The 62,500-nt window shown below is 37.7% G+C and overlaps 6 protein-coding genes, 1 long non-coding RNA gene and 1 pseudogene across 12 annotated transcripts; 5 read left to right on the forward strand and 3 right to left on the reverse strand.

The window, feature by feature from the left end:
• Positions 1-4,194: 4,194 nt before the first annotated feature.
• Positions 4,195-7,063, forward strand: LOC105967338 (uncharacterized; the record flags this gene model as incomplete). Its single annotated transcript, XM_088826710.1, has 5 exons — positions 4,195-4,307; positions 5,297-5,382; positions 6,237-6,323; positions 6,458-6,592; positions 6,761-7,063. Coding segments are annotated over 4 exons (397 nt in total), but the record flags the coding sequence as incomplete, so codon positions are not given.
• A 5,625-nt stretch (positions 7,064-12,688) lies between these two features.
• On the forward strand, positions 12,689-14,426 carry LOC148766132 (uncharacterized). 2 transcript variants are annotated; one of them, XR_016034786.1, is made up of 4 exons: positions 12,689-12,842; positions 13,458-13,541; positions 13,755-13,832; positions 13,961-14,426. It is a non-coding gene; the product is annotated as an uncharacterized LOC148766132 (long non-coding RNA). The 2 variants fall into 2 exon arrangements; XR_016034787.1 differs by having other exon boundaries at positions 13,786-13,832.
• A 9,247-nt stretch (positions 14,427-23,673) lies between these two features.
• On the forward strand, positions 23,674-25,542 carry PCAP1 (plasma-membrane associated cation-binding protein 1). The gene is made up of 5 exons (XM_088827037.1): positions 23,674-24,104; positions 24,242-24,351; positions 24,475-24,564; positions 24,638-24,722; positions 24,857-25,542. The coding sequence occupies exons 2-5, from the start codon at positions 24,244-24,246 to the stop codon at positions 25,222-25,224; spliced, it is 651 nt and encodes a 216-aa protein (XP_088683163.1). The 5' UTR covers positions 23,674-24,104; positions 24,242-24,243; the 3' UTR covers positions 25,225-25,542.
• Positions 25,543-26,668: 1,126 nt separating this feature from the next.
• LOC105967336 (Peroxidase superfamily protein) lies at positions 26,669-28,079 on the reverse strand. Its single transcript, XM_012991935.2, has 2 exons — positions 27,767-28,079; positions 26,669-27,633 (listed from the first exon to the last, which is right to left on the reverse strand). Exons 1-2 carry the CDS (start codon positions 28,007-28,009, stop codon positions 26,887-26,889), a joined length of 990 nt encoding a protein of 329 aa, XP_012847389.1. The 5' UTR covers positions 28,010-28,079; the 3' UTR covers positions 26,669-26,886.
• Positions 28,080-29,809: 1,730 nt separating this feature from the next.
• LOC105967337 (small ribosomal subunit protein eS28x) lies at positions 29,810-30,861 on the forward strand. 2 transcript variants are annotated; one of them, XM_012991937.2, is made up of 2 exons: positions 29,810-29,942; positions 30,315-30,861. In XM_012991937.2, the coding sequence occupies exon 2, from the start codon at positions 30,318-30,320 to the stop codon at positions 30,513-30,515; it is 198 nt and encodes a 65-aa protein (XP_012847391.1). In that variant the 5' UTR covers positions 29,810-29,942; positions 30,315-30,317; the 3' UTR covers positions 30,516-30,861. The 2 variants fall into 2 exon arrangements, with proteins under 2 accessions (XP_012847391.1, XP_012847390.1); XM_012991936.2 differs by having other exon boundaries at positions 29,892-30,033.
• Positions 30,862-37,497: 6,636 nt separating this feature from the next.
• Positions 37,498-48,579, reverse strand: LOC105967328 (kinesin-like protein KIN-7C; annotated as a pseudogene). Its single transcript, XR_016034847.1, has 15 exons — positions 48,459-48,579; positions 47,056-47,139; positions 46,862-46,962; positions 46,666-46,779; positions 46,488-46,565; positions 46,190-46,257; positions 46,048-46,113; positions 45,841-45,965; positions 45,097-45,372; positions 39,261-39,477; positions 39,101-39,167; positions 38,918-38,992; positions 38,486-38,729; positions 38,224-38,294; positions 37,498-38,011 (listed from the first exon to the last, which is right to left on the reverse strand). The product of XR_016034847.1 is annotated as a kinesin-like protein KIN-7C (transcript).
• A 1,850-nt stretch (positions 48,580-50,429) lies between these two features.
• LOC105967335 (putative arabinosyltransferase ARAD1) lies at positions 50,430-52,570 on the forward strand. 3 transcript variants are annotated; one of them, XM_088826319.1, is made up of 5 exons: positions 50,469-51,125; positions 51,389-51,627; positions 51,658-51,676; positions 51,817-52,182; positions 52,274-52,570. In XM_088826319.1, exons 2-5 carry the CDS (start codon positions 51,398-51,400, stop codon positions 52,460-52,462), a joined length of 804 nt encoding a protein of 267 aa, XP_088682445.1. In that variant the 5' UTR covers positions 50,469-51,125; positions 51,389-51,397; the 3' UTR covers positions 52,463-52,570. The 3 variants fall into 3 exon arrangements, with proteins under 3 accessions (XP_012847387.2, XP_088682445.1, XP_088682444.1); XM_012991933.2 differs by having other exon boundaries at positions 50,430-51,125; positions 51,389-51,676; XM_088826318.1 differs by lacking the exon at positions 50,469-51,125 and having other exon boundaries at positions 51,310-51,676.
• A 319-nt stretch (positions 52,571-52,889) lies between these two features.
• Positions 52,890-54,713, reverse strand: LOC105967334 (14 kDa zinc-binding protein). The gene is made up of 6 exons (XM_012991932.2): positions 54,569-54,713; positions 54,363-54,464; positions 53,838-53,924; positions 53,514-53,661; positions 53,256-53,373; positions 52,890-53,150 (listed from the first exon to the last, which is right to left on the reverse strand). Exons 1-6 carry the CDS (start codon positions 54,589-54,591, stop codon positions 53,083-53,085), a joined length of 546 nt encoding a protein of 181 aa, XP_012847386.1. The 5' UTR covers positions 54,592-54,713; the 3' UTR covers positions 52,890-53,082.
• Between the last annotated feature and the right edge of the window lie 7,787 nt (positions 54,714-62,500).

Consider the following 62,500-nt stretch of genomic DNA (forward strand, 5'->3'; position numbering starts at 1 on the left):
AACCCGAAACCCGAAACCCGAAACCCGAAACCCGAAACCCGAAACCCGAAACCCGAAACCCGAAACCCGAAACCCGAAACCCGAAACCCGAAACCCGAAAACCCGAAAACCCGAAACCCGAAACCCGAAACCCGAAACCCGAAACCCGAAACCCGAAACCCGAAACCCGAAACCCGAAACCCGAAACCCGAAACCCGAAACCCGAAACCCGAAACCCGAAACCCGAAACCCGAAACCCGAAACCCGAAACCCGAAACCCGAAACCCGAAACCCGAAACCCGAAACCCGAAACCCGAAACCCGAAACCCGAAACCCGAAACCCGAAAACCCGAAACCCGAAACCCGAAACCCGAAACCCGAAACCCGAAACCCGAAACCCGAAACCCGAAACCCGAAACCCGAAACCCGAAACCCGAAACCCGAAACCCGAAACCCGAAACCCGAAACCCGAAACCCGAAACCCGAAACCCGAAACCCGAAACCCGAAACCCGAAACCCGAAACCCGAAACCCGAAACCCGAAACCCGAAACCCGAAACCCGAAACCCGAAACCCGAAACCCGAAACCCGAAACCCGAAACCCGAAACCCGAAACCCGAAACCCGAAACCCGAAACCCGAAACCCGAAACCCGAAACCCGAAACCCGAAACCCGAAACCCGAAACCCGAAACCCGAAACCCGAAACCCGAAACCCGAAACCCGAAACCCGAAACCCGAAACCCGAAACCCGAAACCCGAAACCCGAAACCCGAAACCCGAAACCCGAAACCCGAAACCCGAAACCCGAAACCCGAAACCCGAAACCCGAAACCCGAAACCCGAAACCCGAAACCCGAAACCCGAAACCCGAAACCCGAAACCCGAAACCCGAAACCCGAAACCCGAAACCCGAAACCCGAAACCCGAAACCCGAAACCCGAAACCCGAAACCCGAAACCCGAAACCCGAAACCCGAAACCCGAAACCCGAAACCCGAAACCCGAAACCCGAAACCCGAAACCCGAAACCCGAAACCCGAAACCCGAAACCCGAAACCCGAAACCCGAAACCCGAAACCCGAAACCCGAAACCCGAAACCCGAAACCCGAAACCCGAAACCCGAAACCCGAAACCCGAAACCCGAAACCCGAAACCCGAAACCCGAAACCCGAAACCCGAAACCCGAAACCCGAAACCCGAAACCCGAAACCCGAAACCCGAAACCCGAAACCCGAAACCCGAAACCCGAAACCCGAAACCCGAAACCCGAAACCCGAAACCCGAAACCCGAAACCCGAAACCCGAAACCCGAAACCCGAAACCCGAAACCCGAAACCCGAAACCCGAAACCCGAAACCCGAAACCCGAAACCCGAAACCCGAAACCCGAAACCCGAAACCCGAAACCCGAAACCCGAAACCCGAAACCCGAAACCCGAAACCCGAAACCCGAAACCCGAAACCCGAAACCCGAAACCCGAAACCCGAAACCCGAAACCCGAAACCCGAAACCCGAAACCCGAAACCCGAAACCCGAAACCCGAAACCCGAAACCCGAAACCCGAAACCCGAAACCCGAAACCCGAAACCCGAAACCCGAAACCCGAAACCCGAAACCCGAAACCCGAAACCCGAAACCCGAAACCCGAAACCCGAAACCCGAAACCCGAAACCCGAAACCCGAAACCCGAAACCCGAAACCCGAAACCCGAAACCCGAAACCCGAAACCCGAAACCCGAAAACCCGAAACCCGAAACCCGAAACCCGAAACCCGAAACCCGAAACCCGAAACCCGAAACCCGAAAACCCGAAACCCGAAACCCGAAACCCGAAAACCCGAAACCCGAAACCCGAAACCCGAAACCCGAAACCCGAAACCCGAAACCCGAAACCCGAAACCCGAAACCCGAAACCCGAAACCCGAAACCCGAAACCCGAAACCCGAAACCCGAAACCCGAAACCCCGAAACCCGAAACCCGAAACCCGAAAACCCGAAACCCGAAACCCGAAACCCGAAACCCGAAACCCGAAACCCAAACCCGAAAACCCGAAAACCCGAAACCCGAAACCCGAAACCCGAAACCCGAAACCCGAAACCCGAAAACCCGAAACCCGAAACCCGAAACCCGACAACCCGAAACCCGAAACCCGAAACCCGAAACCCGAAACCCGAAACCCGAAACCCGAAACCCGAAACCCGAAACCCGAAACCCGAAACCCGAAAACCCGAAACCCGAAACCCGAAACCCGAAACCCGAAACCCGAAACCCGAAACCCGAAACCCGAAACCCGAAACCCGAAACCCGAAACCCGAAAACCCGAAACCCGAAACCCGAAAACCCGAAACCCGAAACCCGAAACCCGAAACCCGAAAACCCGAAACCCGAAACCCGAAACCCGAAACCCGAAACCCGAAACCCGAAACCCGAAAACCCGAAAACCCGAAACCCGAAACCCGAAACCCGAAACCCGAAACCCGAAAACCCGAAACCCGAAACCCGAAACCCGAAACCCGAAACCCGAAACCCGAAACCCGAAACCCGAAACCCGAAACCCGAAACCCGAAACCCGAAACCCGAAACCCGAAACCCGAAAACCCGAAAACCCGAAACCCGAAACCCGAAACCCGAAACCCGAAACCCGAAACCCGAAACCCGAAACCCGAAAACCCGAAACCCGAAACCCAAACCCGAAAACCCGAAACCCGAAACCCGAAAACCCGAAACCCGAAACCCGAAACCCGAAAACCCGAAAACCCGAAACCCGAAACCCGAACCCGAAACCCGAAACCCGAAAACCCGAAACCCGAAACCCGAAACCCGAAAACCCGAAAACCCAAACCCGAAACCCGAAAACCCGAAAACCCGAAACCCGAAACCCGAAACCCGAAAACCCGAAAACCCGAAACCCGAAAACCCGAAAACCCGAAACCCGAAAACCCGAAACCCGAAACCCCCCCCGAAACCCGAAACCCGAAACCCGAAACCCGAAACCCGAAACCCGAAACCCGAAACCCGAAACCCGAAACCCGAAACCCGAAACCCGAAACCCGAAACCCGAAACCCGAAACCCGAAAACCCGAAAACCCGAAACCCGAAACCCGAAAACCCGAAACCCGAAACCCGAAACCCGAAAACCCGAAACCCGAAACCCGAAACCCGAAACCCGAAACCCGAAACCCGAAAACCCGACAACCCGAAAACCCGAAACCCGAAACCCGAAAACCCGAAAACCCGAAAACCCGAAAACCCGAAACCCGAAAACCCGAAAACCCGAAACCCGAAAACCCGAAAACCCGAAACCCGAAAACCCGAAAACCCGAAACCCGAAAACCCGAAAACCCGAAACCCGAAAACCCGAAACCCGAAAACCCGAAACCCGAAACCCGAAACCCGAAAACCCGAAACCCGAAAACCCGAAACCCGAAACCCGAAAACCCGAAACCCGAAAACCCGAAAACCCGAAAACCCGAAAACCCGAAACCCGAAAACCCGAAACCCGAAACCCGAAACCCCAAACCCGAAAACCCGAAAACCCGAAACCCGAAACCCGAAACCCGAAAACCCGAAAACCCGAAACCCGAAACCCGAAACCCGAAAACCCAACCCGAAAACCCGAAACCCGAAAACCCGAAAACCCGAAACCCGAAACCCGAAAACCCGAAACCCGAAACCCGAAAACCCGAAACCCGAAACCCGAAACCCGAAACCCGAAAACCCGAAAACCCGAAAACCCGAAAACCCGAAACCCGAAACCCGAAAACCCGAAACCCGAAAACCCGAAACCCGAAACCCGAAACCCGAAACCCGAAACCCGAAACCCGAAACCCGAAAACCCGAAACCCGAAACCCGAAAACCCGAAACCCGAAACCCGAAACCCGAACATCTAGCTAAAACTGCGTAGTAAAATCTGTAAATAAAAATTTAGTGAAAGTAATGCCACGTGTATCTTTATTTAATATAAAATATGTTGGATAATGCATGACAGGGCACTTTAACACCTCGAAACTGAAGATGTAAATTCGTCACATATATAATTGAAATTGAAAATCATAAAGAAGTATGTTATTGTGCTGATTATGCGACTTAGTGTGTCAAAATGCTCCATCAAGTGATTGGGTGATTTTAGAATACGTTGCTGTAATGGGCTTTGGATCTATTATTTTGACGTCCATCATATTCTGTATCATACTCCATTAGTTAAGTTGATGAAGCCATTTGAAATTGGGTTTGCAGTTGGTTCTGTTAAATGTGTCAAACAACAAAATAAAGTCTCTTCCAGAGTCAATCGGTAGTTGCTTCTCTTTGGAGGAAATTCAAGCTAATGGTACGTACGTTCAGATCTTTTCTTTGTCTCAGTTATCACTTTATTTTTTGCAAATTCTTCCTTTTTGGGAATAGTAGTTTCACCATTTATTTTGCGTCTAAATTTAGGTGGGTTAGTAGATTCTTCCTTTGGTTTTTGAAGTTTAGTTGGCCGGTTATTTCGCACTGCAAGTGTATGATTGTCCAGTGATACATCTTTTTTTTCCACCGCTTGTGTTTGTATATTTATATATAGTTTGGTATTATCAAGTTTACTGAAGAAACCTAAGAACCGTAAGAATGCAATTGTTATCTGTCTTAATTCTGATTAACAACATAGTAGATTATAAAGTCATGTGACCTGAATGAAGAGGACGTTTTCATCTGACTGTCCTATGACCTGCTCTTTCAGATTCATAACTTTTTGAAGCAGGATGTAATGTCCTATGATTGGGTTTTGTACTTGTACAATCCTTGTATTGTGTAATATTTGTTAGCATTGTGTGTAATCATAGGGTTGCATTTGAGCTAAACATCTTTCATATGCTTGATTAAAATCCGGGCCTATTTTTAATCCTAATTTGATTACATTGTCTATCTCATGTCTAATACTAATTCCAAAACAAGGACTATGTGGATTGTTTTTTTTAAACAGTTCCATTACCTCATAATCTTCAATAGTAGCATGAGGAGTAACTTGGTAGTTTCATTAGGAAGATCTTAATGTTATATTTGATCAACGCTTTTTGGTTAAGGACCGAATAAGCAGCAGAGAGGCATTAATATTTATTTACAGGAAATCGACTGCTGTTCGCTATAAATACTACATTGATCTTTGTCACCAGGAAAACCGCTTTCTTTGTTATTTGAAAATTATCTACACCATTCATCGGGCCTCAGTATGCAATTTTTGTTTTTTCTTTGATTTATATTTAGGTGATGTTAATCATTTCTTTTATCTTAGCTTTCCCTTTGTCACTCTGTAATCTGTATTCTGAATATTCTGTGCAGAAAATTCTATCGAAGAGCTTCCATCATCAGTTTGCAATCTGGTTCATCTAAAGTCACTCTGCTTAGACAATAACAATGTGAAGCAGGTTTTACTCTCATCTAGACTTCTTGTCATCTGATACCAGTCTCTTTAATGCGTTTTATAATTCTTAAATGATTATAAAAATAAAAAAATTTAATTTCAGGGAGTAGTGATTTTTACTTTTTTATTTTCAAGTCTTCAGTTGCTCGTGAAATCTGTCGATTCTACCAAAGTATATGTATATGTGAGGAGATGGAGAGTCTATTGGAGATATTTCTATTTAGACAATGTAGCGTGGATTTATTCTTGCAAATCTTTATTGGCAATTACTAGGAAATTAATCGCTAGCTTATGTTGCTATACTTGAGATCTTTTTTTTCTTTTTTCTTTTTTTGTCATTCTATTGAAAGAAAAAAAAAATCTTCAATCTTGAGAATTTGATATTCCAGTTTGCTGATTTACTTACTTGTTATAAATGGATTTGGGTAATTGATGGCACCTTCTAAAGAGTGAGGCGGCCTCACAAAGTATTTGAACGAATTATGGTGCATTGACTGATGAAAATTTGAATTTTAATTGAAGCGAGTTAAAACTGTTGATGGTTTGGTTGGCCATAGAATTATCTATTCTATACAACATAAGATGAGTTATGATAGTGGTGGACAAGCATTATTTTTTATGATTACTGCCTAATTTATAAGCATCTCCTGAAGATTCTTTTCACACTTGTCATCCCTCAGACCTCCGTTGCTGATATTTCTTGAATTTCCATTAGCTACTTTTTGATTTATGTTCTATTAGTTTAAGGTTGTTCCTCATAGTTGCTTTTCATTTAGCTTCAGAAGCAAGCAGTATCACTGCATATTCGTCTGAATGTCTTTTTCCTTCACCACTGAATGCATTGATGTTTAATAACAGATACCTCCGAACTTATTGAAAGATTGCAAAAGTCTGCAGAGTATATCCCTCCATGGCAATCCCATTTCTATGGATTATTTTCAGCAGGTACATCTTTCGTCTTTCGTCTTTCGTTTTTCGTTTTTCGTTTTTCGTTTTTTGCACGTAAATTATACAGTATCGAACAATCATTTTTAGTCTAAAAGCACACCATTATCCCCTTCTTTGTCTCCTAAATTCAGATGGAAGGATTTGAAGAATTTGAAGGTCGGAGGAAACGCAAGTTTGATAAACAGATAGATTCCAATGTGATGATTAACTCAAAAGGCCTTGATGAGGGTGTTGATCTCTGAATCCTTTGCAAACTACATAATTTTGTAAGGCTTTTCTCTAAGCTAATTAATTTATTTGCAACCATATGCGCTATTTTTTTGTTACAGAAAATGTTATTTGTTTTCTCCGAGGTTCTTTCCTAGACATGCTGCCACAATGTTGAGAATATCAAACCGGGACAAGTTAATATTAAGTTTGTTTGTTTGTTGCAGTTTGTGGGGACGGAGAATCAAGACATTGGGATGTAATTAAATAGTGGAATTGTTTAGCCAATGCTGCTGCAGATTCATTTTTTGGCGTTACAAACAGTCACATTTTGATTGTCTAAGAACTTGTAATTCTTCTACATTGTAAATGTCGGTTTTCTCCGTTTACAGTATTTTGTACTAAATGAAACGAGTAGATGGAACTTGTAAGCAGGTGTGATCTTGCAAGAAACCTTTTTCTCACATTATACTCGTTAAAATGTAAATAAAAAAATTATCACAGAAGAGTCATAGTGATGCACTTTGCAATTCTTTTTCGTCCATTCCGATCTGAATATTTTTGATTTTGGAATAATATTTTTTAGAGTAAAAAGCACTTTGTTACCCGAACAAATTTTTTTTTGCACGTCAACTTGTTAGTTTCTTGCACGGTGCCCAAAAATTGACCATGTGAGGCGATTTTCAACGGCAATGCTAAGCACGCATGAATCAAGTGAGTTTGGCAGGGACATTGAACATGCTGAAGCTGAAATATAGAACAGAAAATGGTGATCTGAAAATAGAACTGGAGGGCTCACAAAAGCCACAAGCTGAACTGAGAAATAAATTGAAAGCCATGAATGTAGAGAGAGCTTCTGCACTGGGAGAGAGAGGAGTACTGAAGACTGAGAATCATTAATGTCCAGGTACAACATGAGAAAGACACCGTACAGTAGGGCTGTTCACTCGGTCGGTAAACCGACCGAGCCGCCGAACCGAAAATTCGGTTCAGTATTCGGTAATTTTTTTTTTGAATTCCGGATTCCGGTATGGTATAAGGTATTGATTCCCGGTACCATACCGTACCGAACACCGGATTATTTAATATATATTTATTTTTGTTCTTTTAATTTAAATCCTTTAAGTTTTTACAAAAATATAAAATACTTATAGATTGATAATTTATTCCATTATTTACAAATTAACTTATATTGATAATTATCTTTTTGTTTTTAGGATCGATTATTGGAATTTGAATGTCAAATTCAAGAATTATTTTGTTTGAATTGTTTTTTTACCTTTTCCAAAATAAGAAAATATATTTCGGTTTTACTGGTACCGAAACGTACAATACCGAATATTTCGGTAAAAACTCGTACCTAACCGAATAGTTCAGTTCGATAAACGGTACAAAATTTTGAAGTACGGTACGGTATGGTTTTACCGTGTGAACACCCCTACCATAGAGTTGAAATTGGGAGAATTCTCCAAACCGAAATCAGCAGAAAACGAAATAGCTAAGCTAATTGAAACGCAAAAGGCGTGTTTGAAGAGAAGAAGTCTAGTCTTTCTTTACAGATTTCACAGTTTGAAGATGATGTATGTTTCTTGGGTTCAACCATGAAATACGTGTTATGGTCGGGGAAAAAGAATAACAAAAACTATTCAAAACACACAAGCCTAATCCTGTGTTTTTTTCTTCCTAGTGAAGACGCGTTTGACAGGTGGTCGTCCTTCTTCTGACGTGGTAGGAGGAGGTGGTGGTGGGGCATTCGACGAGCTAGGACCAGGTGGTGGTGGGTCATCCGGCTCGATCAATCTGACAATGTTATTTAGTGTCCCCCACATTTGGCGTCGGAAGGCGCAAGTCCCCGTACCTCGCTAAGTGTACCCTTCACCAACTCGAGAATTTGCAAAACTTGGGCCTTGCTATCAGGACCACTTGGTCGAGGTCGAGACGTCTGGGGTCGAGGTGCATGGACTTCATTAGTACTCAACTGCAACAAGCATCGCGACCGGAACCAATCCATGTCGGCAAAGTGTCCGCCTCCCCGAGTTCAACTTCCACGGACCTTGACTCCTCGTCCAAATAGAACTCCTCCCAACGATCGGAGAATCGTTCGCCATATGCGACGAATACCGAGTATTGGACAGGTTGCCCTTTGTTAGTGAGTTTTTTGTACATCGCCTTTGACATGTACGGGCGACCCGGAATAAGTTGGACCCGATTGAACTGCCTCAACACTCTGTCCGGATGATATGCCTCGTAGTGGTCCATGCAGCATATCATCCCACTGAACCAAGCAGAGTCGAGATGGGGAAGCGGTCACGAAGAGCCGTGTATGGTGACCATATAACCTGATTACAAACATTTAGAAACTTTCCACAAGTGGTATTAACAAATTAATATTAAATATATTTTACCTGCTCGGGTATGAGGTCATCTAACCGAGATCTCAAGTATACGGCTCGCTCTGGCGTAGAAGCAGTCTTTGACAGAGGTTCCCATCGGCTGGCTAATGGCCCCATGTACCCCGTCTTCAATGTGACACCCACCAAATATGGAAAGTGCTCGTAAATCCATGATTGGAAGAGCGTCAGCCAGCCAGCTATCGAGTTTGTTGAATTTTCCGAGGCTAACGATAACTCCTCATACAACCTGCAAAGACATGCAGTGCCCCAAGCGTACTCCCCGACACTATCTAAATCTCGGACGAGATTTAGATACTCCACGCTCACCATATTGCCGGTCTTGTCGCACAATATGGTAGACCCCAACAGGAATAACAAATACGCCCGAATGGCGTAAGTCCTCTTCAGTACACTGTCTCTCCCGGTCATCTTACAAAATTTGGCCTTCAACCACTCTAGCTTCACGGCTTTTCTCTTATCCACGTCTTCTGGGTACTCCCCCAAGCAATCGAGCATCAACTTACGGGCAGGTGGGGAATTTCGTGTGAGACGGTCGCAGGATACTGTACGTCCAACCACTGGCAACCCGACTAATGTGGCCCTGGAGCTCTATCAAAGACTGCCTTCAATCGTTTAGTTTTAGCATCTTTCCAACGACCGTTAGCAGTCTCATTGAACCATTTTTTTGTAGCCTCATTTTCAGGAAGTTTCCTAGTTTCCTAAATAAAATAAAAATATATACAATTGAAATGAAACATAAAATTAAATAACTTAAATAAAATAAAAATTACATACAAATACCTTAAACGCTTTCCACAGTCCCTCGACACGGCCCATTTTTTTGTGGTTAGGCCAAGAAATACATGAATCAAAATTATCCCAATGCGTAACCTCGTTACTAATAGCCACCGCCAACTTGTACCTCCCAGGTGCAACGGGAATATCCTTGTCGTCAAACTCCAAATCAACCACGTCAGTACCTGTAGACTCGGTACCTATATGATCAACAGAAATATCTTCCTCCGACATCGCTCGCCTGAGAAAAGAAATAAGATATACATAGACAAAAATAAAATGAACACAATACTTATAACATGCATTATATATGGCAATAAATATGAAACATAATTTATATAACAAGTAAATTATAATAAAAAAAATAAAATGATCACATAAACAAAAGTATATTACAAGTAAATTACAATCAACTAACATTTAATCAACAAAATAATCCCTCACTCTTCCATATCATCTATAATATTTATGTCATGGTTTATAGGAAGTATCTCATAGCATTCATCTTCAACTGCAGTAGGATCATCAGGACTCAAGGCAAAGTTGTCCCTTGGTTTAATAACAATAGGAACTTTCCATGGTTTATCTTGCGGATCCTCAACGTAGAATGCTTGCAATACTTGACATGGCATAACAAAAGGACTTGTTTTTATATCTGGTTTTGTTAAGTTCACAAGTGTAAATCCCAAACCATCCGTCTTATTCATGCGAATATTAGCCCAATCACACTCGAACAAAACCACCTTTTTTGTACCTACAGCGAATGAAAGTTCAATGATGTCTTTTATTACGCCGTAGTACCCTACATCTTCTTCTTTCGGAGATTTATCCTTTGAGCTTGCGAAACTAGTAGTCTTTGCTTTGACAAAAACACCACTATTTTGAGTTAAAAGAGACTCTTCAGATGATTTTGTGCGGAACATAAATCCTTGCACTTTAAATCTCTTTAAAGTCTTCACTCTAAATTGAGGTGAACAAGCTAAGGCTTTCAGATCTTCAGACAATTCACTTTTTCCTTGCACCTATTTCGTTATCAATTAATTATTACTACTTTGTTCAAAACAATTTGCAAAGGAAGTTCAAGTCAAATCAAACACTTACATAGGATTGAAACCAATGACGAAATTCTTTTTCTTGTAATTGCTGAATGCGCCATTGGTATGCATGGTCACTTGTCGAGATTTTATTCTTAATGGTCTCGAAATGCCCCCTAAAAGGATTTGTGTAATTTTTTAAGTGGAAATCAATTGAAGATAGTAGTAACTCAAAATATTAGCAAGTCACTTACTCAATGTAAGGTTGAACTTCATATGAGTTAAAAAGACAATAGGTGTGCGCCTTTTCCATTTCATCATAACTAAGCGTTCTGTACTTAGGTCGCACTTCATTGCCTTGTTTGTCATTGTCACAAATATTCATAGAAATGGGGAAAAGGGGATTAGGGCCTGACTTCAAATTCATTTTTTTGCGACGATTCCTATAAAATCGTCGCCAAAAAAGATTTCAAACGAATCTTGTAGCGACGTTTTCAGGCCTTTCGTCGCTAACCAAAAAAAAATTAATTAGACTTGCGAGGTTTCTGTAAGAAACGTCGCTATAGAAAAGCGAGATTTTTTCTATAATTATTTTGGCGACGATTAAGACACTATCGTCGCCAATAATAAATATAATTCTTTTAAAAAAGTATTTGTCTTGCGACGAATCCACTTTATTCGTCGCTACAAATAAATATAATTTATTATTTCCTCTTTATTACGCTACGTTTATCCTTATTCGTCGCCAAACCAATAATTTTTTCTTTTCACAATTGCACTAGCGACGTATACGTAATATTCGTCGCTAAGGTAAAAAAATAAATTGCAAAAAATAATATTCGACGTATACGTAATATACGTAATTTATTATTTCCTCTTTATTACGCTACGTTTATCCTTATTCGTCGCCAAACCAATATTTTTTTCTTTTCACAATTGCACTAGCGACGTATACGTAATATTCAACGTATACGTAATATACAAACGTCGCTACGAGAGTGCTTTATTATCTTTTTTTTTCACTTTGCGACGGTTTGTTAAGATTAGTCGCAAACTGGCGACGATTTCTTTTATCGTCGCGAGATATTCCATCGAAATCTTATTTTCCGATATCTTGCGACGTTTGTTAGTCAAAATGGTCGCTAACTAGCGACGATTCCATAATCGTCTCCAAAAAAAACGTCGCAAGTGAGCTGTTTTGGCCTAGTGTTACTTTTATTATTATTTTTAATAAATACATTTTTTTAAGTTTTTTTACGTGTATATTATTCATTGTACTATTAGTTCAATGCACTATAGAGCCCGTTTCACAAACGGAAGCTCTTATAGTGTTACGTGGTAATTTGAGTAAAGAAACATAGTTCGAGAATTAAGAAGAAATCGAGAGATATGAATTAGGAGAATTAGAATTAGGAGAAGAATTAGAGACGGGAATTAAGAGAAGACAAAGGGAGATTAATTGATTCTTAAACTTCATAATACGTAACATTCTAATTACCCTATTTATAATACTCATCTATATATATATATAAAAAGACAATCTATGTCTTTCATTTGTTGACACGTGGCTATTTTTAGGTTTAGAAACCCTAAGGGCAGTTTTTGTAAAAAGACAATCTATGTCTTTCATTTGTTGACACGTGGCTATTTTTAGGTTTAGAAACCCTAAGGGCAGTTTTTGTAATTATTTGTTAGCCTACGGTCTTTTTTGTCTTTTTTCTATGGAAGTTTTATTTTTTTGTAAATTTCAACTGCCCAGAAGTAAGGGTTTTATATTTTCTTCAAACCGACAATCTATGTTTTTCATTTGTTGACACGTGGCTATTTTTAGGTTTAGAAACCCTAAGGGCAGTTTTTGTAATTATTTGTTAGCCTACGGTATTTTTTGTCTTTTTTCTATGGAAGTTTTATTTTTTTGTAAATTTCAACTGCCCAGAAGTAAGGGTTTTACATTTCTTCAAACCGCTGCTCTCCATCGCCACCAAACGTTTTTTATTCCTCTCAACCATTCTTCTCCTCCCAAGGCGGACGCACCGCCTCGCTGAATCTGCTCCAACGCCTCCGCCACGCTGAAGATGCCGATTTAGGTCAGATTTACGAGCTATTTGTTACCCAGTCCTCCATGTTTACTTCAATTTTCATTGAGTAAATTATGATATGATTTTGTTGCTTATTTCAGAAAATTGTGAATTTTAGTTGTAAGGTTCAAGACCAAGACGTATTCACTCTAATGGATTTTGAAAAATTTCTCATTATGTTTTAGGTTTGTTCATAAATTTTCCCTATTCTTGCAATGGGCTTCTTATTCTGTTCAATTTGAGATTTCCGTTCTGCAGAATGTGGTTTTTTTTTTTTTTTAGATTATGATCATTTTTACAAGTGTAAGATATATGTACCATTTTTTTCAATTCCCTTTAACTCCAGATATCTTTCGATATCTGTAGCATTTCTTAGTTCTCTTTCACCATGTTTTTGTCTCAAATGTTTTTCCCCATTTAATTTATGTTTTTAGTTATTCTCGGATGAACAATTGGTTTTTGTTTTGGTGGAAGCCTTGGAGGATATTTGTATTTTTTCCCCTTATCTCTCTGTCTCCTTCTCTGAAACAGCCCAAGTTATTGTGAATTATTTTCACTTCAGAATCCATTTATTTGCTCTGCATATTTTCGTATAATTGATGACATTTTTTTTTATTATTTTAGCAAGATTGTTCTGGACGAAGCCTTGGAGGGTAATGGATTTTTTCCCCCGTTGTATCTCCATATCCTTCTCTGTAATAACCTATGGTATTGTTATTTATTCACTTCAAATACAGTTTATTTTCCATGCATATTGTATTCCAATTTATGCTTAAACAATTTCAAATATTGGTTCTACATAATGCTCGAATTTGTCAATTTTAATATTCAAATATTGTTTTAATGTTTTCATTGCTAGAGTTATACGCTTTTGTTGATGGAATTTATTTCTTGATCAAAATATGTTGAACCCTATTTTAGTCTCCATCTGAGCAAATAAGGTCTTCTCCAGAAACAGGAATTGGGATTCGCTGTGTTACGGACGTGGACCGGGATCAGGTACAAATTGATTGCTCGAGGATTATTGTTAAGTGTGTATTTTTACACTTTATCGTATCTTTTTATTTGGGCTTTTGGTGTGTTTTAATGATAATTGGTGCTTAAAAAGTTGATTTATTGTATTTTAGGTACAAATTGAAGAATTGGAAAAGTATGGGGTCAAAAATGCAATTTTGGCGAAAATATGGGTCAAAAGTGAAAATATCAAAATTCTGAAGAAACAAGGCTCGGACCCCGTCCCAGTTTTAGTGCAAATTATGGGACCCCCGTCCCATACCCCGAAGTTGCGCAGTAAAGGGATTTTAATTGCACAAGGAAACTGCCTTCTTCCCCAAGTTCTTCACCCTATATAAGACCAATCCAAGCACACAATTAGGGATTTTTTTTACGCAATTTGGAGAGCAACAAAGCAATAACGAAGACGAAGAATTCGAAGACTCTAAGCATAGATTTATCGTTTATGACTTATTTTATTTGTGTTTATCCTTTAATCATGAGTAGCTAATTTTCTTATTTCTAGGATTTTATTTGGAACCCTATGTGGGATTTATGAACCCAATTCTATGATTTTATGCAAGTTTTAATTCCGGATTATTTCTTCTTCTTGTTTTATTAAGTTCATGAAACTGGCCACTTTATGCGCTTTTATGTTATTGTTAATCGCATGAATCGGAAGATCGGGTTAATAATTAGAACTGTAGTAGAAGAGCCTTTGTAGTATTAACATAGGAATATAGTTAATCTCTTAGGTAACCATTATTGAGATTTGTGCTTAATGCTGTGTTCTAGAATTAATTGCATAGGAATATAGTAATTGAATCTAGAGTATTAGAATCGTAATACACGCGGAAGCGGGTTATGATTATTTTAGCATCTCAGGTTAATAATCCGGGTTAATTGCTTGCATGATTGAAGGAATTGGGGGAATAATAATCACATAGGGGGAAAAATAAAATCCTAGGCTCGTTTACTCTGATAAATCTTCGTGTTTAATTTGCTTTCTTGCTTTGTCGTTTTAATTTGCCTTTTAATTTATTTTAGTTAATTCTCTCTAAAGTCGACTGTGTAGGGTGGGCTTGATAATAATTGGTAGAATTTAGCGTCTAGGATTAGATAATTAAATATTCCCTGTGGGTTCGATATCCGGACTTTTAGTCCACTATATTACTTGTACGATACGTGCACTTGCGTGTAGGTTTTCGCCGAACAAGTTTTTGGCGCCGTTGCCGGGGAATATTTTAATTATTTATTTTATTCTAGCTCTAAATTTGAACAATTTTCACGATTCACCCAAATTATTATTTTTTTTTTTTTTTTATCTTTTCGTTTTGATTTTTTTTTTTAATATATATTTTTTTTTCTTTGGTTACATGTCAGGTTACAATTTCCGCGCACCTCAAACGGGATATGAATGGCTTCCGTCTGGCGAATACCTCCAAAATAGCTATAATATGCCGTCACTTTGTTCAATATGTGGTGGAGATCATTACACTAACCAATGTTGGTATGCACCGAAAGCGAATAATTTCATAGATAACACAAACGGCGGTTATTGGAACACATACACCAACAAGCCACGAGAACCCACTGTTGAGGAGTGTTATAGGAAATCCATCCTTGAAGATTTTATGAAATCCACTCAAGCATCTATCCGAAGACTTGAAATAATGTTGGAAGAGATGAAGCTCAAGAGGTCTCTTGAAAATATTTCAGACAATGTCGAGAATGGTTGCAACAAAGAAAATTCGTCTGAAACTTGTGATGAGAAAAATCCTTTAGACCTAGAAAATAGTGTCGATGAGAGGGAAAAAGAAATTACGAAGACACTTGAAGATGATGAATCAGACAATGAAATCGAGCTCAACTCCAAAGATGTCTCGGAACAAGAGAAGAAGGAGATGGATGTGGTTAGTGCAAATATTCAAATTGATGATCTTATTGTTATTCCTGACGTGGCTTTGAAGGCATCAATAGAGGTTGATAAGAAGGCGAATGTGTTTGAAGTGGAGGTTATACGCGGACGTGAGGTTTTTGTGTACCGATTTGAGGGAGCGGGTGATGAAGATCCCAACTTGGCTTCGTACCGATTGATTACAACTAAGAAAGACTACAAGCTATGGTGGACCCTGACATATTGCAATCCTATCCCTGTATCGGTTGCAATTGAAGTGACAAAGCTCATGGATGGATGCGCAATCTACAAGGCTTTGGATTGGACTTAACAATTTTAAGAAAGAAATGTCCGGCTGAAGACTTTAAACTTAGCGCTTCTCGGGAGGCAACCCGAGCTTTATTGTTTTTCGTAGTTTTCGTTAATTTTTCGTTTCGTTTTTTTTATTGTCATAAGCATGCATTCTAATTCACTATTTGAATTTTACTTTTCAGGGTCGAAAACGTGATCGAGGGTCGAGTCGGCCGTCCGTAAAAAAAAAAAAAAAAAAAAAAAAAAAAAAAAAAAAAAAAAATTGCACCACTGCCTGTGGGACGGCCGTCCCAAAAATAGGTGTAAATGTGGGACGGCCGTCCCAAAACCAGTAACGAGAGAAACATCTCGGACGGCCGTCCGAAAATAAGCACAAAACCCGGGACGGCCGTCCGACTATTTTTGGGGCGTTTTAACTTTAAAAAATTCGATTTTTCCCCCATTATTTCCTAAACCCTCCTATTTCCTTCTCTCGAACTCCCACACACAAATGGAGGCTAGAGAATCGAACCAAATTCCCCAAAATCTACTCTTTCAAGGCACGCCCACAAGGTGTTCGACAATTTGCTCCAACCAAGTTTTGAGTTCGATTGTTAACCAATTCTCACCGAATCTATTCCAACCTCTCTCCCAACTATGTCATCCAACAAACGAGGCCGCACGAGCGAAGCATCATCTTCCAAAGGGAAGGGAAAGGGAAAGAAAAGTGCCACCGCCCAATGAGGACGAGCGTGAGAGAGCTAGGGAGGAGCACCCCGATCACATCGACTCCGACTAAATCAGGTGTTTTCTATCCTTAAACTTTGTGCTAATTTCATTGAGGGCAATGAAAAGTTTAAGTTTGGGGGTGAAAAACATGTTTTTGTGCTTATGTGTTTTAGTTTGCATGCATTAGGTTTTTTTTCGTTTTTATTGCTTTTCTCATTTTTCCGGAATTTAAAAAAAAAAAAAAAAAAAAAAATTGTGAGTCGAATGCATCGATGAGTTATGATGATGAGAGATGATCAATGTTTGATGATGAATTGCTTGTTTTGTGTGATAAAGATTTGATGTTTGTTTAGCTTTCGATTCAACGGAACTTAGAAGCGAATTATTGCTAGGAATCACATTTTGTGCATTGCTTTGGTTGAATGTTTTGTATTTTAAATTTGGAATTAATTTGTGTTAGATCATGCTATGTTCGGTTTTAAGACTCACCTTAGGAAATTTATGATACGAAGTATTGAGTAGTAAGTGATTTGGGATATGATTTGGGCCTTCTTTGAACCGTTTGAGCCTTTCAAGCCGACCTTTTTATCGAAATATTCCTTAGAACCTTGATTTGAGCCTCGGAGAAAAGGTGTTCTTTCTTTTAGCCAATGTGTAAGGTAGAATAGGTGGTGATTCTTAAAAATTATCCCTTGGAGTTCGGTCAAAAATTTTATAAGGTCCTTCTTCTTCTTCGAAAAAAAAAAAAAAAAAAAGAAAGAGAGAAAAAGAGAAGAAGAAGAGACTAGAAGGGAGAAATAAGGACTAGTTGTTGAATTATTTTTGAAAACTCGATCCATTGCCTCAAAAGCAAAAGTGGAGACTTTTGAACTTTTGTGAATCGAGTTTATTAAAGTCCGTAGAGGTGAATTCATTGTTTCAAACGCCTATCTTTCAAATTTTGGCGTAATCACCTAAATTCAAGAAGAATAGCCACACATACCCATATTTCCTACCTCGAACCAAAGAGCCTAACAATTGAAAGCCACAAAGCCCCAATGATCCCAATAGCTTAATGTTCGATATTAGTAGAGTAGAATAATTTGGTGAGTATTTGGAGTCAAGCATATGCATGTAAGTATAAATTCTTTCTATCTTTAATTTGCAAATATTGGATGCTTGAAGCAATTGTATGAATTGTGGTTTTTGGTAATGGTGAGTGACTAAGTGTTGTTGAATTTTGAGCTTGCAAATGCCTAAGAATTGTCATTATAATTACAAGTTCTGAAAACGTGAAGTTGGTCATTGATCTATGTGATGAGATGTTATCGTTGAGTTATTTGCTTATTGGTAAATTTTGCTTGAGGACAAGCAAAAGTTCAAGTTTGGGGGTGTGTTAAGTGTGTATTTTTACACTTTATCGTATCTTTTTATTTGGGCTTTTGGTGTGTTTTAATGATAATTGGTGCTTAAAAAGTTGATTTATTGTATTTTAGGTACAAATTGAAGAATTGGAAAAGTATGGGGTCAAAAATGCAATTTTGGCGAAAATATGGGTCAAAAGTGAAAATATCAAAATTCTGAAGAAACAAGGCTCGGACCCCGTCCCAGTTTTAGTGCAAATTATGGGACCCCCGTCCCATACCCCGAAGTTGCGCAGTAAAGGGATTTTAATTGCACAAGGAAACTGCCTTCTTCCCCAAGTTCTTCACCCTATATAAGACCAATCCAAGCACACAATTAGGGATTTTTTTTACGCAATTTGGAGAGCAACAAAGCAATAACGAAGACGAAGAATTCGAAGACTCTAAGCATAGATTTATCGTTTATGACTTATTTTATTTGTGTTTATCCTTTAATCATGAGTAGCTAATTTTCTTATTTCTAGGATTTTATTTGGAACCCTATGTGGGATTTATGAACCCAATTCTATGATTTTATGCAAGTTTTAATTCCGGATTATTTCTTCTTCTTGTTTTATTAAGTTCATGAAACTGGCCACTTTATGCGCTTTTATGTTATTGTTAATCGCATGAATCGGAAGATCGGGTTAATAATTAGAACTGTGGTAGAAGAGCCTTTGTGGTATTAACATAGGAATATAGTTAATCTCTTAGGTAACCATTATTGAGATTTGTGCTTAATGCTGTGTTCTAGAATTAATTGCATAGGAATATAGTAATTGAATCTAGAGTATTAGAATCGTAATACACGCGGAAGCGGGTTATGATTATTTTAGCATCTCAGGTTAATAATCCGGGTTAATTGCTTGCATGATTGAAGGAATTGGGGGAATAATAATCACATAGGGGGAAGAATAAAATCCTAGGCTCGTTTACTCTGATAAATCTTCGTGTTTAATTTGCTTTCTTGCTTTGTCGTTTTAATTTGCTTTTTAATTTATTTTAGTTAATTCTCTCTAAAGTCGACTGTGTATGGTGGGCTTGATAATAATTGGTAGAATTTAGCGTCTAGGATTAGATAATTAAATATTCCCTGTGGGTTCGATATCCGGACTTTTAGTCCACTATATTACTTGTACGATACGTGCACTTGCGTGTAGGTTTTCGACCAACAATTATGTACATGGCTAAATATTCACAATGTTTAGATGTCGCCATTTTCCTTTGTAGATGGGCAATATTTTGATGCTTTTATTTTCAAAATGCAGTAGGCAAATTACGTTTTACAAGTTATAAACTATTCAGTTTTAATTATTATTTGAATATTTCTCTACTATAAAATAAAAGTGAAGCTCAAGGGGCTCTTGTGATTAATGTAGTTAAAATCGAGATCTAAATCGTAAAATCGTAAGACTTTAAGATTTTACACACTGTAAATGAGTAAGATTGCACTAAAATCGCAGGTGCCTTAAAATCGTGTGAAATCACGTTCAAAATCGTTAAAAACGGAATTTTAGTGCGATTTTGGCGATTGTCAAGAATTGGGCTGAAATTTTGGATTTTGGCCTCATAAATTCAGTTTTTAAACTAAATTTTTTTAGCCAATTACCAAATAATCCAGAATATATAAAGCTCAGCCCTGCCCTAAAATAACAATCTATCACGACGTGAAGAAAATACTTCTCTTTTGCCAGTTTCAGTTATCTCCTAATACAATTTATGTTAGACTATGTTTAATTAATGTTAAACACGTTTTGTTAATTTTGGGATGTTATATATTTGTTAGGACATATATTATGTATATTATGACTTATTTTATTTGTGTTACGGATGTTTTCTAAGTAGTAAGTACTAAATATATTTATTGTACAATACATGTAAAGTCTTACGATTTTACGATCCGATTTTACATTTCCGATTTTACTACCCCTCTCCGATTTCGCTTAAAATCCCGATTTTGCCTGTGATTCTATATGTTTGAGGAATTTTTTTAATTAGCATAGCCCTCAATGATATCATCCTCTCAACATATGGAGCTGATAATGTAAGTGGTCCCCTCTTTTTATAGTTTTGCAAATTTACTTTTGAGAATACTTTACAACCAAATTTTGGGAATCAATTAAGATTTTCACAAAGATGGGTTTGATTTTAATTCATGTTTTTACAAATGTTTGACATTTGAAAAGCTATAATATGCAATTAGTAATTTTATCTTACAATTTGTTATTTAGTTTTCTTTAAGGTGCATCAAGTAATTGCATTAGAATATATTTGTTTCTATTTAGTGTGATTCAAGTCATGGTTTAAATCTTATTATGACTTAGAATTTTGATAAACTTAAAAAGCCTAACTCACCCGTTTAACTCTTTGTCAGGGCTTCCTCGGAGGTCAATCTTGATTTTGTTGCGGGTGCATTGCCAAGAGGGAAAAGGAGCAAGAGGCTGCAAGTGTCCAAATTTTGACTTCTACAAGCGACTTCAGAGGCGAAGCATCGGTGCTCGAATTTGTAAATGGATGTTAGTATTTAGACAATTTTATATTGCTACAAAATGTATTTAAATGAAATGTATTTTTCAGTATTTATATTTTATATACGTATATATCAGTCAGTTTTGTTAAAGAACGAAATAATGATGTCGTCAATTGCAGGAGTTGTAGAATACATGTATGGCAAGTTTATTATTTTTTGTTTTATTCAATATACTTCATTTCTTTAACGATCAATTCATATTATGACGATTTAAATTCATACAGCTCTTTGTCAATTTAATTTTCCTAATTAAATTTTATTTTATATTTTTTATTACTATTTTTAATGATGAGATATTTAAATATTTTATTAATTACCTTTAGAAATACTACTCCGTGCATCGCACGGGTGTACTACTAGTAAATAATAATTAACTAGCTACCACCCCACTAATCCCTTAACCACACTAACCCACTAATTTAATTCAAGAACGTTTTATATTGAGTTATGAGAAAACTATACCGAAAGTTCTAGCCATCTTAAGAAAAGTGAGGGACGAGATTGATGATAATGTGAACTTCAACAAGAAACAAGCAACAATTAAATTATATTATATTAAACCTTCATAGATCTAAAAAATATGTAATGTACCATATAATTTAAGAATTATATTGATGCATTATTAATTTATATAATATATGGGGCTTCTTAAAATTTTCGAATGTGTATTATCTTATAAATTTAGCGAATTATTAATTTAGCACGTTGTCCCCGAGTCAGGACCGGGAAAATTTATTATTTAAGCGAGGTTATTAATTTATCGAGTATTATTTTATCGAGGTTCTACTGTATATTTTTAGTTATATAATTTAATTATTATTTTAGTTATACCTTTTAATAAAAGAAGAAATTTTAATAAGGGTTAACTGCAAAAAATCCCCTAAACTTTGGACGTTTTTGCGCTTTATCCCCTAAACGGAAAAAAGTTGCACGATCATACCTTAACTCTATTATTCTTAACACGAACGTCCAAAATGTCCATTTTAGGCCAAAATTGGCCGGAATCCAAATCACGTGCCTTACACGTGAAAATAATTGGGGTAAATTAGTATTTTCCTTTTACACCAATTTTCTTCCTTTTCTTTTTAATAAATATAAATAAATGAAAAAAGAAAAATAAAAGAAGTTTTTTCTATATGAAAATATAAAGAAAAAGAAAAAAAGAAAAAGAAAAAGAAAACTTCATCTTCTTTCCGTTTCTCATGTCACCGCCAATAACTGTGGGTTTTGCGGCGGAGAGGGGGTGGCTGGTGGGTTTTGACGCAACCAATTTCCACCACCAATTGTGGGTTTTGACTCGAACATGAAATCACTCACCAATTTCAACCACCATATAACTTTGACGAGGCCGGTGGGTTTTGTGGCGGAGATGGTGGCGGTGAAGAGATTGGTGCTGTGAGTGAACTCTAATTCTGCCACTCCCCATCTCTGCTAAGCTTTTACCCAAGCCTTTAGAATTAATTCTTAGGGAATTTGGGTCTGGAAATGGCGGTGGTAATTGGGTCTCGAATGGATTCTGATGGGGTGAGTTCGATGGTTGGGGAAGGAGGAGGAGGAGATTGAAATTGGGAATTATTGGAATTTGGTATTTTTGGTGCGGTGGGTTTGTGCTTAGGACTTTTCTGATGGGTTTTGGTATTTAAGGATGAATTTCATAAATTGTTTAGGTATTTTGGGACCCTAATTAAGAAATCAAGGAGAAAAAGAAGATCAAAATTTACCGAGGTTTGGTGTTCATGGTGTTCATCTTCATCCCTGTTTTTTTTTTCCTGTCGCTGTTCAGGTGCAAGAGGGAGGGAGAGAGGAAAGGCCAATATTTTTTCTTTTTTCATTTTTATAAAAACCTTGTGATTTCACGATTTTACCCCTCCTCAAACAGGCGAGAAATTAGCCAAAAATAGATTTTTTAGTCGTCAGTGCAACGGAATAGCAAGTTCAGGTATGCTCGTGCAATTTTTTTCCGTTCAGGGGATAAAGTGCAAAAACGTTCAAAGTTTAGGGGATTTTTTGCAGTTAACTCTTTTAATAAATTAAAATTTAAAATACAAATTAAATTGTGTTAAATGTTATAAATGATACTTTATGGATAAGTGTAACATAGGATAAATTTAGGGGTACAAAACGAATTTTACACTTGAATTTATACCCCTTTCAGTTTCCCTACGTGACCACTACCCATAGAACAGAAAACCGGGTCGGAACCCGCAAGGGTGGCCTAGCGGTTGGAGCAAGAGAGCTTGGGTCAATTGACCCAAGTTCGAATCCCCTTGCCAACGGTCGTTAGGTCGAGCTTGTCACACATGGTTAGCCTAGTGTGGTTTACATCTCTAGTATGGTTTGCAAGCTATTATACGAGAGTATAGGTTTTCTGGAATTCAATTGAACTGATAAACGGCGTCGTTGTTGAAATAGTGGCCCCTTGTCTGTTCGAGCTTTGAACTTTTTTGAATCTTCTAATGGAGCTCCCCGGAATGCACTTTCCCCTCTTATTCATAGCCCTTCTCACTTTCGCAGGTACCTATATCGCCATTTTTCTACTTCCTGCTCCATTCATTTTTCATTATTTAATTATCTGCAAAGTTTAGTTTTTTTTAATTTTTAGTAATGGGCAGCAAAATTGGAACTTCTTGGGCTGAATCTAAACCTCCACTTGGGCCACGGATTACAGAATTTTCGTATTTCTTCGATCATGGGGAGTGCAGTCCAGTTAATAATGGAGAATTGATCAATGATGAACGTAATCGCAATTAAGCATCCATATAGTTTGTGGGGTTTGGTACTGGTACTAATAATTTTATATAAAATTTGACGGCGTGAATGAGAAATACCCGTTAATTGACGGCGTGAGAACCAGCGAAGCCACGAGAGAGAGATAGAGAGAGAGAGAGAGTTGTTTGCATTATTCGGGACCTGTCACAGATCAGCATCGCCATCAAAATGGGTCCCTTTGCCACCTATTGCCAGCTGTCGTATATAGCGAATAATATCCTTCTGTGTTAATCAATAGGTACGTGATGACAGTTATGACCTCCATGATTTATTTCTTTAACAACTGCTGCTGGGTCATCAGCGTAATTAATTATGGGGAGTCAATAATAATTAAGCCCAATTATGTATTAGTAACTTGTTGAATGAAATAATTATAAAAAAAAAAACTTGTTGAATGAAATAAAATAAGTGGCGTGTCTCGGTGTCTATCTGTTGTTGGTGACACGACGACTGACTGGTTGAGAGAAGCCAGCCAGGTTTCATCATATATTATTATATTTTAGGGTGTTAATAAAAATAAATTGGGAGAGCACAGATACATTAATATAGTTACATACATACATACATATATACACACAAACACTGATCATCATCATCATTAATACATTCAACAACAACCAATTATTCCAATACTCTTATCTACTCTTCTCCATCTAAGTACTATCAGATAATCAAGAAAGGTTGGTTTTCACTTGTATGTTTTATTCATCTGTTCAGTTCTGAATCTGGACTAGCTACCTACCTACTATATCTCCTTCCTTCATTAATTATTAATTATCTTATTATATACGAAAATATAATTTTGAATTTGATTTAGATATGGTGAATTACTGGAAGTCCAAGGTTCTTCCGAAGATCAAGAAAGTCTTCGAAAACCCGAAAAAGGTTGCTGCCGCGGAAGCTTGCAAGGCCTTCGATGAAGCTAAGGTATATAATAATAAGTATAAACTAATTAGGTAGGTTGGTTAATAATATGATGATGATGAAGATGATGATGATGATGATGATGATGATGATGATGATGATGGGAACGTACATGTTCATTTTCAGGAGCAATACTCAAAAGAGTTTGAAGACAAAAAGACGGAGCTTGAACCCAAAGTAATTGAAATCTATGGAGCTTCCTCCACTGAGATTAAGGTAAATTAATTATTATTTGGTCTAAATAATTACATGATCTTGTCTGGTATATTAATTTATCAAAAAAAAACAGAGTCTGGTGAAGGAACCAAAGGACGCAGCTCTGAAGAAGCATTCGGTGGCAGTTGGGAAATTCCTAGACGAACTTGCTAAGATCGGTATGTCTATCTATATTCACACATCATCATCATCATCATCATCATCATCATCATAGTAGTCTTATAATAATAATTAATTATTGATCATGTTCTGTTTCTGTGGCGGCAATATATATAATATATATAATTAATAGAATTTCCGGGAACGAAGGCTGTGTGCGAAGCGGGTACGAAGGTGGGGGTAGGATATATACCCGGTCCAGTATTTTTTGTGTTGGAGAAGGTGTCTACCTTTATAGTAGTTGAGGAGAAAGAGGATGAGAAGAAAGAAGAGGCTGCCCCGGCCCCGGCCCCACCACCTGTTGAGGCTGCTGAGGAGAACGCTACTACCACCACCACCACTGAAGAGAGCTGCGGCACCAGTACTACTGTGGTCAAAGAAAAGGAGATTGTGGTGGAAGCCCCGCCCGTGGTGGTGGTGCCGGAGCCTACTGCTTGCACAACTGATGCAGAGCCACCAAAAGTTGAAGTTGCACCACCTGCAGAGCCGCCAAAGCCCTGATCCATCGATAAACCCCATCTCATCTCATCTCATCTCATCTCATCTCATCATCTGCTACATACCTTTTTTTTCTTTTTCTTTTTGATTGTATCATCAAGTCCTCCAATTCAAACTATATACATATGTGTATATGTGATTTCTTATCATTCTTTATTGCTGCAAGTCATGTATTTATTTATTTTGTAATCATTTCAAAACCTTTGATTTATCATCATCGTCATCATCAGCTGTATTAATTATTGTTTGCGTGAAGCTGTATCTATATATATCTACAGTTTGGGTTTACTAAAGAAATTTATTATATATTTTTGTGTGCAAGTCATGATATATATATATTGACTTAATTTTTAATCCTCTTTCTCTTTATTGCCAAAATAAATTAACTCCATGCTCTTTTCTGATTCAATGACGACTCAAATGGAATCAGTACTACAACATATATATGTATCTTTCATTCAACTAGTGCAATGAGAATTTAGTTGGTGATCGATGAGAAATTCATATCTTAATTAATCCAACTATACATCTTTCTTTCAATATATAGTTTTGAACAAACCTATTTTTCATTTGTTTTCTTAATGAATAGGCATGTCTATTCATTTGGTCACACTTTGATAACAATGTTGTGGCGGCTTAGTGCCTATATTTAGATGCATACATGAGAGAGTCTAAGAGTACTTTTACATGCATGATCAACATTTAATATGTTTCCCAAAGATTAAACTCCAAAAATATAATCTACGCACTGGTACCGCGCTCATGTTGCTTGTGCAAAAACACGTTGAATGTCACCACAACAACATTTCACTGACGGATTCAAAACCATCATATAAAGATCAGGTTCTGGACAACGGTTTCAAAAAAACCATTTAACTATATATATTTTACTTTTTAATTGCTCCACTTAAAATGTACTGTCAAGGCATGAGGAAGGGATTGATTATTTTGAGATATATATATATACAGTACTGATATGCCTAATTGGGCCAACCCAATGGACTTACAATTTATTTACCTACTGGGCACGAGCCCAATATTGAAGACTAATATCACCGAGGCCCAATCACCTTCAAATAAGGTTTGGGCTCAACGATCTCATCTATGGTATAAATAACGATATAATTCATTTGCTAAAGGTACGCCCTATTATCCAAATAATACTAGGGGTCATATTCTCCCAACTATTTCCATTATCCGCACGTCTGACTTGAGCGTCGGAGGGGTTTCCGCCGGATCAACCCCCGGCCTAGTTCATGTGTTTTTTGTTCGCAGTTATCTCAGGGCTATCTAGCACGTGAGCAGTGACCCACTTTGCTTTCCCAGCTCTTTCAATCTCAACTATATAAGGTGATCTATTTTTAGCATCATCAAGTACCATTTACAAGTACGTTATATATATATCATAAGTAGTACATTAATGATGAAGAGAAACAAGGGAGGAATATAATAATGCAACAAAAATTTGTGTTAATTATGGGAAGGTCTTCGTGTCGTGTCATCAAGTAATGAGGATCATGACATTAGGAATAGGAAAGAAAAGTTTAAATTAAGGCAGGTACACAGATTGTGAAGCGAAACAATTACTCCATTAATTAATAATAATTAAATAGGGCATGCATGCATATGTATTATATTCCTGCATTGAAGGTATATGATGGATGATCACTTATTGACATAGTTGCAGTTGAGTCGAATTTCAGAGTGTTGGTCGGCTAAAAAGTCCTGAATGTTTCCAAGCTTGACCATTGAGGCAGCAAACTGATGGTGGAAGACGGAAGATTGGGAAGCAAAGGCGGAGACGAGGGGAGCAGTCCTTGAGTCGGAGTAGAGCATCTGGTCAGTGGAAAGAATACCCATTTTCTTCTGAAGGTTCTTATAGTACTGTACGTCGAATGCCTTTGGTGTGACAGCGTCTAGGTCAACGTACTCGGAAGCCCATCTGCATTTTCTTCTGAGGAAGTTGAGATATTTAGGGTCGATGGTGGGGTCGGGTTTGGAAGTACCTTTGTAGTTGTAGAGCCTGAACTGCAATGAGTCGCATGAGGTTCTACCAATGGTGTGGGCACCTGAGAGAACAACCAAGTCAAGTATGTTCAAACCCTTAGACTGGAAAAGCTCGATGAGGTCTGTGATTTTCTCGTGGCCCATAGGTACAGATTCAGCCTCCTTGGCTAATGAGATTCTGCCGTCTTTTCTGCCATAAGGAACAGACCAGAAGGGTCCACCAGCAGCAACAGTGGCATCTCTTGCAGCTGCAGTTAGAATGTCTGCGCATGAAACTATCTTTGGGCAAACTCTCTCAACCTCAGACTTTATGTCGTCAATCACTTGGAAACCCCTAAGGGTCTTGCTTGCCTTTGCCTTTCTCTCGCTTCCTTTGTGGTTCAGAAGAATAGATGCATCACATCCCTACGTACGTACGTATATATTGATCATTCATTCATTCATTAATTAATTAATATACATATATGTCTATAATTCAGAAGAATTGAATTGAAGAAGAAATAAATATTTAAAATGACGTCGATATGATATATCGTACTCTGACGGAGCAGTCGTGGAAGTGAAGCCTCATGAGAGCAGGTGCAAGAGTGGAGTCATTTTTGAACCAGTTGTGAAGCTTTCTGTGGATGATACCCTCAAGCTGTGGACAGTTTCCATGGTAGTATCCATAACTCAGAGCATCATCATATTCATATTCCCTGCTGCCCCCCTCAACTGCTACCACCACCACCATCATCATCAACAACCCAACTATCATTCCACGCCCGGCCCCCATTTTCATCTTCTTCTTCTTTTCTTTTTAATTCTAATTAGCTCTCTTGTTTCTTGTGTTACTAATTATATTTATGACTAATTGATCATTCATTCATTCTGGAATATATATACACATATACATACCACAAGTCAATATTAATATATACGTGACACGCACCATCATATTCATATCCATTCTTTCTAGCTACTATTATATTCATTCATTATTAATACGTGCCAACCATCATGCATATATGTCTGTGGACGACGTGCAAGTGTGTCTATCCATTGACTTGGATCTTGTTGTGGTCACCGGTCAAAAGCCCAACACGATACTAATACCCAGCCCACTAACCAATTCCCCAAGGCCCAAGCAGATAACATGCATTTCATTTTCATTTTTTGTCTTTTATTATGCCTGCATCCCTGCATTAACTATTTATGTACTTATAATAATTAAACAAAATTCTAATAAGATTTAGGGTAAATCACAAAAAGAACATGACAAGGCAAGGGCATTTAATTAAAAGAGGGACATCCAATTTTTTTGTCTTTCAAATACATCCAGTTCATTCAAACTTATTTGTAAATAAAGAAAATCCTTTTATATATACCAAAATTACCCCAAATTCATTGAAACCCAATTCAACTATGATTTCATGATTTACGTCCCAATTTAGCCCAATTTCATCAATTAACTAATTTTAACCCCAATTTTAGTAGCCAAAACAGTAATATTAATTAAAATATTTTTTTTCTAAGAAAAAAAAAATTCAAAAAAAAATAAAAAAAAAATCAACGCCGGAAACCGGCCGGAAAAAAAATTCACGAAAAAAAAAATAATAAATCAACGCTGGAATTTGGCCGGAAAAAAAAAATTCAGAAAAGAAATTATTTTCTGAAAAAAAAAATATTTTGGGGGTTAATGTGATATATTTGTTTAAATCCGGGGTCAATGTGTAATATTAAGGAAGTTAGAGCATAATGGATAGAATTGATAGGAATTGTATTTTAGACTAAAGACATGGTGTTGGGTTCAATTGAGAGACTGTTTTTTTTTGTGGACCAAAATGCATTTAAGTCCCATGTAATTAGACACGGCCACGGGCCGGTTCAAACCGGTTCACAGTTCACGTTTTCCGGAACCGGACCCGGCCCGTAGTATGGACGGTTCAGCGGGCCGGTTCGGCCCGTCGGTTTGGGCCGGTTCCGGGTCGGCCCGGAAACTTTGAATTTTTTTTTTTTGAAATATTTGATGAATAAGTAAATTAAAAGAAGTACTTTAAATAGAAAAAGGAAAAGGAAATAAATGAAAAGTCAATTTAGAAGCACAAGTTTGAAATATTTGATGAATAAGTAAATTATAGGAAAAATTGGGGTGTGAGGGTATTTATAGGAAAAATTGGGGGAGGCAAAAAAAATTCAAAAAAAAACAAAATTGGGGTGTGAGGGTATTTATAGGAAAATTGGGGGGGGGGGGGGGGGGGGAATTCAAAAAAAAGTAAATAACGGCCGGTTCACCCGGGCCGGTTCGGGCCGGTTCACTAGCCGATATTTGCTTTTTTTTTGAATTTTTTTTTTTTAAATCCGGGTGAACCGCCGGACCGGCCCAGCGATTCACGGTTCACCATTTCTTAGAACCGGGCCCGTCCCGGGTAGGACGGGCCGGTTCACGGGTCCGGGCCGGTTCATCCGGTCAACGGGCCGGTTTGAGCCGTCAACGGGCCTGTTCGGGCCGGTTACAGGCCCAAAACCGGCCCATGGCCATGTCTACATGTGATGGGCCTTTTTGCCCCCTGATGGTAGTTGATACTTGATAGATAAGAAAAAAAGAATTTAACGTGGGTAAAAATGTAATTGTCCATTGCTCCTTTAAAACGGCTCTCCCACTAGGACTAGGGTTTATCGAACAATTTCTTTTACGCCGTCGATTCATATTTCTTTGTGTTGGTCAAGTGCAGGTTCTTCTTTCATAATCTAACCTCTCTGAAATCTTTGTTATACGATATATTAACTGTATTCCTTTCAGAACTCTCTTTAATTCGTTTGCAGGTGATCTAATTTTCATATATGTTGCCTTTAGCGTTAATTTACGTGTCATCTTCGTTAATTGGAATTTTCCAGTTTGTATGTCGGAGTATTTATGAATGTAAAGTTGACTTTTTCTTCTGATACTGTTTGATTCGGATTTTCTGATTACTGTGTTTCCTTGTCAGAATGTTTGTGAATAGTGTATAATTCATTAATTAATTAATTATTGATTGTTTGTTGCGCAAGCTAAGTAAGATGTATGTGCAAATAAATAATGAATTAGTGGAAGTTGATGTTGACAGAAAATGGAGTCGCAGATAAAGCATGCGATAGTGGTGAAGGTAATTGGAAGAACAGGTTCACGAGGTCAGGTGACTCAGGTGAGAGTGAAGTTTATTGATGATCAGAACCGTTTCATTATGCGAAATGTTAAGGGCCCTGTTAGGGAGGGTGATGTCCTTACCCTGCTCGAGTCCGAAAGAGAGGCTCGGAGGTTGCGTTGATTCTCATTATTATTTTTCATGGATTATTTTCTCAATTGACAATTCACATTTTCTTCTAGTTATAAAATGATTTCTATTTTGGGGACCGGACTTAAATGATTCTATTAATCTTTTTTCTTGTACTAGTTGTCAAGATTTAGGTTCTTATAGACAAGATAAGATATTTGATGATTAGCACGGGAAGTTTGAGAGTGATGATTAGTATTGATAATGTAGCTTGAAAACTGGCTATCTTTTTATGGACTTTGTCTTTTGATGGACTTGTTATATGGACTAGTTCCTTCAATTGTTATATGGACTTTGTCTTTTGATGGTTAATGAATTTTCTTGTGTTGTATTGGGAAAAGGTTGTCTTATTAGTGTAGATCTTGATAGTTTCCCACCACCAGTAGTAGTTATAGAACTTGAACATATCATGTTAAATTATTCAAATGTCATAATCGTGAATGACTAAACATTACTCCAAAATGTAAGATCAACCATCACAAACTCAAAATTAGTTTTTTTCATTACAAATTGAGACAAGATACTGCTGTTACTTTCTTGCTCTAACGACATTAGAAACATTCAAGAAATGATGGACCAGCTACCTTTTGATAAAGCAACATAAAAATGACGGCTGATATAAAAAGGAGAAAGTAAGTATCGTGTCAAGAAATACGGGTTCGTTGTCCTCTAAAAGAATGCAGTTAGTGCTCTTAAAATGAGAAAAAGGCCCATTTTTCCCCTGCTTCATGACGACCGCTGGCTATCCAGTCAACAAGAAGCAAGCTCGATACGGATGTCAATTTGAAATTTTGAATTTGGGAATATTTTGCAGTGGAAAAGCAAGTGACCGAATCAGGAATTACAACCAAAGGTACATCTTGTCTGACGCGGATGCCAATTTGAAATTTTGAATTTGGGAATATTTTGCAAAAAAACAAGTGACTGAATCAGGAATTACAACTAAAGGTGCATCTTGTCCGACGCTGGCCTACTGAATGGCATAAGATCAGCCACCATGAGACTGTTTGGGGATCTAAATTGATTCCTTCTCATCTGCAGCTAGATCCATTGCACCTGATCCTGACCCCTTTTCATAAATTATCAATCCGAATAAACACTTCATTTTTTTTGGTAAAGATCCACCGGAGGAGAGAGACTGTAAAGCGCAGTGGCGTTACGTGTTTGTTGTGGCGGAGGTGCCATGGTGATGACCAGCGGAGAGGACCAAAAGTGAAATAAAATGCGATAGCGTATCATAAAAAGCGTGGAGTGGAACAATGTTATTTTTTTAACTCTTCACTAAGTCGCTAAATATAACCTATATATATATATATATATATATATATATATATATATATATATATATATATATATATATATATATATATATATATACTAGGGTAGAGCACCGCGCAATGCGCGGTGCCGGTGACCTGTTTACATATTTTTGTAAAATGTGTTTTTTTATGCAAGCGTGAGTTTGAAGGGGATAACGAGATGCTACGTCGAAGTTTCTCCCATTTCCTGATCAATATTAGAAGACTGAATATAAGGATCACATTAAAACAAAGCATTGTATATTGTGAGACGGGCTATAAAATAAGAGATAAGATTGATATGTAAAAAGGTAAAAGACCAAAAATTAAATTTATTAATGATATAGAGCTGATGTTATACAAGTTAGTATTTTATGATATGTAAAGGATAGAATGTCTGTACATGATCATTGCGGGACTCATTGTTGCAATGGATGATACTGATTTATCCCAAGTTTATTATAAATAATTTAATAAATTAAAGTTTTCTTAAACCGTAAATCGTAAAATTTTATCGATTTGTTGATATTTAAGATTTATTTGAACATTTGAATCGACATAGGTATGAATAAATTGGATCGTAAGATTTGAATCGTAAATCATAAGATTTTTAGCTCGGTGTTGCGAATTTTCGTAAATGAGTCGCACGCGATTACAGCCGAGGAAGAGTCGAAGCATGTTGCGTTAGTGGCGGATATTTCGGATATTGCAAGAGAGATCCACTTTGGGGTTAAACTTGCAATTTGGGTGGAGCTGGTGGGAAGATGGAGTAAGTATAGGGGTGATTTTGCAATTTTCAGAACTGTTTCAGTCAAGGAGGTGGGTTTTGAGAAATTAAAAATTAACCTCCACTTGGGGGGGGCATTACCGCGTTGGTGGCGGATATTTCGGATATTGCAAGAGAGATCCACTTTGGGGTCAAATTTGCAATTTGGGTAGAGCGACCGGGAAGATGGAGTAAGTATAGGGGTGATTCTGCAGTTTTCAGAACTTTTTCGGGCAGAGAGGTGGATTTCTAGAAATTACAAATTGACCCCGACATGGGGCGCATTTCTGGTTTTAGAACAAACATACAAAATGGTATATAATATAGGGACCAAAACTATAATTATCACAAGTTTATGATAAATAATATAATAAATAAAATGTTTCTTAAATCGTAAATCGTCAAAATTGATCGATTTGCTGGTATTTAAGATTTATTTTAACATTTGAATCATCTTATGTAAGAATGAATTGAATCGTGAATCATAAGATTTTAAGCTCGGGATTGCAAAATTTCCTAAAGGAGTCACACGCGATTACAGCCGAGGAGGAGTCGAAGCATGCTGCGTTGGTGGCGGATATTTTGGGTATTGCAAGAGAAATCCACTTTGGGGTCAAGTTTGCTATTTGTGTGGAGCGGATGGGAAGATGGAGTAAGTATAGGGGTGATTCTGTAATTTTCAGAAATGTTTCAGCCAAGGAGGTGGATTTTTGTAAATTACAAATTGACCCCCATTTGTGGGGAATTGCCGGTTTTAGGACCAAAATTAAAAATTGTATATCGTGTAGGGACCAAAACTATAATTATCCCAACTTTATTAAAAATAATATAATAAATTACAGTTTTCTTAAATCGTAGATCGTAATATTTGATTGATTTGTTGATATTTAAGATTGATTTTAACTTTTGTATCGACTTAGGTATGAATGAATTGAATCGTAAGATTTGTATCGTAAATCATAAGATTTTAAGCTTGGTATTGCGAATTTTCGCAAACGGGTCACACGTGATTACAACTGAGGAGTATTCGAAGCATGCTGCATGGCTGGCGGATATTTCGAATAATTCAAGAGAGATCCACTTTGGGGCCAAATTTGCAATTTGGGTGGAGTGGAAGATGGAGCAAGTATATGGGTGATTCTGCAATTTTCAGAATTGTTTCAGCAAGGGAGGTGGATTTCCATAAATTACTGATTGACCCCCACTTGGGGGGCATTTTCGTTTTAAGAACCAGAATTAAAACTGGTGTATAATATAGGGACCCAATCAGTAATCATCCGAAGTTTATTATAAATATTATAATCAATTAAAGTTTTCTTAAATCGTAAAATTTGATCGATTTGTGCTATTGAAGATTTATTTTATCATTTGAATCGACTTAGGTATGAATGAAATAAATCGTACGATTTAAAGCTTAAATTATAAGATTATAGGCTTGGTATTGCGAATTTTGGTAAATGAGTCACACGTGATTACAGTCGAGGAGGAGTTGAAGCATGTTGCTTTGTGGCGGATATTTCGGAAATTGCAAGAGAGATCCACTTTGGGGTTAAATTTGCAATTTTGGTGCAGCTTGTGGGAAGATGGAATAAGTATAGAGGTAATTTTGCAAATTTCAGAATTGTTTCAGTCAGGGAGGTGGGTTTCAAGAAATTACAAATTGACCCCACCTAGGGGGCATTACCGGTTTAGGGACAAAAATTACAAATGGCGTATAATACAGGGGCCGAAACTGTAAATATCCAAAGTTTATTATAAATAATATAATAAATTAAAGTTTTCTTAAATCGTAAATCGGAATTGGTATTGAAGATTTATTTCAATATTTGACCCGACCTAGGTATGAATGAAATAAGTTGTACGATTTGAATCTTAAATCATAAGATTTTAGGCTCGGTATTGCGATTTTTTGTAAATGAGTCAGACATTGTTACAGCCGAGGAGGAGTCGAAGCCGGCTGCATTTTTGGTGGCGGATATTTCAGATATTGCAAGAGAGATCCACTTTGGGGTCAAATTTGTAATGTGGGTAGAGCGGCAGCGAAGATGGAGTAAGTATATGGGTGATCCTGCAATTTTCAGAACTTTTTTAGGTAGAGTGGTGGATTTCTAGAAATTACAAATTGACCCCACATGGGGTGCATTTCTGGTTTAAAAACCAAAATAAAAAATGGTATATAATACAGGGACCAAAACTGTAAATATCCCAAGTTTATGATAAATAATATAATAAATAAAATGTTTCTTAAATCGTAAATCGTTAAAATTGATCGATGTTCTGGTATTTAAGATTTGTTTTAACATTTGAATCACCTTAGGTATAAATGAATTGAATAGCGAATCATAAGATTTTAAGCTCGGTATTGCGAAATTTCTTAAAGGAGTCACACGCGATGACAGTGAGTATTAGTCGAGGCACGCTACGTTGGTGGCGGATATTTCGGGTATTGCAAGAGAGATCCACTTTGGGGTGAAATTTGCTATTTGTGTGGAGTGGATCGGAAGATGGAGTAAGTATAGGGGTGATTCTGTAATTTTCAAAAATATTACAGCCAAGGAGGTGGATTTTCGTAAATTACTAATTGACCCTCACTTGTGGGATATTGTCGGTTAAGGACCAAAATTAAAAATTGTATATAATATAGGGACCTAAACTATAATTATCCTAACTTTATCATGTATAATATAATAAATTATAGTTTTCTTAAATCGTAAATCGTAAAATTTGATCGATTTGTTGATATTTAAGATTCATTTTAACTTTTGTATCGACTTATGTATGAATGAATTGAATCGTAAGATTTGTATCGTAAATCATAAGATTTAAAGCTTGGTACTGCGAATCTTCGCAAACAAGTCACAAACGATTACAACTGAGGAGGATTTGAAGCATGCTGCGGTGTAGGCGGATCGAATATTGAAAGAGAGATCCACCTTGGTGTCAAATTTGCAATTTAGGTGGAACGGCTATGAAGATGAAGCATAGGGGTGATTCTGCAATTTTCAGAAATGTTTTAGCAAGGGAGGTGGATTTTCATAAATTACTAATTGACCCCCACATGGGGGGCATTTCCGGTTTAAGGACCATAATTAAAAATGGTGTATAATATATGGATCCAAACAGTAATCATCCCAAGTTTATTATAAATATTATAATAAATTAAAGTTTTCTTAAATCGTAAATCGTAAAATTTGATCGATTTGTTGATATTTAAGATTTCTTTTAGCATTTAAATCGACTTACGTATGAATAAATTGAATCGTAAGATTTGACTCGTAAATCATAAGATTTTAGAGTCGATATTACGAATTTTGTAAGAAAACTTTAATTCATTATATTATTTATAATAGATTTGGGATAATTACAGTTTTGGTCCCTATATTATATACCATATTTTAATTTTGGTCCTTAAATAGGTAATGGCTCCCCAAGTGGGGGTCAATTTGTAATTTCTGGAAATCCACCTTGTTGGCTGAAACAGTTCTAAAAATTGTAGAATCACCCCTACACTTACTCCAACTTCCCAACCGCTACACCCAAATTGCAAATTTGACCACAAAGTGGATCTCTCTTGCAATATCCGAAATCCGCCACCAATGAGACTCATCTTTAGCCATAATCGCGTGTGACTCATTTACGAAAATTTGTAATACGAAGCTTAAAATCTTATGTTTTACGATTCAAATTTTACGACTCAATTTATTCATACCTCATACCTAAGTCGATTCAAATGTTATAATAATATATCAACAAATCGATCAAATTTAACCATTTACGATTTAAGAAACATTTAATTTATTATATTATTTATTATAAACTTGGGATAATTACAATTTTGGTCCCTATATTATATACCATATTTTAATTTTGGTCCTTAAACAGGTAATGGCTCCCCAAGTGGGGGTCAATTTGTAATTTCTGGAAATCCACCTCGTTGGCTAAAACAGATGTGAAAATTGTAGAATCACCCCTATACTTACTCCATGTTCCCAACCGCAACACCCAAATTGCAAATTTGACCACACAGTGGATCTCTCTTGCAATATCCGAAATATCCGCCACCAACGCAACAAGCTTAGACTCTTCATCAGTTGTAATCGCTTGTAACTCGTTTATGAAAATTTGAAACACTGAGCTTAAAATCTTATGATTCACGGTTCAAATCTTACTATTCAATTTATTCATACCTAAGTCGATTCAAATGGTAAAATAAATCTTATGTATCAACAAATCGATAAATTTTACGATTAACAATTTAAGAAAACTTTAATTTATTATGTTATTTAAAATAAACTTGAGCTAATTACAATTTTGATCCCTATATTATATACTATTTTTAATTTTGGTCCTTAAACCGGAAATGCCCCCAGGTGGGAGTCAATTAGTATTTTTTGGAAATCCACCTCCCTTGCTGAAACAGTTCTGAAAATTGCAGAATCACCCCTTCGTAGCCGCTCCACCCAAATTGCAAATTTGACCCCAAAGTGGATCTCTCTTGCAATATCCAAAATATCCGCCACCAACGTAGCATGCCTCGACTCCTCGGCTATAATCGTGTGTGACTCATTTACGAAATTCGCAATACCGAGCTAAAAATCTTATGATTTACGATTCAAATCTTACGATTCAATTCATTCATACCAATGTCGATTCAAATGCATCAAAACCACAAAAGAGTACACAAAAACAGAGATGTTTCAGTAAAGACATACAATTATAACTCTACCTAGTGATCTTGCCGAGTTGAACAATTGGCGGTTGGCACAAACACCATCATAAAGTAGCAACAGTACTTCCTAAAGTTTTTGAAGAACTTGTTCCCTCTTGGCAGATTTGCAGCTAAAAAACAATAACCGATTACAATTTCAAAGAATAAATTGTAAATAGTAAAAGAGCATAACGGAAACAAAAATTATGCAACTCCCTATACATTTCAAAAAATTATGGTATTGGTTAAAGAAATGTACTAATTCTGCAACTCCCTATACATTTAAAAAAAAATGATATTGGATAAAGAAATGTACTTATTTAATATTTAGAACCATATGCCATCGAGCAAGACTATGCGCTAAACAAACAAAAACAAAATCAAAATTACTCAATGAGCAAGAAAAAATCTTAAATACCCAAACTCACTCGGTTTTTCTGATATCCTGTAATAAACAAAACCTGGTGATATCCTATACCGGTGATATCCTATACCAGTGGCTTTCCAGTATCCCGACTTTGAGGCCTGATTTGGCCTTTAGCCGTTGGGGTACTTCCGCTCTCTCCGGCTGAAGATACACACCTCATGCTCGCCGAAATTGACCTTGCTGAAATAATATATGATTGAGACGACCTCACCTTCTCGTAAATGGTGTCGGACGAGGTCGGCTCGGTGACCGAGGGCCTGTGTATTAGTTGGGTTTGCTTCTACCGAGGCACTGTTCAGGAAATTGGGCCTTTTAGTTACACAAAAAAGAACAGTTCATATTAGTAGCACATAGATAATTCAATATTAGGCACAACTACTAGCTAACATAGCTAACTTTAGAACATAATTTGGCAGTAGCACTAAACCAGGCAATATCATGTCCAAATAGACAACTCCATCTATGAGATTGATCATTTCTAATTAAAATAAGGTTGAACTCACACGTCGAAGTTCTTCTCTTCACAGAAGTTTCTGAAGGAACACACAAATTCTTGACCCTCTAGGCATCTACGCTGGTAATTTAAACCCAAAAAACACCAAAGTCAGGAAATTTAATCGTTGTTATTTTTGTGGAGTATATCGAATAACAGATAAAAAAGACATAAGAAAAAACATCATATTTCTCCACGATAAGGAAACCACACACGCACAAAAAGAACGAAACAACAAAGACAACAAATTAGTATCTGGAAGTGCTTGCTACCTTTGAAGTGGTGAACATGAGCAGCATCCTGGTTAAAATCTAAAACATGTTATTGACAAGGTAATTTGAAAATTGGTATTAATAGAAAAAGAAAAACATTATGACCAACGGGAAAGCAAAAACAAAACAGAGAGAAAGAAAATGGAACTCACAGGGCAATCGCAAATTGTTAAGAAGTTACTCTGAATCCGCAAGGAAATGGGAAAACAACTTCGAATACAAAATCCGACTGCTCCATTCTTATCTACAAAACCAGTACAAAATGGGGAAGAAAAGAAAAAATTAATAAGTAAAATACATCGCGATAATGAGAAGTGGAGAGGTGAACATTCCACATCCTAAGCACTGACAGTAAAACTACTGTTAATAGCAAGCGAAGATATAAATTTCTATTTATCGCAGCTCTTAAAGATTTACAAGGAAAATAATTACCATTTAACTACAACAAAGACAAATTCATGAAACCTCTGTATAGTCTTGCTTCATAGTTCCTTCATGAAGAACCTCCTGTTAAATAGCAATGAAGGAAACAAAAGACAACATAATGGATAGTGTTTAAACAATTACAGTAAGAGTGAAATTAAATTAATAAATTGACTTAAAAAAAAGATAAACCTGTTAAAAAGCAAAAAGACCATCAAACGTTCTTTTTTCGATCATGCATTCTTCTATATAAGCAGGACTGTCATAAAAAAAAATTCACATTTTGGTAAATTCCTAAAAATAACAATAAATAACCCAAAAACAGCCACAAAGATCGGCAATCATTACATACATGGAAAAGGGTCGTCAACGAAAACAAGATCCAATTTTTGAACAAAATATTCCTGGCTTTTATGCAGACCTGTTTCCTGATGATTTCGCCGCTTTGATTTCGCGATATGATGAAAAGTAGAACGGACAAAATAGGTGGCAATGGCAGGTATAACTTAACACAAATGTTTAGTTACCTTCGATAGGAAATCTCTACTAGCCCGTATTCCTCCTCAAATCTGAGCGCCATGCCATTGTTGGAATTGGCTAAAGTTTTCTAGAATGTGTCTATTTCTCTCCCATTCAAACACCCTAGTCAAAGTGATGATTGATGCTCCCAAGATTGATGGTTGGTGTTCCAACTTCATCTAGATTCATCCATTGTTGTACCTATAAATAGACTTGTATAGTGTTTGTAGAAGTGTGCAGAAAATTAGAGAGAATAATTGAGAGACACTTGTGAGGAAATCTTGAGAGAAACACTTTGTAATCCTCTTGTAGTATTTGAGTGAAATACTTGGCTGCCACCCGTGGAGTAGGAGTTTATTTCTCCGAACCACGTAAATTTCGTGTCTCGTTTGATATCGTATTTGTGTGAGAGTGTTCTCGTTTATGTTTTCGCTTCCGCTTTGCGCAACAATTGGTACCAGAGCTCCAAGGTTTTGAATATCTTGGGGTATCCGATTTTTGCTTGGAATCATTTCCAAGATTGGAGTTGCGTTTGCCTCGACGAATCGAAAATATTGCTGAAATATTTTTTCGATCAATCATCACTGGAGTAACTCACTTACACAGTTATCATAGAAGAATTTTTTGCTTCTTTGATCACTCCAACAAACTACTGGGGAAATAATTTTTTTGAGGCAATTAAGATTGATTTCTTATTGTCATCAATTAACTTATTCCCATAATTATCCACGTGGGGTGGGTATTTGATTGAAGCCTTTGGACAACCATTGGAGCATTGTTTGGGTGGAATTTGTTGAAATGGCAGAAGACAAAAGTGAGACTGGAGAGGCTTCCAAATCCGTTCGTGGTTCGAAAATTTTCAGTTCCGGCCTTGAAGTTTCGAAATTTGACGGAACAAATAACTTCGGGATTTGGCAAGGTGAAGTTCTAGATCTTTTGGTATTGCAAGACTTGGATCTCACACTCGAAGAGAAGCCCGATGATATGTCCGACTCGGCTTGGACAAAGCTTAACCGACAAGCTTGTGGGATCATTCGATCGTGTCTTGGAACGGACCAAAAGTACCCGTTCATGAAAGAGACCTCGGCAAAGGATCTATGGCATAAACTCGAAGCCAAATACATGCAAAAGAGCGTTGAAAATCAGCTCCACTTGAAGAAGAAACTCTTCCGCTTCGATTATTGCAAAGGTACGACCATGGTTGAACATCTTGATAGTTTCAATAAAATTATCACGGATTTGCAAAACCTCGATGTTGAAATAGTCGATGAGGATAAAGCCTTACTTTTGTTAAATTCTTTACCCGAATCCTACGAACATTTGACAACAACTTTGTTGCATGGCAAAACTGAGATAAATTTTAATGATGTTTGTAATTCTTTGATGAATAACGAGGTACGGAAAAAAGACAAGCAAGCTCATCGAGATTCCGGCTCCGATGCTCTCACAGTTAGAGGAAGGTCTACTTTCCGAAAAAATGATAGCCGAGAGAAGTTCCGATCGAAGTCAAGGGGCAAATCCGTAGACCGAAAAAGAATTGGCAAAGACGAGTGTGCCTATTGCCGACAAAAGGGACATTGGAAGAAGGACTGCCCGAACATGAAAAAGAAGGAGTCCAAAGTAAATTTAATCCGAAAAGAAGATAGTGACACAGACGAGGCCTTAACGGTGTCACTTACGGCCAGCAACCTTGACGAGTGGATCTTAGATTCGGGGTGCTCACATCACATGTGCCCGAATAAAGATATGTTCTCGGAATTCCAAAAGATCGACGGCGGTGTTGTTTACATGGGCAACAACGACACTTGTCAAACCGAGGGTATCGGCACAGTTCAGTTAAAAATGTTCGATGGAACTGTCCGAAAGCTCGAGGACGTTCGCTATGTACCTGGTTTGAAAAAGAACCTAATCTCTGTCGGAGTCTTGGATTCAAAAGGCTATCACATCTCTGTGCACAATGGTATTCTCAAAGTTGTCCGAGGTGCATTGGTGGTGCTCAAAGCGACCAAGAAAGGAAACCTATATTTCCTCAAGGGAAGGACAATTGTCGGACAAGCAGCTGTGGCGAATTCAAAGGAGCCCGACACCTCGAAACTTTGGCACATGCGACTTGGGCACGTTGGTGAGAAGCCGCTTCAAACCTTGGTGAAACAAGGAGTGCTTAAAGGGGCCAAGTCCGGTAAAATCAGCTTTTGTGAACATTGTGTTTTCGGCAAACAAAGAAGGGTGAAGTTCGGCACATCAATACACCGAACTAAAGGCATCCTTGACTACGTTCACACCGATGTATGGGGCCCGACAAAAAACGCTTCTCTTGGAGGAAAAAGGTGGTTTGTCACCTTTATCGATGACTACTCAAGACGAGTTTGGATGTACCCAATGAGCCACAAGGACGAAGTCATGAAAATCTTCCTTGAGTGGAAGAAAATGGTGGAGAATCAAACTGGACGGAGAATCAAGAAATTAAGATCGGATAACGGTGGAGAGTACAAGTATGATCCATTTCTTGAAGTATGTCGAGAAGAAGGAATTGTTCGGCACTTTACAGTTCCAGGAAATCCACAGCAAAACGGCGTCGCTGAAAGAATGAATCAAACTTTAGTCCAAAAGGCTCGTTGCATGTTGTCCCAAGCTGGCTTGAGCAAAGCATTTTGGGCGGAGGCAATCAACTACGCAGTTCACCTTGTGAATTGGTTACCTACAGTTGCAAACGGAGGTAAAGCTCCACTTGAAGTTTGGTCAGGTGAACCTGTTAATGATTATGATCAATTGCATATTTTTGGTTGCCCGTCTTATTATCATGTTTCTGAATCTAAACTTGACCCTAGAGCCAAGAAAGGAATTTTCATGGGTTTCAGTACAGGAGTTAAAGCATATAGGTTATGGTGCCCCGAGTCAAAGAAGATCGTCAAAAGCCGAGACGTGACTTTTGACGAGTCATCCATGCTATTGAAAAAGATCGATAAGGAAAATGAAGTTCCTAAGCAATCTAAGAAGGTCACAATTGCTCCTGTGCCTGTTATTCCCGTAGATGAATCTTGCCAAAACGAAATCGAAGATGAAGAAAACTCCAAACAGGTGGAGGAGAATTTCGAGCAGGTGGAGCAAAGGCCCGAGGAAGAGATTCAAGAGCCCGAAGTAGCTGAATCTATTGCAAGGAATAGACCTCGGAGAGAAATTCGAAAGCCAGCTCGATTTGACGATATGGTTGCATTTGCTCTTCCGGTAGTCGACGGTGTTCCGAATAGCTACAAAGATGCTATTCAAGGTTCCGAAAGCTCGAAATGGAAGGAGGCCATGAACGAAGAAATGCAGTCTTTGAAAAAGAATCAAACTTGGGAGTTGGTACAACTTCCTAAGGGAAAGAGAGCTATCGGCTGCAAATGGGTGTATGCAAAGAAAGACGATACGCCCGGAATTCGATTCAAAGCTCGCTTGGTGGCCAAAGGATATGCTCAAAAGGAGGGGATCGACTACAACGAGATTTTTTCTCCCGTTGTAAAGCATTCGTCGATACGAATATTGTTGGCGTTGGTAGCTCAATTCGACCTCGAGCTTTACCAACTTGACGTCAAAACGGCTTTTTTACACGGAGACTTGGACGAAGAGATCTACATGTCTCAACCCGATGGATTTCGAGTTGCAGGGAAAGAAGACTGGGCTTGTAAACTTCGAAAATCCTTGTACGGCCTCAAGCAGTCCCCTCGACAGTGGTATAAGCGTTTTGACCAGTTTATGGTAAAACACAAGTACACTCGCAGCCAATTTGATCATTGTGTGTACTTCCGAAAAATCCAAAATGGTTCCTTCATTTATTTGCTCTTGTATGTGGATGACATGCTAATTGCATCCAAGAGCAAGGTGGAGATAGATAAATTGAAGGATCAGCTCAAAAAGGAGTTCGAAATGAAAGATTTGGGCGAAGCTCGACGAATACTTGGAATGGAAATCAAGAGGGATCGAAGCAAAGGTACAATTTGGTTATCGCAATCTCAATATTTGAGGAAAATTTTGCAGCGATTTGATAACAATGGCTCGACTAAACCTGTAAGTACTCCGCTCGCTTCTCATTTCAAGTTAAGTGCTTCTTTATGCCCTAATTCTATTGAAGAACGAAGATACATGAAAAATGTCCCTTATGCTAATGTTGTTGGAGCTTTGATGTACGCGATGGTTTGTACGAGGCCCGATCTTTCGCATGCGGTTAGTATGGTTAGCCGATACATGCACGATCCGGGAAAGGGACATTGGCAAGCTGTGAAGTGGATACTTCGATATCTTCGTGGAACTATCGATGTTGGTATAAAATTCCAAAGAAAAGAAAATCTCGAGCTTGATAAACTTGTGGTCGGTTATGTGGATTCGGATTATGCAGGTGATTTAGACAAACGGCGATCCACTACTGGATATGTGTTCACTATGGCCGGTGGACCCGTTTGTTGGCGTTCGACTCTTCAATCCACCGTTGCATTATCCACTACCGAGGCAGAATACATGGCGGTTACTGAAGCTTTCAAGGAAGCTATTTGGATGCATGGTTTGGTGAATGATTTGGGAATTGCTCAAAAACACATTGAGGTGTTTTGTGACAGCCAAAGCGCTATTTGTTTGTCGAAGAATCAAGTTAATCATGCCCGAACCAAGCACATTGCCATTCGTTTTCACTTTGTTCGAGAAATTATTGAAGAAGGTGATGTTCGATTGCTGAAAATTGGAACCGCCGAAAATCCCGCCGACATGTTAACGAAAGTGGTTACTCGAGATAAGTTGATCCATTGCTTGGACTTGATCAACATTGGATAGTCGGTGCACTTGGTGGCAGCCAAAGCCGGTGATGAGGATTATGAGAACTTTCGCCAAGGTGGAGATTGTTGGAATTGGCTAAAGTTTTCTAGAATGTGTCTATTTCTCTCCCATTCAAACACCCTAGTCAAAGTGATGATTGATGCTCCCAAGATTGATGGTTGGTGTTCCAACTTCATCTAGATTCATCCATTGTTGTACCTATAAATAGACTTGTATAGTGTTTGTAGAAGTGTGCAGAAAATTAGAGAGAATAATTGAGAGACACTTGTGAGGAAATCTTGAGAGAAACACTTTGTAATCCTCTTGTAGTATTTGAGTGAAATACTTGGCTGCCACCCGTGGAGTAGGAGTTTATTTCTCCGAACCACGTAAATTTCGTGTCTCGTTTGATTTCGTATTTGTGTGAGAGTGTTCTCGTTTATGTTTTCGCTTCCGCTTTGCGCAACAGCCATAAATCTCATATCATTTATACAAAGGAATATTTAAAACCAAAAAAATGAAAATAAAAAACCTTTGTTTTCTTTACAGCAAAAATGAGTGCCGCTACAAACATAACCAAGGATCCATAAAATATGAGAAAAAAAATATCCATTTGAACCATCAAATAACCATGAAAGCAAGGATTTCAAAAAAAATATACTACTATATCTTTCCAAACTGAAATAAGAATTGGATAAAAGAAACCAAACGTAAACAAACTTGCTTTCTGGAATCCCTAAATCAAAGAAGAAAGAACAGGTTGAATCACGTGTAGAAGGGAAAAAAAAAAAAAAAAGAGAGAGAGAACATTATGGGAAAAAGGGAAAACAACAAAAAAACAAAAAAAAGTGCCTTGCACATAGATACATATTTATATATAATACCATATTAACGACTCCCAACAGCCAGTTCTTCAATAAAACATGACGCCGCGGTACTGAGAGCTTTTGATCTAGTGCCTCGCCTGAAAAATCATATGATGAAAAAATATCAAATTTCACAGCGACTTTTAGCCCAGGTGATATAGAGATGGGTGTAAGAGAAGTTGGACAAATGGATTTTCGGAACTAACCAAAACATATTGCTAAAATTTAAATAGTTCAATCTAAATGTCACCTGTTTAGGTCAGGTGCCATATTCTTCTTTGGAATAGCCAGTCCCTGAATTTTGGAAAACACTTTAACACTTTGTTATGCAAAAGAAAATATAAAATAGTGTACTAAATCTTGCAAAAGAGAATATTAAGTTATTGCAAAAATCCCATCGCAGGATGATATGCCTCTGGAAACAATAATTTGGTATTTTAGCCCAAGCACGACAATAGTACCATGCTCATCTATTGAAATCTCAAATTCAGGATAAGTAAGTTGTGCGGTTCTTAGACCTTCAAGTATAAATTTATTCATGTAACAGACCTTTTATGTAAGAAAAAATAGAACATAAACTATAACGCCCAAAATCTAAGCATATATTAATCATGCGAACGCAAATGGACGAAGACAACAACATTCAAAGACCAAAGAATACGTCTAAAAATTAAAAAAACTAAATATGAACTGGGGTTCGTTTATTTTAATTAAAGCCGTAAAAAAAAGAATACAATATGTTGATAAAAATGTGATCTTTACCTCAGCCTACGAATAATAGTTCCAACTGTAAGCAAACTACGGTTAATATGACAGCCTTTTTTTAACCTTGTGTCAGCTGATAACGATTGAGATGCTCGTTCACTTCCAGCCAAATCGACAAAATTCTGTCGATAAAATTAATTTCCGAATAAAAAACATTAAATAATGTTATACCATTATTTTTTTGTTATTAGATAAATTCCATACCACAGCAGCTGTAAGAGTGCTCGCATTGTCCCTTCCTAAAAAGTCACGAGAACAACTTTCAATAGTCTGCGACAAACCACACTGTTCATTAACAAAAGTTATCGAATAAATAAACAGTAAATTAAATAAAATCACAATATACCGATCTAATAATCTGGTGGGATCTCGAGCTCATTTCATTAAGCGACGTTTCTCCAATTTGTCTTTGAGCTGCAAGGATAAACGAACATGATGATTTTGTACTCTTAAGCCTTGTTTGGCAATCGTGATTAGGCATGATAGACAATATAATCATGCTTTATCGAATGTTCCCAAACGAGGCCTTAAGAAATCTAACAGCCGTTTTGATTAGGAGCAATGGTTCCAAATTATCAAGAATCGAAACAACGGAGTCAAAATATTAACTACGAATTAAATATATCAGTTTTCTTATTTCTTACCTTCACATATAGAAAGGAGATGAATCACATGACTCAAGTCCTTTAATATCTCCTCTGCTTCTGGACTATGGTTCCTCTCTGGCGAAAATAAGTACCGATAAGCGAAATTGAAAATAAAAAAATTAAGAAAAAAAAATTAAAATCGAGCAAAATCGCTTGTCAATGAAAAAGAATTCACCTCTGTATCATCGAGAAGTCGTAGTGGAGTGTTATCTACACTGAGTAGATCTCTCACCAATTCGTTGTAGATCTCCATTGCAGAGAATTTCAACATGAAATGTCTTGCTTGGTGCTGAAAAATCCCTCGATTATTATAAAAAAATAAGCATAATTTGCAAAAAAAATACAAATAATGAAGTACCGTTTCATCTTACCTTCCGTATGTATCCATATATGTCGGGTAGTGCGTATTCAGTTATTCCAGTCATCGTGTACGTCTTTCCGCTGCTCGTTTGTCCATACGCAAAAACACCTGCTACAAAAAAAAATCATCTTTGGTTCGAATAAATAATATCTATTTATATTACATGAATCCAAAAAAATTAGAAAAGAGAGAAACTAAACTCACAATTGATTCCACTAATAACCGAAAGCGCAACATCCTTAGCTCCCTGTTCGTACAATTCTCTCGTCGAGCAACCACATGTCGAAAATTACGAAACAAAAAATTGTTGTTTCACAATTGCCTGCCGCAAAAGGTAACAGCAAAAAAAAAAAATGGGTAAAATTGTAGAAAGAAAAAATGTTCAAGGAAGAAGGAGAACGTAAATTGAACGGATAAGGAGACAAATAGAAGATTTAGATAGCGGTTGAATATAATTTGCAGCGGTGGCAGAAGGAGATTGGCGCACGCAGGAAAAGCAGGAGGCAGAAGGGCGTGAAGCAGGCTGCTGAGCGCTGCTGACCGCGAAAACCGACCATGGGCCCACAAATTTAAGATATAGACGAGGAGGGCGGCGAGGCATACTACTGGAGAAAAAAATCGGCGCCATGTGATAGGGGCATCGGGTGAAGCGGCAGCGGACGCCGGGCGAACGAGCGGCGGAGGTCAACAGTTGTGGGCGATATGTGAGGTCGGAGCACTGAAACGGCGCCGTTCTATAGTGAGCAGAGTAAAAGTGAACGGAACGACGTCGTTTGGCAATGAGCGGAATAAAAGAAAAGCATAAATCAAGCAGCCGTGTCGCGGTCGAGCTGCTTGGAAAATAAATGAAAAAGAAAACAATATGAGACGCTGATTGGAGGGAGGGGTTGAAACGGCGCAGTTTTGGCATTAAATAGGGCAAAAAAAGGGATAAGAAAAGGCATAAAAAGAAAATAGCAGATCCAGGTCTTAAGATATAAGTCCCTGGTGACAAACCATATTAGAACTAAATGACAAGTCTAATTAAAATTTGCTTCACATCCTTTATTAAACTTATTCCAAAAATGCCCCTCTACTCACAAATTCAAAATTACAACACATTATAAATATATACTATGATGAACTATGTATTATTTAATATTTTTTAATTTTCATCTACCATTTTTTTTTCGTGGAACACGTTTTTTTTTTCATATTTTTTCATTATATAAAAATCTATTTTTCCCCTTTTCTACATAAAATTAAAAATTATTGTTTTTTTTTTCTTTTTTTTTTCTTTTTTATTTTCATTTTTCGTATTTTTTCATTATATAAAATCTATTTTTTTTCTCCTTCTTTTTTCGATAAATTGAAAATTGTGATTTTTTTTTTTTTTGCCGTGGATATCTACAGAAATCTAGTAATCCTTAGTAACCCATAAACATCTTGAAACCCTAACTCCTTTCAACCCTAGCCGTCAGACACCATAGACACTCATAGACATCTTTAGACATCTAAATCGAAAAATCTTAAATTTCCAACAAACCCTAAATCTGATTTGCCGCCACCACCACCACCACCACCACCGCCACTATTCCCCCTCTCCACCCCCCCACACCCGGACCCACCTTCACGATTCATCCCTGTTGGTTGCAAGCAAACAACGAGCCTGCCATCACAGAGCCTCCCGATGCAACCCCTACACCGAGCGTCGCCATAGCCGTCGTCGCCTACCATAACCGCCGTCATCTACCATAACCACCATCATAGCCTTCATCATTTCACTATAATTGAAAAGAAAAAAAAGGAGGAGGGGGGGGGGGGGGTGGGGTTTGGGCGTGTGTGTGAGAGAGAGAGAACCAGAACGTGCGTACCTTGAGCGGCGATGTGGAACGATGTGTAGCGGCGTGAGAAAGAGAGGGGGAAGAGAGAGAAAGAAATAAGAAAAAAAAAAAGTCACGTGGCTTTTATTAGGTATTATAAAGGTAGTTTTAGGTTAAATAAAAATCAAATGATGTGTATCAATTTTTATTTTAAAATAGGGATGTAGTTAAAATATTTTATTTGAGTTTGTCACTCATATCTAATTAAGTTTGGTTTGAGGGGTGCGAAACATATTACCTCCTATATATAAAATACTTAATATATATATATATATATATATATATATATATATATATATATATATATATATATATATGGGATTATTTTGTAGACCCCCTCATTTCCAAATTATATAGAACTAACTACCAAGTGGATTACACTCTAGGTGAAACCCCCCTCATTTCAAAAATATTTTGACATACCCCCCTGGGCTACCCTGAAGTTCCTATAATACCCTTCTAAAATCAGTTTTAACCCTAGCCACTCACGGTCTCTCTCTTCTTCTCCCTGATTCAAAATCCCGCCTCTACAAACCTCTCACCGGCGAAATTGCTTCCCGGAGCCATAACTCTCTCTCCGGTGGTCGGAATTCGATGGTTTAACTACAGTTGGATTCCTCTAGTCGAGCTCTTTCTTTTGGTGGTGATTTCATTCAGTTTCGAGCGCGGATCTGTTTCTGCAATTTTTTTTCATTCGAGGACGGTGGTCTTGCCGGAGCTTTATTTTGTGTTCCACCCGTCGAAATTTGACGGGTCATCCACCGTTGGACTCCTCTCGTCGGGATCTATGTTTTGATGGTAATTTCGTTAATTTTTATCTTTTCTGATTTATTTCTATATTTTTTTGCATTTCCCAGCAATAACCTCTCTCTCTATCTCTCGATCTCTTAATGTTTGGTGATTTTTGAGTGTTTTGATGTTTTTATTCAAATTTGTTGATTTGCACTAAAGTAATTTCTTTTTGTTTTGATTTTGCAATTGCAGCTTAATGAAGGCCATTGATCCTTTCCTTGAAGGTGTCAATTTTTTGTTTTTTTAAGTTACATGAGATCTGTTCAACAGACTGTATACATTACTATACATTACTATAGTAACATGTAGTTACATGTAGTTACATATGCGTATATATATGTAGTTTCGATTTGTATTTTATTGGTTCTGATGTGATTTATAATAAAAATATTTAAATTTGTAAATTTTTGTTGGGGTTTTATGAATTTATTTTGTATAAGTCAGTATTCGTGTGTGTATACGTACAATTGATCGACTAAAAATATGGGGAAAAAACGAACATAACTATGAATTACTATAGGTACTATAGTTACATGTAGTTATTTTCAGTACTGTAGACATATTGTTTTGAAAATTAAAAAAAAAAAAAAAAAATTATTTATAAAAAAAATTAAAAATTAAAAAAAAAAAAAAAAATATATATATATATATATAACAAACAGATTTATAAAAAAAATAATAATTAAAAAAAAAATAATAATAATAAATAAATCAGCAAAAATGATAAATGCAGGACCATAAATGCTGAATGCAGTTTGGCCGAAAATTGCACATAAGGGTAGTATAGTAATTTCGCTTCCCCAAGGGTATGTCAAAGGATGATTTGGACTTGGGTTTATCCCTAGTTTATTTGGTGGCTAGGGGGTATGTAAAATAACCCATATATATATATATATATAAAGGGGAAAAAAAAAGAAAAAAAAAGAGCTCTGGATTAACTCCAGTTTCACGCGCCTCGGCTATGTGAATCCAGTGTGCATCTTATTAATTTATACAAGGCAAAAATAATGCGCTCCGCCCCTAATGAATCTCCGGCCCAAACTCAGATCGCCGCCCCTTACCGCCCTCTCTATCCCGTCTCCACCCACATCACCACTGCCGTACAGCAGTAAAAGCGTACTTACGAAAATGCCCCGTAAATCTCTACTAAGACCCACTCTTGTCCTCGCTTTCCTCTCCCTGTTTGCCCTATACTCGTTCCTATTCTACAATCCTCCCAATTATAACACTAATACGTCAATTAATTTAGACAATCGCAGTTTTCGTTCTGTTGATGATAATAAGAAGGTGAAAATATACATGTATGATCTGCCTAGGAGATTTACATACGGGGTGATTGAGAGTTATGCGGAGGCGCGTGGAGGAGAAACCGTGGGGAGCGACGCGCTGCTCAAGTATCCTGGGAATAAGCACTCAGCCGAGTGGTATTTATTTTCCGATTTGAATCGTCCCGGTGACCTACGGATCGACTCGGCTCTGACTCGGGTCATGGACCCGGAATAAGCCGACCTCTTCTACGTGCCCTTTTTCTCTTCATTGAGTCTCGTCACCAATCCGATCCGACCAGCCACTGTGAACGTCTCTCCTAATAGGACAGTTTACAATGATGAGCAAACTCAGGTGCGTATTTGTAAAATTTTAATTGTTTACTTATCCAGAGTTATCATACCAAGGGTTGTTTTGAACCAAATATTGTTTTGCTAAAATCTATGATCTTTAGGTTATTAATATTTGATAATATGCCAAGTAACAATAATTCATTCATAGTTCTGTGCTAGAAATGCTCTTGAACTCTACTGGATCATTTATTGTTTTCACTTATTTTGACCGACATTCTCTATGCAAGAAGCAAAATATTTCATCCAAGTCTGTGGTTGATGTAGGAGGCTTTGATGGAGTGGTTGGAAGAACAAGTGTATTGGAAGAGAAATAATGGGTGGGATCATGTATTTATATGTCAGGATCCTAATGCTTTGTATAAGATCATTGATAGGGTGAAGAATGGGGTGCTATTAGTTTCAGATTTTGGGAGGTTGGGTGCCAATCAAGCATCCCTAGTGAAGGATGTGATTCTACCATATTCACACCGAATTAATTCATACAAAGGAAAGATTGGCCTGGAAAATCGCAAGTCCCTCTTGTTCTTTATGGGAAATCGATACCGAAAAGAGGTAATGTTCAGACTTTTCTTTTCCGTTGATGGTATGCATAGCATGGTAATATTTGGACTTTTTTTCTTTTTGCCGGACCCTGTTCTATGTCACCATTTGTGTATGCATTTACATGGAGCTGGTTTAATTGTGGTGTACAGGGCGGTAAGATTAGAGAGATGCTTTTCCAAGTTCTTGAGAATGAACAAGAAGTTATTATAAAACACGGGGCACAGTCTAGGGAGAGTCGCCGTATGGCATCACAAGGAATGCATACATCAAAGTTTTGTTTGCATCCAGCTGGCGACACTCCATCAGCTTGCCGGCTTTTTGACGCTATTGTAAGTTTATGTGTTCCAGTAATTGTGAGCGACTACATTGAGTTGCCTTTTGAAGATGTCATAGACTATAGAAAGATTGCCATTTTCCTCGACACCTACACTGCTGTTAAACCTGGAAGCTTGGTAAAATTGCTGAGAAAAGTGACTCTGGAGAGGATTTTGGAATTCCAAAAGGAATTGAAAAAGGTACATTTTCCGTACGTATAATTGACTTGAGTTTGAATTGAGTAGTATTATTATTATTATCCAAATTCGTTTTTTGATGCAATTTATTCAGGTAAAGAGGTACTTTGAGTACGAAGAAGCAAATGGGACAGTGAAAGAGATATGGCGCCAAGTTTCATTAAAGCTGCCTCTTATTAAACTTATGAGTAACCGCGACAAACGGATTGTGCTGCGGGACTTGACACAGCCAGATTGTTCATGTCTCTGTTCAAACCAGTCGGGAGTACACACAACACTATGATATTTGCCTTTAGAGTTTAATTTTCTTTTTGTAGAATAGAATATTTGTATTTGCCTCGAGATAATGTGCAACGTTTCTTTATACATATTCATTATCATTTATCAGCAATATCTGGGAATTGGCTAATACAGTAAGGATGCATGTAGATGGTTATGCTTGCTAGCCCAGCTGGTTTTGTGATGCAAGTATAATTGAGTTGTGCATAGAAAATCAGCTACAATATGCACTTGTAAGTTAGTTCCTAGTATAACTTCAGAAAAGCAATATCCAATCATCTGCTGGTTGGCTGATTTATCTCATAAAAAGATAGCCAGTTTTCAAGCTCCATTATCAATACTAATTATCTCACTCTCAAACTTGCCGTGCTAATCATCAAATTTGAAACCAGAGAAGAAGCAGTTACCATTTACCAACCAACAAAACTATATTCCGATTAAACTTTAATATCTTAATTAATATCTTAAAGGTTTAATGTGAATAGTTTTATATATAAGGACGATTCATGATGATACACTGTATTTTACCAATTATTTCTTCAAAAGGTGTGTACCCAAGAAATAACAACTGCCTAAAAAAACAAGTCTCAGAACAGAACGATGAACCTTGAGTTAACTTGTATCTTAACCTGGTGGCCATTTCATCTGTCTCCCTCCAAGTACATGTAAGTGAAGATGGTAAACAGATTGACCTACACACAGAGACAGAGACAGTAATTGTGGATTAGACTGGAATGTTTTTCTTGTTTCTGTAACTTGAGTTGTAAAAATAAGAGCGTGTAGAGAGAGAAACTTACACGCAGACGGGCCACTGTTAATAACAACACGAAAGCCCTCGGTGATGCCTTCTTTCTCTGCCACTATGTTAGCAGCATAAAGAAGATGACCCAATATCTCTTCATGTCTCTTTTCAGCCTACAAAGCATCACAGCACAATTAAAGCTGAACCACTAAACCTTGCTAAAATTTCTGTAAAGTCGTTTCATTCACCTCAAGAATGTTATGCATTAGGGACTGCTATAGCCTAACATAAGAATACAAGGAAAAGACAGTACCTTGCCAAGCTCGGTCAGACCATCTCGTGACTTTGGAATGACAAGAACATGAACTGGAGCTTTTGGGCTTTTATCTCGAAAAGCAAGAACTGCCTCATCCTCATATACAATGTTTGCAGGGATCTCTTTTGATATAATCTTGTCAAATCTAGAACAAAAATGAAGTCGACAGTGAAAAAAAGAAGAAGAAACAATATAAGGCAACAATCTAAAACAGGAAAAAATATCTCAACTAAAGCTTTTCTTTATAGCTGAAATTTTGGTCGGACTTTTAGGAAAAGAAGATGAAAACATAATTAATCAGCAGGTGTAAGAGGTTCGAACATTGTTGGTGCCCCAGTATCAGCATTGACTGCGGCAGCTTTCGCAGCAGCTTCTTCATCGCTTGTAGCACTTGCAGACGACAAAACTCTGAAAGAAGCACAATTGTAAGATGCTAAGTACATGACGTGTGTATGTGAATGAGGCGTACAATCATTGTGTGAATGAGCCATACAGTCATGATGAATGTGTATGTAAATGAATTATGAATCATATATATATATATATAGTTTGGAATTCTGGAGAATCAATTGTAGGTGTAAACATTGTCTTGAAATACGTAATTTATCAAGAACATAGTAATAAGTATGATAACCATTCTACTCTAACCATTTCCTGCTCCTCAAATTTCATGACTTACATTAACATATGATACTCTTTTCTTTACATGAAATTTATTTCAGCATCAATTTATCGTCCCTTATCTTATATAAAAATAAAAATAAAAATAAAAAAATCCAAACTTTGCAGGTAATTAAATAATGAAAATGAATAGAACAGGAAGTAGAAAAATGGCGATATAGGTACCTGCGAAAGTGAGTAGGGCTATGAATAAGAGGGGAAAGTGCATTCCGGGGAGCTCCATTAGAAGATTCAAAAAAGTTCAAAGCTCGAACAGACAAGGGGCCACTATTTCAACAACGACGCCGTTTATCAGTTCAATTGAATTCCAGAAAATAAACTGAAAGAGGCATAGCAAAGATTGATAATTAGGAAGGAAAAAAGGAAAGCACCGTAACGGAGAGAGCAAATTCATGGCCGCCACACTCAGTCACAGATGGAAGAAATCTACAAGGTCCGACCCGGTTTTCTGTAGGGAAACTGAAAGGGGTATAAATTAATGTGTAAAATTCGTTTTGTACCCCTAAATTATACCCTATGTTACACTTACCCCTAAAGTATCATTTATAACACTTACGCCCTAAGGCACAATTTAATTTGTATTTTACATTTTAATTTATTAAAATTTCTTCTTTTATTAAAAAGTATAACTAAAATAATAATTAAATTATATAACTAAAAATATATGTTCAAAAATGCAATAATATAAAATTTAAAAATATTATCTTGCAGTTGGTACATATTCAATAAATAACATATAATTGTTGTTGGACCAATTTATCGAATACATGCATATCGATACATTTTTAGAAATTAATACATAACTAATAGTAATCTTAAGTATTTAAATATATTTTAGTTTACTAATTTCTCAAAGTATATTTTCATACATAATTATACAATATATATTACATTTTAATTATTTTTCAATAATTTAATTTTACATAATTTTCATCTTTTTATGATTCAATAATTGTTAGATTGTTATGTTTATTATATTTTAAATTTTAAAATATAAAATAATTGGTATTGAGGGGGTAAGTGTTACAAATAATACTTTAAGGGGTATGTGTTTCATTTGCAATAATTTAGGGGTGCAAAGTGTATTTAACCAATAATTACTTTCTCTCGAGTTCTTTCTCTGTTTACTATTTTTCAGTCGTCTTGTTTGTCTCCGTCGGTCATCGTCCCGGCAATAGGTGAGCTTTTCCGGCGGAAAAAAAGAAGTAGGGTTCGGAAAAGGGTCCTGATCGAAGGTGCAAATTTTGCTCCATCAATGATGATGATGGTGATGACAATGACGAGTGACTAGACAATATTACATTATTGTTAAGTCTTAGAACAGAACTTAGTCACTGGGAAGGTTTAGTTTGGGATAATCTAATTAGGAATAATTTGAGTTGTGGGATAATAATTTTGTTGGAAAAATGAAAATGAACAAAGTAATCTTAAATAAAGGTAAGAATTTTATCCCTTAGCTTGGGTGGTGAATTGAGGCGAGAATATAATAACGAATAAAGGAGATCGATCTCTTTTTCCTCCTTTTCCCCACTAATTCAGACTCTTGATATATCAGGAAACAACATTCAGAATTAATTTTCCTGCGTTTAACTGGTTGGTAGTGGTAGTGACGATCATTCTTTTTCTTGTCATCACTGTTAAGTGTATATTTATACACTTAATTGTACCTTTTTATTTGAGCTTTTGGTGTGTTTTAAAGATAATTGGTGCTTAAAAAGTTGATTTATTGTATTTTAGGTATAAATTGAAGAATTGGAAAAGTATGGGGTCAAAACTGCAATTTTGGAGAAAATATAGGCCAAAAGTGAAAAAATCAAAATTCTGAAGATTTAAAGCTCGGACCCCGTCCCAGTTTTAGTGCAAATCGTGGGACCCCCGTCCGAGACTCCGAAGTTGCGCAGAAAAGGGATTTTAATTGCACAAGGAATCTGCCTTCTTCCCCAAGTTCTTCACCCTATATAAGACCAAGTCAGACACACAATTAGGGATCTTTTTATCATCTATCTTTTATCTTTCATCTTTCTACACGCGATCAAGAAGCACAAGAACGAAGACGAAGACTTGACGAATCTTCATCATAGTTCTCTTTTATTTTTATTCATAACTTTTATGGTTTTTCATATTTTTATTATGCTTTTCGTAGAGAACATTTGTAGCTAAGTTTTTGTTCTAGGATTTTATTGGAACCCTATGTGGTAATTCGAACCTATTTTTCTACTTTTATGCAAGTTTAATTCTTCGATTATTTCTTCTATTTTGATCTTATTTAGCGCATGAACGTAGCTAATTTATGTTGCTATTTGTTATTGTTAGAATTGATTGACATATCGTTTTAATAATTAGAACAGGGATAGAAGAGCCTTCGAGTAGTTTTTCACCGGATGAGTGTGTTAATTGCATGTATTATCGTAGACATACAGATAATACCTTAGGCAGCCGTTTTCGAGACTTGTTATTTAATGCTTTATTCATACTAGGTTTGCATAGACATATAGTGAATCTTTTATGAATAATAGACTTATAATACAGCGACAGCTGGTTATGAGTAATTTCGTGTCTTGGGTTAATAATCGGGAATCATAACTTGCATGATAGGAGATTAATTGGGTGAAGAATTATCACATAGGGGGAAGATAAAATCCTAGATCCGTTTTATATTGATATTTTCTCTTGTTTAATTGCTTTCTTAATTAGTTTAATTTATTTAGTTAATTAATTTGACAAACTTGCGTAGGCTGGATAAAAATCGTAATTGTTAAAATTTGGTACTTAGGATTAAATAATTTGCGTATTCCCTGTGGGATCGACATCCGACTCTCACGAGTCTACTTTACTACTTGTTTGCGATACGTGCACTTGCGTGTGGGTATTTAGCACCCAACAAGTTTTTGGCGCCGTTGCCGGGGACTACGGCTAAATTATTTATTTATCCTAATATTAAATTTGAGCAATTTTTCTTACTTCAGCCATTTTATTTATTTTATTTAATTATTTTATTTTTATTTTTTAGGTACTTTTTATGCGAAGAGGACACGATACGAGCTTGTTACCTCTCGATCCCGAAATTGAGCGAACGTTTAGGCAAGCCAGGAGAAATCAAAGGTTAGCTCAAAACGCTCCCGCAACAATGGAATAAGAGATTAACCGTGGGGAAGGTGACCAAAGGCGCCCCCCGAATGCGGCAGGAGAAATCGTCAACGAGCAAAACCAACGCCAGCTAATTAATCCACCACCTCGTCAACGAGCCTTGCATGAGTACACCGTTCCGACACTCAATGGGTTTCAATCAAGCATCCAGCAGCCCCCCATTGAAGCCAACAATTTCGAAATTCGAGCGGGACTCCTCACTATGCTCCAAAACAATGGATTATTCAGCAGATTGGCTCACGAAGATCCACATCTCCACTTGGTCAACTTTCTCGAGACGTGTGATTCGCACAAGATGAACGGAGTAACGCCCGAAGCACTGCAACTCCGCCTGTTCAAGCACTCCTTACAAGGCGCAGCCCGAGAATGGTTACAAACTCGCGCACCGCATTCCATCTCGTCTTGGGCCCAGCTAGCACAACTTTTCATGAACACATATAACTCCCCAACAAAAACAGAGAGAATCCGGAGAGAAATTCAAAATTTCATACAAGAAGCCGGTGAAGCATTATTTGAGACGTGGGAGTGGTTCAAACAGTTAGTAAGGAGGTGCCCGAATCACGGACTTCAAGAGTGGCGCCAGCTGCAAATATTTTACGATGGGCTACAAGACAACTCGAGAACCGTTCTCGACTCGGCAGCTGGAAGAATGTTCATGAGTTTGACCTACGACGAAGCATACGAACTCTTAGAGCGAATCGCTCGAAACAAATACATGCGGGCATCGGACCGGTCGAATAGCGGAGTAGTCAAGACGGGAGGAATTTTGGAGTTAGGCGGGGTCACTGCAATCACGGCCCAATTGGAGAAGCTATCGAAGCAAGTAGCGGCGTTGCAGACCCAACAAGTCCACGCAGTCCAAGTTCCCGACCAGCGCGTAGAAGAAACGGAGTCTCTGAATTATGTGCATGACACCAACCGACAACCGAGGAACCCGTACTCCAACACGTATAATCCGGGATGGAAGGATCACCCTAACTTTGGGTGGGGAGGAAATCAACAAGGACAAAGGCAAGCACCACCTCAAGGTCAACCGCCTAATTATTCACGACCAGCTCCCGGATTCCAAAATCCGCCTCAAGGTGGAGATCTCGCAAATATCTTGGCGCAATTTATGACAACCACCCAAGCCTCCATCCGAAATTTGGAAACACAAATGGGTCAACTTGCAACCCAGCTAACCACGAGACCATCGGGAGCACTGCCGTCGAATACGGAAGATCCTCGGAAGAACAACGTCGAGCAGTGCAACGCTATGAGTTTAAGGAATGGGAGACAATTGGAGGAAGCCCCATGAAAAGAGAAGCAAAACACGGTGATCGAGAAGCCGAGCGTGATTGGGGAAAAAGAAGCAACTCACAAAGAACCACTATCATCCCCAGTGAAATCACGAGCCCCTCCAATTCCCTATCCTCAGAAGCTTATAAAGAAGAAGCTCGATGCCGATTATCAAAGATTTTTGGACAAGCTGAAGGAAATCCACATAAATATCCCGTTTATTGAAGCCCTTCAAAAGATGCCAAAGTGGGTGAAGTTCCTCAAGGATCTCGTGACAAAAAGGAAGAAATTGCAAGGGAATGAGATGATCCAACTCACGGAGCAATGCAGTGAAATTCTTACACGGCCTCTTCCGCAAAAGCTCGGCGATCCAGGTAAGTTCACTATCCCTTGTACTATAGGAGGTAAAAATTTTAGATCGCTTATTGATTTAGGTGCGAGCATTAATCTTATGCATTATTCCACTTATAAAAATCTTGGGTTAGGTGAGATTGAACCTACGGCTATAACTCTTCAATTAGCCGATAGGTCTTTGGTTTACCCAAAAGGTATTTTAGAGAATGTGCTAGTAAAGGTGAACAAATTTATTTTCCCTGTGGATTTCGTTATACTTGATATAGATGAAGATAGGGAGATACCTCTTATTCTAGGAAGGCCGTTTTTAGCCACGTCGAAAACTCTAATTGATTGCGCTAGTGGTGATCTTACAATGACGGTGCACGATCAAACGATCAAATTTAACGTTTTTAGCGCTAATAAAATCCATGTGATAATAATGATTGCTATGCTATTGATCTTGTGGATTTTACAAATCATGACGATTTTGACGTTTTGATCTTAGACCATGGGAAAAGATCTTTGAGTGCAGGAGATGGTAGCGGAAAAGATAGTCGGACGGAGCAAGTTTATTGTGCGAGCTCAATTTCAACTCCGCCGAGAGACAGTCAAAAGAGTTGGGGTGATAACAATGATGAACGTGCAAGGTGGATGTGGCCACCTAAAGAACCAAACGAGCATTATTGGGGAGAGGAATTCAATTGCCAAGTGACTTCGGTCACGTTAGCTTGAACAAAGAAGCAGACAAAGTCCGGCTGAAGACTGTAAACTTAGCGCTTTTCGGGAGGCAACCCGAGCTTTCGTTTTTCTTATTTTATGTTATTTTAAATTTTTAGTTTTGTTTTTATTTTATTTTTCTCAAAAAAAAAAAAAAAAAAAAAAAAAAATTGGCAGCACTGCATTTGGGACGGCCGTCCCAAAATATACCTTTAAAGTGGGACGGCCGTCCCACAACCAGAAGGGAACCAGTAGCCTTGGACGGCCGTCTGAGTTTTAGCCTTAAAACCGGGACGGCCGTCCCCAAACCAGTGAGCGACGACGAATTCTCAGACGGCCGTCCGAGAAATAGGCAAAAATGTGGGACGGCCGTCCGAACTAAAAAGGGGGCGTTTAACTTTTCGAAAATTAGATTTTCTCCCCCATTATTTCTTAAACCATCCTCTTTCCTTCTCTCTTACTCCCACACACGAATTTTCGAATTTTTGAATTTCCCTTCCAAAAATTCTTCAATTTCACACATATAATTCACTCACGCACTCTCCAATTCTTATTTTGCGTTGGTATTGACAGGGAGGCTAGAGACTCGAACCAAACTTTCAAAAAAATCTACTCTTTCAAGGCACGCCCACAAGGTGTTCGACAATTTGCTCCAACCAAATTTTGAGTTCGATTGTCAACCAATTCTCACCGAATCTATTCCAACCTCTCTCCCAACTATGTCGTCCAACAAACGAGGCCGCATGCGCAAAGCATCATCTTCCAGAGGGAAGGGAAAGAGACAGAAAAGTGCCCCCGCCCGTACCCGAGCTTTCGGATGATGAGGAGGATGGTGATGCTCATGCGCAAGGTGGAGTTGGTGAGCAACCCAACGATGGTCCCGATGCTTAAACAAGTGTTTTCTATCCTTAAACTCCGGGCGAATCATATTGAGGGCAATGTGAATTTTAAGTTTGGGGGTGGTTAACTACTTGTTTTATTTTATGTGCGCTTTATTTGTGTTTTAATTTTTTTTTAGTTTGCATGCTTTATTTGCGTTTTGTTATTTCCGTTTTATTTTTTGCTTTGAAAAAAAAAAAATCTGTTCAATGCATCGATGAATTATGATGATGGGAGATTGTCAATGTTTGATGATGAGATTACTTGTTTTATGTTGATAAGGAGTAGATATTTGTTTAGCTTTCGATTCAACGGAACGTAGAAGTGAATTATTGCTAGGAATCACGCCTTATGCATTGCTTTGGTTGAATGTTTTGCATTTTAAATTTGGAATTTATTTGTGCTAAATCATGCTTTGGTCGGTTTTAAATCTCACCTTAGGACATTTATGATACGAAGTGTTGGGTGGTAAGTGATTTGGGATATGATTTGGGTCCTCTTTGAACTGTTTGAGCCTTTCAAGCCTACCCTTTTTGTCGAATTTATCCTTAGAACCTTGATTTGAGCCTTGGAGAAAAGGTGTTCTTTCTTTTAGCCAATTTGTAGAAGGTAGAAAAGTGGAGATTCTTGAATAATCATCCCTTGGAGGTCGATCGAAAATTCTTATAAGATCTTTCTTCTTCTTCGAAAATCGAAAAAATAGATATATATATATATATATATATATATATATATATATATATATATATATATATATATATATATATATATATATATATATATATATATATATATAAGATAATTGGTGCTTAAAAAGTTGATTTATTGTATTTTAGGTACAAATTGAAGAATTGGAAAAGTATGGGGTCAAAACTGTAATTTTGGAGAAAATATGGGCCAAAAGTGAAAAAATCAAAATTTTGAAGATTTAAAGCTCGGACCCCGTCCCAGTTTTAGTGCAAATCGTGGGACCCCCGTCCGAGACTCCGAAGTTGCGCAGAAAATGGATTTTAATTGCACAAGGAAACTGCCTTCTTCCCCAAGTTCTTCACCCTATATAAGACCAAGTCAGGCACACAATTAGGGATCTTTTTATCATCTATCTTTTATCTTTCATCTTTCTACACGCGATCAAGAAGCACAAGAACGCAGACGAAGACTTGACGAATCTTCATCATAGTTCTCCTCTTTTATTTTTATTCATAGCTTTTATGGTTTTTCATATTTTTATTATGCTTTTCGTAGAGAACATGAGTAACTAAGTTTTTGTTCTAGGATTTTATTGGAACCCTATGTGGTAATTCGAACCTATTTTTCTACTTTTATGCAAGTTTTATTCTTCGATTATTTCTTCTATCTTGATCTTATTTAGCGCATGAACGTAGCTAATTTATGTTGCTATTTGTTATTGTTAGAATTGATTGACAGATCGTTTTAATAATTAGAACAAGGATAGAAGAGCCTTCGAGTAGTTTTTCACCGGATGAGTGTGTTAATTGTATTATCGCATGTATCGTAGACATACAGATAATACCTTAGGCAGCCGTTTTCGAGACTTGTTATTTAATGCTTTATTCATACTAGGTTTGCATAGACATATAGTGAATCTTTTATGAATAATAGACTTATAATACAGCGACAACTGGTTATGAGTAATTTCGTGTCTTGGGTTAATAATCGGGAATCATAACTTGCATGATAGGAGATTAATTGGGTGAAGAATTATCGCATGGGGAAGATAAAATCCTAGATCCGTTTTATATTGATATTTTCTCTTGTTTAATTGCTTTCTTAATTAGTTTAATTTATTTAGTTAATTAATTTGACAAACTTGCGTAGGCAGGATAAAAATCGTAATTGTTAAAATTTGGTACTTAGGATTAAATAATTTGTGTATTCCCTGTGGGATCGACATATCCGACTCTCACGAGTCTACTTTACTACTT

Source organism: Erythranthe guttata, chromosome 12, assembly GCF_056151865.1.
Source record: "Erythranthe guttata isolate IM_541 chromosome 12, IM_541, whole genome shotgun sequence".
Taxonomy (NCBI): Eukaryota; Viridiplantae; Streptophyta; class Magnoliopsida; order Lamiales; family Phrymaceae; genus Erythranthe; species Erythranthe guttata.

Coding starts and splice junctions, on each gene's coding strand:
- PCAP1 (XM_088827037.1), top strand. CDS start 24,244: ATGGTGAATTACTGGAAGTCCAAGGTTCTTCCGAAGATCAAGAAAGTC. Junction 24,565..24,637: donor CTTCCTCCACTGAGATTAAG/GTAAATTAATTA, acceptor AAAAAAAAACAG/AGTCTGGTGAAGGAACCAAA. Junction 24,723..24,856: donor AGACGAACTTGCTAAGATCG/GTATGTCTATCT, acceptor TATAATTAATAG/AATTTCCGGGAACGAAGGCT.
- LOC105967335 (XM_012991933.2), top strand. CDS start 51,398: ATGGAGTGGTTGGAAGAACAAGTGTATTGGAAGAGAAATAATGGGTGG. Junction 51,677..51,816: donor GAAATCGATACCGAAAAGAG/GTAATGTTCAGA, acceptor TGTGGTGTACAG/GGCGGTAAGATTAGAGAGAT. Junction 52,183..52,273: donor TCCAAAAGGAATTGAAAAAG/GTACATTTTCCG, acceptor CAATTTATTCAG/GTAAAGAGGTACTTTGAGTA.
- LOC105967334 (XM_012991932.2), bottom strand. CDS start 54,591: ATGAATTTGCTCTCTCCGTTACG. Junction 53,925..54,362: donor AGCCCTACTCACTTTCGCAG/GTACCTATATCG, acceptor TGCTTCTTTCAG/AGTTTTGTCGTCTGCAAGTG. Junction 53,662..53,837: donor GATACTGGGGCACCAACAAT/GTTCGAACCTCT, acceptor TTTTTGTTCTAG/ATTTGACAAGATTATATCAA.
- LOC105967336 (XM_012991935.2), bottom strand. CDS start 28,009: ATGAAAATGGGGGCCGGGCGTGGAATGATAGTTGGGTTGTTGATGATG. Junction 27,634..27,766: donor TCCACGACTGCTCCGTCAGA/GTACGATATATC, acceptor GTACGTACGTAG/GGATGTGATGCATCTATTCT.
- LOC105967337 (XM_012991937.2), top strand. CDS start 30,318: ATGGAGTCGCAGATAAAGCATGCGATAGTGGTGAAGGTAATTGGAAGA.